The sequence below is a fragment of the Rhipicephalus microplus genome, chromosome 2, assembly GCF_043290135.1.
Source record: "Rhipicephalus microplus isolate Deutch F79 chromosome 2, USDA_Rmic, whole genome shotgun sequence".
Classification (NCBI taxonomy): Eukaryota; Metazoa; Arthropoda; class Arachnida; order Ixodida; family Ixodidae; genus Rhipicephalus; species Rhipicephalus microplus.
The window spans coordinates 251,355,081-251,426,240 of NC_134701.1; the positions used below are offsets into that span (position 1 = coordinate 251,355,081).

A 71,160-nucleotide genomic window follows, 5' to 3' on the forward strand; every position below is an offset into this window, starting at 1 on the left:
CTCCAGTATAGTTCCGCTACGCAATCTCTTTCTGGTGATACGCGCACGATACCTCCACGGCCGAACTGTCGCACATAGGTGATGTTGCGATAATGAGAAATTACGACTCGAGGCTTGTTTCTGAATCGCCTCAGGATTCTCGAACTGGAATGATTCATTACACAAGGGCACAAGTCGGACGGGAATGCTGCTAACGCTGCTGCCTAGAAGAACATCTAGAGACTCTCCATGCCGCGCCCTGCCTCAGGGAGTTTTCGGACATTACTAAGACCTTCGAAAGGTTCGTAAACAGAAAACTGAGCACACCTCGGGGCATCCTCGGAGTCTTCTTACTGTGAGCGTTCTTGATGATGATGATGATGATCCTTGACACTCTGGTTCTTGTTCTCGCTCTGGGTTCGTCTTCTTCTACATCTTTTGCCACTTCATTAGTCATAACCTATAATTGCACATCATATTTTTCTTTGGTACAATAAAGACTGTATCTACTGAATGTGCGATTAATTTGGTTAGTATTTAAGTGCTCTATATTTTTGTACGTTGTTGCTATTAAATCACGCTGCGTCGTACATCTTGCAGAGTAAGTATATGCCACTGGCACACGCGTTGGTATCCGCTTCAACTGCTTAATGCGCGGAAAAGGCTTCAAAAGGATCAACAATGATTCAACCGAAGCGTATAATTTAATTACAGAAATTGACAAAAACTATTTATTTCGCATTTCATGTCAAATGCCGACGCTGGTGCTTTATGTTACACAAAGAGGGTAGTTTATAAAGATGAGGGATGGGAGAAAATATCGTTATGAACTGGAAATCAAATGCAGGTAGACGTATTTTACGACGAAGGTATTCTAGCAACTTCCGCATAGATAAATGCAGGAAGTGCATAATTAAAATACCATAACTGAATACATTCTCATCATGTGATCAAGCACTACTTTGAGTAATATGGGTGTTCTAGTCTGCTGATATAACACGAAGAAAAAAAATAGTGATATAAGAAATCATTTTGCGGAAATAAAGTTGCGATATTTATGCTTTTATATGCAGAAAGATTGTAATCGTCGGTACTTCGCATTTTCAACATACATTTGTGTACTATTAGGGCCTGATATCTTTCAAGTCACAGATTAACTTGAAACTGTACGTACGCATGCACACATAAATGATTTTGTGAGCATCTGGTATAAAGCGTGGTAGCTCCTTATTTCGACTGCAGCTAACGAAGAGGTTGGTGTGGTTAAACCATCATTCCTTTATTTTATCACTAATCTTTTTTTTCTTTCTTGAATGTTCGCGCAAGTATCTTTAAGATGCTTTCATGGCCATAAAATTTTGATTGGAAGTTTGCGCTTGTCCTATGTGTTTTTTTTTACGTAGCCATGTTTAATTTCAGCGTTCTTTCTCCAAAGTTGAGGATGATGCGAGTGCCTGTCGGTTCATGATCCCCAGAGTGGGTGTGAGCCATTTGTTTAGATCATCATCATCATCATCATCATCATCATCATCATCATCATCATCGTCGTCGTCGTCGTCGTCGTCGTCGTCACCGCCGCCATCACCATCATCATCATCATCATCACCATCATCATCATCATCATCATCATCATCATCATCATCATCATCATCACCATCACCATCATCATCATCATCATCATCATCGTCACCACCACCACCATCATCATCGTCATCATCATCATCATTATTCCTGTTCGCACAACCTCTAAAAAATACTCCTCCTCTGTGATGGAAAGTATACATACTTCGCCGCCGCTTCCAAGAAGCGCCTTTTATTTCTCTTGATACGTACGTTGTACATATTGGGGCATTTTGTTAGACATTGAGCAGAGTCCACCGGACAGCGCAGTACCGTGTTTTGTCATCAGTTACTCGTATATTGCAGCTGTCGTGGATTTTACTGGAGGTCAACCTACGGCACGGCTCCGCTTCATGCTAATTTAGAACCGGTTGTACAGGTGGGGTTCAAAAGTCTGGTCACGTCGCAGACAGACATTATCTGCACATTGGCCTTATCTGATTGGCTTAGACTGCTTTAAGCTTAGCGGCATTGTACTGCAACAGAGCGTAGCTCTATGAAATAACTATATGACCCATAGCTTTACTCCAGTCGATCGCTGCGCTTCAGTGCTTGAACGCCTAGGGACGAAACGGCATGCTTTTCAACATTTCCATTGTCGTACGCGCAAAAAGGCCTATCACTGCAAATGCGTGCTGCTAAGATTATAGAAATTTCTGACCCCGCCGCGGTGGTCTGTGGGTATGGCGCTCTAATTGCTGGGATTTCCCGGCGTTGCTGACGCATATACCATGCGTCAGCAACGCCGGGAAATCCCAGCAATAAAGACAAGTTATGGCAAGCAACACATTCAGTATCAAATACCCACAATCGTTTACACGGTTTCATAGATTTCAATTCCGTACCTTCGAACACCATTATCAAGTCCATCCTAATGAACCATGATATTGAGTATGCTTATTAAAGTTTCTGTACTTGATTTGTTACACACTATCAATTTAAGTTGTGTGTTGTAGTTTATTTTCTTGTGCTTTATTTTACATTCTGTATTGATGAAGTTTCTTTACAGATGACGCTTTTGTGATGAAGTGATTTTCTAATGTTTTCCCTGAAATTGTGTAACAAGACCATGCTAAATTTTGTTGTGTTATGGTTTATTTGTTGTGTTATTTATTTCTGTGTGGTGTTTGTTGTGCTCTTCACATATATTTATTTCTGAAAACATATGCCACAGATTGAGCGGCCTGCGTGCCAAACTGTATTTAGGAGCAGAGACCCCATGTCAGGCTATATAGCCTTTAGCCTCTGCTTGCGATCCTGCAAGAATTTCAGGACAAATAAACTTCAATTCAATTCAATTCAAACTGTGACCCGGAAACAGCTGGGTCAAATCCCGCGGCCTCAGTGGCTGCATAGGATGAGATTAAATGCAAGAGATCCGTAAACTTTGATTTAGATGTGCGTTAAAGAATCCCAGGTTGTCGAAATTACCGGAGCCCTCCACTACGTCGTCTCATGATCATATCGGGGTTTAGGGACGTTAAACCAGAAAAACAAATGTTACAGAGTATAGTATTAGAAGGGTTGCTTGTTGGGCAAGTTGGTACATACTTAGTGAATTACAAAAGCCACAAAACGTTGAAATGTTTGCACGCCCCTCTGCGATAAGGTTACAATTTTCGGTACGGCTAAGACGCAGCGTGAACGGGAGATTATTGAGGCATTTCATATCTGGAAACTGGGTCCTAACAAATGTGTTAGCGCAGCCTCAGTTTATGTCACCAAGAAAGTATGTTTGTTTTTAGCACAAAGGTGATTTACCAAGATTAGATTGCCGGGCGTTTTTTTTTTTTTGGTTCGTTATCTGCGCATGCGTTGTATGGACTTGGAAGAAAGGTTGTTCCGAAATAAACGTCAGTTGTTAGTGCCATGTCTCAGCTGTGTCTGTCTCTGGTTCTACTGCTCTGCTTTTTTCAATTTCGACGTTTTGTGGCTTTTGTATAGTTCACTAAGAGTGCAGTATACCCGGCATTCCAGTCTAGTGGCCTTGCACCGTGGTAGTGGGCCTGGCTTGCATTCTAGATGCCTCCCATGCGGGACCCTCGCCCCGCCGCGGTGGTCTAATGGCTAAGGTACTCAGCTGCTAACCCGCAGGTCGCGGGCTCGAATCCCGGTTGCGGCGGCTGCATTTCCGATGGAGGCGGAAATGTTGTAGGCCCGTGTACTCAGATTTGGGTGCACGTTAAAAGACCCCAGATGGTCGATATTTCCGGAGCCCTCCACTTCGGCGTCTCTCATAATCATATGGTGGTTTTGGGACGTTAAACCCCACATATCAATCAATCAATCAATCAATCAATCAATCAATCAATCAATCAATCAATCAATCAATTCATGCGTGACACGTACTCAAGGACGCCAGTCACCCGTAACGTACAATAGACTCTAGAGCGGCTCAGCTACACATGCGTGTAATGCTGGTCGATGAAAACTATAATCGGGATGCAGGTGGTGTTCACTTCTTGTCCCTCTCGTGAGCACTGGGAGATCAAATGTAGCCGCCGGTGAATAAATAACAGTTCTCGATTTTAATTATTTCAGTAACCGTGATGTCCGAGGAAGCACAAAAAGTGGTGGAATTCACGTGCACGCTTTCTCCGAATATCGCTTTTGGATTACCGGGCACTGCGCAGCGCTGTATATGCCTCCCTATTTTAGATAATTCACGAGGCAGAGCGAATTATCGAACAGCTTCGAGCGAGCCCCTGTGACAAATTTACAATAATAGGAGTTTTAGAAAATAGGGGCCCCAATCGTTTTGGAGCCCCGAAAAAATAGCGTCGGGGCCACTGCGCATGGGCGACACCCGAGAAGAGCTTGGGTTTTGCGTTGGGGACACTATTTCTCGAATTTAGCGGGAGTCCCAAAATCGGCCCCAAAAGATCAGCGTCAAAAAAAGAAAAAAAAAAGAAATGTGATGGCACCCAGTGAAAATACTGCCCTCGGCCAAGACCCTCGACCTAGATAAGAGGGAGTGTTCAAAACGCCGCAGATTCTATTCGAGAACTCTTTAGCTCGCTTAACCCAAAGCGGGCACAAGCAAATGGCTTTGGGGCCCCGAACTTATGGCCCCGATCTAAAAACTTTCTAATATATAATATCCGAAGTTATATGAGCCACGACCATGGTACGATATGCGAGGCACGGTGGAGGGCTCCGGTAATTTCGACCGTGCTGTTCGTTAACATGCACAGATATCGTAAAGTACTCGGGCCTCTGGCGTTTCGATGGAGTCGAAATGCGACCGCCGTGACCGGGACCCTTGACCTTCAGGCCAGGAACTGAGTCCCGTAACCGCTGCACAGCACCTAGGTGGACTTGCAGCAGATCTAAAGTGCTTGTCAAAGGGCAGCGCCCAACGTCTGTGCACCACACGTTGTGTCCACCTCCTTTGTTCTTGTCGTTTAGCAGTGCTTCTCATTCGTTACTATGCTATTTCATCAAGGTCGAGCGCCTATCCTGATGAAGTTATAGTTAATTTCTGGGTATTTACTTTCCAAAACAAGAAAACGTTCATGAGGCCCGCAGAACGGCGTAGCGGGGGACTCAGATGATTATCGTTGTATATACTTGAAATAATGGGCACGAATGAGCACGCTGAATGCGGACCCACTGGGCGCAGGTAAATGTCGTTGCGTTGGTGGCGTAGACGACCTTCTGAGATATAGGCTTTCATTTCTTTTTATTTGGCAAGTATACGTACGAGGGCGCGGTTTCAGCACGATTGCGTGGGCGGCCGACTGTGTCCGAGTGTGAGGTACTCGTCGAAGGTTTCGCGAATGGCGTGCACGCGATCGAAGCTTCTTGGAGCGCCGTTGCACGTGCCGTCGTAGTCTTCGAGGTCCACGTCGAAGACGGCCCAGCCGTGGTCGAAGTAGGGGAACGCTTGTCGCAGCGTGCACATCTGTGGCGAAGAGACGAAGTTTGCATGAAAAGAAACACATTTATCCGATTTAAAGTAAGCAGCCGCACCTAAAGCGTCTTATTTAGGAGAAAGCTTTCAATGTCTCATCAGACGCGGAAAGAGACTATCAGCGCCAGCATGACTGATGCAATGAAATTGATGACGTCATCAGAATGTCACGAATGAAAAAAAACGTCACATGACGCCATCACATGACATCGTTCCTTGGCTCAAGGTGGACCGAACTTGGAGGTACTGCAAAAATGACTCGACTCGCAGAAGGTTTCCAGTGCCTTCGATCTCAGAGGCAGAGCTGAGTGTGGAGAACCTTCAGGGCTGGGGAGGGGGAATCAATACAATCGACTGAGAAGAAAAGTAACGTTGCGGTCACCTTCCAGTCGACACAGGCAAATGAAAATGGGACCGTAGGATTCAGGCGTGACCATCGTCATCAGCCTGTCTGCGCCCATTGCAGGGCAAATACGTTTTGCATGTTTTTCTAATTAATTCGTTCCCGGGCTTGCAGTGCCCACGTTATACCTGCGAAATTCTTAATCTCATGAGCTCACCTGACTTTGTCTCCACCTACCATGCTTGGCTACTCCTAGAATTCAGTCAGTCCCTGTCAATGCGCAGTGGTCATCTCGGTATCTCGCTACATGCCCTGAGCCCTATCTATTCTCGGTTTCGACTAAGATGTCGTTAACACCCGTTTATTTTATCTGGCCCTCTCGGCTGTTTTCTTGCACTCCAAGGTTACACCTGCAACTTTACTCTCCAGGACTCGCTGCGTCGATCTTCAATTAAAGTTGAACCCTTTTGGTAAACGTGAGTCCAAGACATGACAATGTAGTATCCCGAAACGTCGAAACGAAGACGGCTGTTGTACAACATAGCGCCCATGACGTGCTTTGTTGTAATTAAGAGAAGCACTACAAAATACTATATGCACCACAAAAATATGAACCACCTAAACAAAACGCACAGGTTTCTCCGTAAAGAGAACCGTGAGTAGGATGCGAATCAGCCATGGGTCGGCTTAAAGTTCCGTAAACAGGTGCTTTTTATTCATCTTCGTATTGACGTTCATGGTTGCGCACACCATCGTTTTGCGAGCCCTCGCCTCCGTCGCACTAATGCTCATGTCGTCATTCATGCTACTACGCTGTGTGTGTGTGTGTGTGTGAGAGAGAGAGGAGTAAAAGCTTTTATTATGCAGAGCAGCGCAGTGCCACTAGCGGTCTCCACTCGTACCATAGGACGCACCGGAGTGGAGCGAGTGACCACAGAACCATCTAGTGGGTGCTTCGGGTACTAGCGTGGCTACGACGACGGACAAGGGACAAGTCCCGACCATAAGCTGCTTCGCATCTAAATCTTTCAAAGGAACCTTCTGTTGGTTCATGTGCAAAAAGAGCGAATGGTGTGGATTGCTGCAAAACTTGAAAACCACTGAACAAGACACAGATCAACATATTAGAACTAATTAGACAAACATGATGTATGTATGCGTTTCACTAGGATGAGCAACATCAATTAAATTGTATATTAGATGCGTGGTACTAATAAATAACAGCAATTTAAATGGCCGTGCGTGTGCGAAAAATTAAAAAACACAAGAAAAATGATGTGGAGATCGTAGATTTGCGTCAAACTACATATAAAGCGTTTCATACCTTATATCGGAAGCTTTCCTTCGTGTCAAACAGGTAAAGACGGCTCTTCGGCGTAGAGTAAAACCGACTAATCACTGTGCCGTTTCCGTACTTGATATCTTGCGGGTAGTTCGAATACCTGCACATCTTTCAAGAGAGAGAGAGAAAAAAAAAACTTTGACTCGAAGTTCCTTGTGGCCTCGTGTGACAAACTAGCACATGATAATGTTTCCAGTTTTTTCAAAGTGTAATAGTAAAGTAATGGAACGAGATAACCTCAATGATTGATGCTTTGGACTTCATGGCTCTTTTATGGTGCTTAGCAACTACCACCTCTTACCCAATTTTCCACTTCGGTGGTTATAGTTGGCCGCATGGCCGTAGTAACCAATGGCATGTAAGTCTCGAAACGCGAACCACCGTTGAAAGCGAGTGCGTACACAAACCTCTTTTATGGGCAACCGCGCAGGTGGCTTGTCGTAGGCAGCTCCAACGCGGGTTTTCGCGGGTACATCGTAGGCCAACACTGCCATAGTGAGCGTGAAGCAGATGGCGGTGGGATGGCTCAGGTAGTCGGAATCCCACACGTAGTGTGCCACGTCCAGCTGTTCATAAAGAGAAATGGTTTACGACTGTGGGGAAACAGCTGGCTGGTATAAGTTTAAAATGAATGGAAAAGACGCATGGTACGACGTTGCTCCAGATGCGGCGTGTGTCGAGCCAGAACCACATTAATTGTACGTGAATGCGATGCTTATGTTCTGCACTTCCTTTCGCATCATCATATAATGAGCTGCACGAGTGTTTGCACGTAGTGCCACAAAAAAAAAAAAAATTGATGCGACGGCATCCGAAACCATCTCGAATGTAAACTAGCCATCGGAGTGGAGGAAACGACATGACGTCATTCTTTCAGTGTCTGCGTATTTTTGTGACATGTACGTTTACAGTTTATCACGTTAACGCTGTAGATGACTTCATCCACTAAGGGTGTCTTAAAAGGCGAATCAGGCATCTGTACGGGTACGCGACGCACTTTGGATGACACGATGTCGCTTCTTGTAAATACGATCATGCGGTTGGAAAGCTTACTGAATATTGCTGGTATAACTAAGTGGACCCGCACTCAAAAGGCACTTGCATCAAAGCCGTTCGACCTGTGCGATGAGTCGACTCGTGATGACGGAGCGTACGTTTCACGTAACGCGGCACGGCTTGGCGAATCCCATGATGCGCGTTGGAAGGGTCACCGCGTAGACTAGTTACGATATTGGTGAACGTACGTCGCATAACACACACACTGGCACCAGTCGTTTTCTGCTTGATAAAACACGTTCGTGGCACAGCATGTGGGGAACGTTCTGCTAGATGACTTAGACCCCCCCTCCCCCCCTCCCAATAAAGGAAATGCGTTCCACGTGGTCAGTTGGTTCGCATGTCCGAACTGAACACTTACGATGGCCGGCGGGAGGCCTCCATGCGAAGACGTCAGGGCAGTGGGGGGAACGACCGTCCTGTCCATCGCCTCGGACGTCATCAAGTGAGTGGTGATGATTAAGACGTCCACGTGGAGGACACTGCGCGACCGGGTTAACGAGTCTATCACGAACAACGAAAGTCTGCAAGTTTAGGTTCTAAGAATACGCACATCAACGGTGAATTTCGGTGCCATTCACAACCCACAACAGCACGTGGAAGTTGCAGGATTGTCGTATGGAGAATTGATAATCATCAGACAACTAATTTTTTAACAAGTTCCTACTTTAAACAGTACTGACACAAAAATTTCAAGGTGGTCGTGTGCACGCCTGTGGTTGTCCTTACTGCGGCAACAGAGAAATGACTCGTTATGTGATGTTTGAATGCGTGGTGGCTACAACGTTCGCATCGTAGTATTTACTGCTACGATATTGTGGCTTCGGCGCTGTTTGGGCGAAGAACGCCTACAACGAGCTGCATACACAGCGTTGGAGATCACATTAATCATGGTGCGATACTTGCAGGAATCAAAAGAAGGCTTTGCCTGAAGAGATCTTAAGAACAGCATAGTGAAAGGTTCTTCCACAGAAAGTGACAAACGTGACTTTTTTGTGGTACGGAAAAAAAAATATTGAATTTCATATGCCCCCATTAAAAAGTAAACGTCTGGCACGTGAAAAAAAAACATAATATGACAGCCTGAGGCAGAGGCACGTGTGATCACCGCATGTTCGAGTGTATACAGTGCAGCAATTTATTTAGCAATTGATGTGGGTACCTGTGCCAATATAGGTTGGTTTCTTTATCAATGATACGTCACCTGGAATAGGGCGCGAGAGTCATAAGTTTGGTAAAACTGCACCTTCCTGTTCGTACGCGTCGTTAAAGCGATTCCGTTTTGCCCGATGCCGTTGTGCTAATCTGCCAGTATTCGACAAACATATCTGTGTGAGAGCGATCTCTTTTTAAAGTTGAGGCACGGCCACCAAATCTTTTTTTATTTAGTGGCCACGGTTGAGTGTGACAAGGAAGCCCTTGTTTTCTCACCGTAATTCATCGATCAGGATATGATGCAGTGAACTGTCCTCATGCAGCATGATTGAGCATCCGAGAAGAAGTGTGGCTGTGTCAATAGCATCGTTTTTCTCTTGCGCGTGCTGTAGGTACTTGAAGGCCTGTGGAGATAACGAGAAAGATGTAAACGCTACACCTAAACAACCGGAGTTGATTATTAGACTAAGCGCTTACAGTGAGGTCATGAATAAAATGAACACACTGACAGCGAAACTTCCGAAATATGCTCTGGTTAGTGAGCGACACGAAGTGCCACGCCCGCTGCGGTGTTCTAGTTGCAATGGTACTTGACTGCTCACCCGAAGGTCGCCGGATCGAATTTTGGCTGTGGAGGCCGCACATATATGGAGGAAAAATGGTACAAGGTCGCGTGGTTTGGTTTAGGTGCATGTTAAATAATCCCAGATAGTTAAAACCTCCGCCGTTCTCCGTTACGACATTCCCCATAATCATATCGGGGCGACAGAAAATAGCGCAAAGAAACGGGGACACAAGACGAGGACACACGGCACAGGCGCTAACTTCCAACATAATGTTTATTGCCACCGCACACTCGCCTATATCACCAAGAAAAATAACATCACATGACATGAATGATGCGCACAAAAAAAAAATCGGGGGTTACGAACGGTAAGGCCCAACAATTATTATTGCGCGAAATGCCACCTAAGATTACATCCTGAAAGGCTACTTTCAAATCACACGCAAACATCAATTGTACGTGACAAATAAATCAAATGTTTAGTTCACACACACATAGGATACCTACTATTTTAAACAACAAAGACGCTTCCCATGGCATGCATGCATGCATGCATGCATGCATGCATACATACATGCATACCTACATACATACATACATACATACATACATACATACATACATACATACATACATACATACATACATACATACATACATACATACATACATACATACATACATACATACATACATACATACATACATACATACAAACATACATACATACATACATACATACATGCGTGACGCATTGTTGATGTATACGTTTTCTCTGTATGATAATAATGATCCCTTGTTCTCATGAATGTTGGAAATTTCTTATTTCATCTGGCATTCTTCAAGGCTCCAATCTTAATTTCCTCGTGCATATTAAACGTCGTTTGGGTGCCGGTTCCATGCAATATGTTTTTTGTATCTACACGCTAGGGCTCTTCATGCTTAAAGCAATGTATTCTTTCGCAGCTTCTTGAATCCTCTCCTCACCGCATTCTGCTGTAGGATGGGAGATTAATGACTGAAGATGCGGGCCGATATTGAAGGCAGTACTGTCCAGGTTAGGGTGAGGCTATGTCACATGACTTCAACTACACCCTATTTACTTGCACGCTGTCAAAACTTGCCAGCACCGGCTATCTTGGCTAGTGACGTGTGATTAGTAATTTTTTTTACTAACTAAACTTGGTTATCAGCTGTTATATATAATAACAAAACTTAACTGTCTTAATTAAATTTACGCCAAGTAGTAGAGTCGCTCACCATTTTTTTCCCAATTTAAGAGCGTATTAAATGGGACAATTGAAAAAAAATAATTGGAGGCGACCCGAACCCTTTATTCAGGTATAGCGGCGCTCACCCGTCGGCGTTCGTCTACCGTCGTGTAGCCTTCGGTTTCAGCAGGCCACTTAGGAAGGAGCGTGTGATGCCGCGATGATCGGGGCTACTCTTGGTCTCTCAAGTGACTCCATAAAATTTAATTAACAATTTAGAAAGTTAATTAGCCTTGAATGAAGTGAATTTACGCCCCGACATCGTATGCATCAATCTCAACCAGAACGATTCATTTATATTTTTGAGATGATTGTTTTCTGAATGTTTTTCGAAAATCTGGAAGTGCCAAGTCTAGTGCGTGGAAGACAAACAGGTGTTTCGCGTGGCGCTCGTGCCACTAGTAAAATAGTTATTAATGCGGAACCCCTAGGTGCCTCATGAAATGCATTAATTGACCGTCTGCTGCGTCGGCGTCGACACGAATAATGCGGAAACAATCATGACGCGATGACGTCATTATGATGTCTGCATGACGTCTCTTTGACGTCACATAATATGACATGATCACGTGGCATCGTTTCGTTATTGAAAGCAAATGGGGAAGGTGGGTGAGCACGGAGGCAAAGCGAAACCAGGTGAGGAGCAGAAGGCCTGGAACGCCTGCGATCCCGGAGGCAGAGCAAATCCACGTTTAGTGTAGAAAGCTTGCGGAGGGAGACTTAACGCCGTTTCACTTGACACAAAAAGTAGCAATTTTCAGTCCGCGAATTCGCTCGCAGCGAAAAAAAAAAGGCCAGTTCGCTCCCGCCGCAGCGGTCCGCGGCGAGCGTCAAACATGTTGGAAATTTTCGCTTTGATCGCAGCGGCGGGAGTGATTTCTGGTCGGGACCCGTCGAAATAGGATCGGGCCGGCCAAGCCATCGAAATAGCGTCGACGTGTTTGTTTTAATGATGGCCGATGCTGTGAATTTTAAGGTAACTTAGACTGGAAAGTGTTCTTAAATGACGAAACACAAGTGCTCTTCGTTACCGTTCATGGAACTTTAATATCACAACACACAGATCGTTACATAGTATTTGAAAAATTCTACAGTATCTGCCACAAAGAACGGTGGCAAGAAACGCTTCTCGCCGCTCCAGTCGCAGAGCGAAAATCGCGGACCGTTCGCGGTCCACGTGAAACGAAACCGCCATTAGCGGCGGTTGCGAACAGAGTGATTGGAGCGAACGCAACGATTTTTTTTTCACTGAAATCGTGGCATGTGAAACAGCCCTTAAGGAGGATCAGCGCGCCGACTGAGAAAGAGGCTTTCGCCTTCGATCTAGTCAGGCGAATTGGTGAGGGACCCCGTGAGCTTTTCTCAATTATCAACGCTGTTTCTTATCGCAGATGGGCGGAACTCACCTTGAGCAAGGCAAACGATGGACGCACGTTCCCGAGGCCGCTGGAACGATTCTCGTCCAGGTCCAGAATCCCGTGATGGTGGACGCCGTAGCTCCAGTAGGCGGCGAACTCTTGAACACCCGACTCGGTGCCCAGCTGCCGCAGCGCGTCACGCGATTTTCTGCGCAGGTAAGGGCGACTAAAAAATCTCGCAAAGAGGACACTCGACACGAATAAACCGAATGTAGCGCAAACGAGAGAGCTAACAAAGGGTGAAACCAGCATTCTATTGAATCGCTCGCTTTCAGATTTTGCACAGCGTATAATGTCGCGACACGTCCTTCGGCGGCCACGTTTGGACGCGCTTACTATACTGGCACCGAAGGAAAGTAAAAAAGTCGAGCACGCTGTACATTTCGAGTGAAACCGTTGTCTGTCCATGTCCTGTAGAAAACATGAATTTGCGCCTGGCGTCCTGAACATTGTGGAGTTCTACGCAGCGGTAGGAAGCACCCATGAAAAGGGCGTATTCCTACGCTGGAATATTAAACTTCCTTGCCATAAAGTACACACGTTGAATGTGATAGCTGGTGTGCAGTTACAATGTATTGCGTACGTGCAAAACAAAGATGTGTTTCTTAAAAACAACAAGATATAAGGTAATACGTAGTGCCATTTTTTCCGGAAAAGTATTACCGCCATATTCTAAGCGCCTTTACCATTTTTAGGTACTCTGATTTTTAGCCCCGCTTTCCGCCGGTGCACACTATGCATCATGCGTTGAGCAGCGTCCTGACCTGTGAGTGACAGCCACGCCGTAGGACGTCTTTCGGGCCACCTTGGCGAATGCCAAGAAGGTGCGGAAGGCGCGCGTGTAGTTGCGGCCGTTCCACAGGTCGACGTGGCCCTGTGCGTCGCGAACGAAGGTCGAGTGGAAGATGAAGTAGTCGCAGAGACCGTCTTCGCGCAACAGGCCCGCGTGGTTGAAGAAGTCCAGGGAGAGGCCGACGGTGCACACGAATGGCGTGTACAACACTTCCGAGCCGTCTGCGTGTAAATTAGTCCATATCATTTATGATTGAAATAGCTCACACGGTTGGCAACGCCTCTAGGTATGCAGCGGTGAAAGCAGTGTTGTTAGAGGGCGATATAATTTCCAATATGACGGACAGGTTAAATTACGTGGATCGGGCCGTGTACTTTCTAATTAAAAACAATTACAGTAAAAACAACGAAAGAAAAATCTCGTGTATATTTGTGACAACATTGTGTTACCGCTAAATATTGCGCACGTGCGCTACACATTCTTATATGGCTATTAAAGGGAAAAGAAGAGAAGAGTGAGCCCCGTAACTGTCAGCATCAGGTGCGACACCTCAACAGTAGCTTACAAGGGATGGGGGTAAGGAGGGATCAAAAGGATAGGATTAAAAATGTATATATAAAGCGAGGAAGGGGGTGGGAGTGATTTTAAATGAAAAGAGAAAAGTCAGGCCCGTAACTGTCACTCAGCGGGAGAACACCTCAACAGTAGCTCACGGGGGGGGGGGGTAAAGGAGAGATTAAAAGAATAAGAATAAAAAGTAAAAATATATAGAGAGAGGAAGGAGAGAGCGAGGCGCAGGGACAGCGAACGACGGAAGTAAGGAGAAGATAGGAAAGATGGAGACGGTCGCAGGAGTCTGAGGACGGGGCACCACTGGCGAGAGCTCTTGTCGGCGTCAGGAGATGGCGTAGGCTGAAGTCGGCTGAAGCTGCGCCGGTCGGCACGAAATCCAGCGAGCATACGTAGAAGCTCTACGTATAGGCGACCGTGTTCCAAGAGCTACGTGTAAGCAGTGCGCTTTGTGCTATAGCAGTGCGATCTGACAGTTTGGGGCTTTGGTGGTTACGACTACAATTTGCAAACGCCTAAATATCACGTGTTCTTCATCAATGCAGCTCCATATTTTCGTCAGTATTTATAAAGCTTGCATCATCGCCGAGTTCGAGTAATTGTAGCGAACGTAACTGTCGTACACTTTTTGCACATATCTCATCTTCGCACAAAGCGTGCAAGAGTTACTTTGGCTACAATTCTTCTAAATCGCAGAGGATGCAAGCTTTTAAAATACTGACACAATCAGTCAGCTGTTCTGCTGAAGTGCGAAACATTTAGGCGTTCGCAAATTGTAGTCATAACCACCAATATAAGCACCACAACCCTATAAATATATCTAGACTGTTACTTTTGCGTTTGTTGCACTGATGTCAGTGTCCGTATTTAGGAGGACTTTCGAAGCTGGCATCGAGAGATTCTCTTTATTAACACTGCATTTTGATGAAAGCTGAACATATCGACAACTTGTTACATCTTTTCCTTAAACTTTATCTTCAGTGCGTGCTCTCGACTTTCAAGAAAAATTGCCGTAGTAGAAGAGCTTGCAAGCAAAACAAAGACAATTTAATTGTTGGAAAGCTTCTATGTCGACTTCGCTAACACCACTGGTGCCACTCTTGCATCTTACCGAAAGTTTCGTTTGTGGGGGTGCTGTCGGAGTGCGACTCGAGATGCACGGCTGAAGCTGTGGGAAGCTCACCCTCACCCTCCGCATCCGTCTTCATGGCCGTATCTGCCAAAGAAATCGACTCAAGAGAATGGAGAATGTTTCAAGGATGCGTTATTGCACTGCGGTTGCTGCATCGCGGAAGCATTGTAATTGTCGACCGTGACGATGTAGCTGTTTTGTCATATACTTCTGAATTGATAAAATTATTTTGTTATAATCATGAGATGCGGACACAAACGCTGCAGTTTCTGGACACGACTTCTGCTATTCTAGTATACATGCGATAGCTTATTTGCAAGAATAACTGATTGTCTCGAATTATGCCACTTACATTCTGTCGAGGTGGCGTACTTTTCGAACAACAACTAGTGGGAAACGAAAGGGAAACGGGTGTGCGGATGTGTAGCAAAAATAAAACACAATGCTTTTAGTGCTCGCGCGAGCAGCATTGTACCTTTAAAATTGGGCCTCTGAAGGCCGCGTGGATTTCAGCGGAACGCCGGTAGAAAGGATGATCAATGTGCGGTACCGAACAAGAGAGTTGATTAAGCTGGACCTAAGTAATATCCTTTTTACTGTAAACATGTCATGTCATTCTTCTCTATAGACACGCAAGGGTTGTGTAATCGGCACTGGTTACCGTAACTTTGCCGCATGGTCGTCAATATGCCACCGATGATCAGGATGACGGCGAGGGCGAACGCAACCCCGCACACGATGAACCAACTCCAGACGAGTTTCACACTCGAAAGAAAACTGAAAAAGAGAGATATGAATGGCAAACTTAGAATAACCGAGAGCTGACCTAATTGGTATACGTATTTATGGCAAATACACAGGGATGCGAACACAGACTCAAGGGAGGTAAGTGAAAACACCCCGAACGCCAGCGTTTGCGGCGTCCTGACTTTTCTCTTCTGTCCCTGTTTCAGTGCAATATAGCACGCTGTTTAAAACGTGTCTCAACCAATTAACACTGCGGCTAATGCGGTATCTATAGCACTTCGTTGTGCGCTCACACACCCCTTCCTACTGTTCTATTTTTGTTGATCATGGTTTTCATTTTTGTGTTGTTGAATCTGTTGCTGTTCATGTTAGGCTCATTCACACCGAAGGCAGTGTGGCAAAGCTGGCTTTTAGAAGCGGCAAGGCGGCGAGTGCACGCGCCGGTTCAGACAGCACACCACCTTTGGCTCGCTGTGCGGCCCAGGCGGTGGGGCCACAGAGTTTCCTAAATTTAGCTAGAGGGGACTCTGGTGCTGCGATCGTTCAGCGACCATGGGGATGATGGGTAGTGAGCACATTTGCATAGTCTTCGTACTTGCGGGCGGCGAATCGTACTTGCGGCTTCGTTTAGTGTTGGTTACGGTTTCTTTTTAAAGAAAAGAACGAACCCTTTTGAACTTCGTGACCTGATTTGAAAAGTTATGCTTTAAAAAAAGTAAGGTGGTGAAGCACAACCGCTGAACATTACCTGATTTTTTGTTTCGTGAGAAAACAGCTCCAAGCCACACGAACACACACGAAGCCAAAAGCAGGCCATAAGTACGAAGACTAGACAAATCCGTGTACTACCCATCATTCCCATGCTCGCTGAAGCGCAGTGCGTTGCAGCTCCCGTAGACACTAGTGCCACAGTTCCCTCTAGTGTATATAAGGAAACTCTATGGGTAGGGCAACTCGTGTTTATTAGCCCAGAGAAGTTGTAGTGGCGCCGCCTGGTGGGAGGCTTGCATGACGTCACGGCCCGGACCCTTCAACTCTCGCTGTGACGCACGTACACCATTACACGCGCTCGGTTCGTACGCCGTTGCGCTGCCAGCGTTCACCTCTTTGTCTCACACTTGAAATGAATGATGAAAGCAGCATCGATAATGTTTCTGGTGAAACTACGAAAAACTAAACTGTATTGTTTTTCAGTAGAACCGCCAACAGTCTCTGCGCTGCTTACCTCGAAGATGGGTTAGATTGTCTGCCACGGCAGCCGCCGGCCTCCGACGGGGGTGAACAGCAAGACAATGCATGTGCAGCAGGTTAAAAAATGCAAGGTGGCCCCAATCACTCTGCAGCGTGCCTCGCAATAATACTGCCCTTTTTTATTTAAATAGAAAATAAACGAAGGAGTTTTTGTCGCCGTTACTAGGCGACGGCTACCCCATTACACTTGATTTTTTGCAAATAAAGAAAAAACAAAAACAAAATGGCATATGTACATTATACAGTCCTACATAGGTGAGAGCAAAAATTCTCCTATGGGCAAAACAAACATGTAGTCGCCACGCTCACTTTTTTTAAACTATAGTCCACTCAGTAGTGGTCACAAATCTTCGTTTCTTCGAAGAAGTGTTGCAGCACCTTCATTGCTTTGCCATTTGTTTTGAATGGCCATAGGCCTAGTATTTTATGCAACGCAAATGACCACTCGGGGTCTAACGTATGGAGTTCCTGTTCGAGTCGCCTTCGGTGTGTGTCGTGTGTCACAAAACGAGTGCTCAAAAAGGGCGCGCCGCCAAATTCTCGCGATAAAGCGCGGGAGAGACGCCGCGAGGTCAGCGATAAAAAAAGAAAAGAAGCATCCAAAGACTCCCCGGGCGCGCGCCCCTCTCCCCTCGGAAGCGTGGGTTCGCCGACGAAACCTCCTCGCACCGGCGGCCGAGCAAGCTCAGGAATTTTCTAGATGGAAAGGGGCGTGGGGTGCCGGGTTGCGTCATCCGTCGGGGACGGACTTTGAACCGTCTCGCCCTCTCCCCAGCCTTCGCACTGCATCACGCCGACGAAATGATGAGAACTTTCTGGAATATCACGCGGAAGGTATTTAATAGATCAGCCGAAATGAGAGAGGGGGAGAAGACGGAAGTTAGCGCCAGAGCGCGTAGGGTATCCCGCCGTGTAGTCGGCGAAGGTTTTGTCCGTATTGACAAAGCAGGAGAAGAAGAGGATTTTCACCTGAGGGGTGAAGGCTCGAGCTACAGACAAGAGCGTGTGTCTACCACTATCGAGCGAAGACGCGTGGCAACAGCTGCTTGTGTGAAGCTGACGTGTTTCCGGCGAAGTAGGTTGAAGCTTGGAGAGTAGCCAAGTGAAGACGCGAGGTTTTCTAAAGGAGAAACTTCGGGGGCAGTCGAGGTTTCCTGGAAGAGAAACTTCGGGGGCAGCGGAACGACAACAACGCTGGACTTTGAGTGAGTGATTCTCGGAAGAGTATCATCCAGACTTTTGTTCCAAGAACTTTGGACTGAATAGGTTTTCTATCTCTTTAGTCTTTAAGTATCTCGGTTGTTCAATGCATGCGACTGCATTGTAGCGCGTATTGTTGTCTGTGTCCATTGTTTCGAGTGTGGCTGATTGGACTGTGTAGTACGTTGTTTGATTGGTGACATATTGTTCTCAACTATTGTGGAGTGTGCATACTTGTGTATTGTTTTTGATCTGCCATTATTGAGAATATAATTTTGTTTTGGTTATCAAATCTCGGCTCTTACTTGTTATTTGGGCCACAGCCGGCGTCCGCTGGCGCGCCAAAAAGGACCACTTCTAAATTGTTCACGCTTTCGTGGTGCGGTTCGGGGGGCCGATACTTCGGCCCTTGGAATTAGCCCAGCGATCGCCTCCCGAATGTTAGGGACCTGTGACAATTATTCTGGCGTCCGCGACGAGGACCTTTTGGTGCACAGTGTGTCCAAAGTAGTGAGAAAGAGCCTCGAGTTGTTGATAAGGCTATCGGAACGATTTTGTGTGTTGTTCAGTGTTCTCGTTAACGAGTGCAGGGGAGTGTTCCAAGAGACTGATTTAGGCAGATACTTTTTGCACGCGGCAAGACTTTATTTGCGAGACACAATGGATCTCGAAAAGTTAGTCGCTCTTCGTGAAAAGATGGGTCTTTCTGGCGCCGAGCTACGAAAGTGGGTCACCTAGAAGGAAAAAGAAAAAAAAGAGAGAACCAAAGAAGAAAAGGCAGCTGAGCTGGAAAAAGAAAGGTTGGCGGTCGAAAGAGCCAAAGCGAAAAAAGAAGCTGAGTTGGAGAGAGAGAGGTTGGCAGCTGAGAGGGCCAAGAAAGTAAAAGCAGCTGAGTTGGAGAGAGAAGGGCTGGCCGCTGAAAGGGCGAAGGAAGAAAGAGAGCAGCAATTGAAGTTGGAGCTGGAGAGAGAAAAGTTGGCAGCTGAAAGGGCGAGAGAAGAAAGAAAAGCAAAGGAGCGACAGCTGAAAGAAGAAAGAGAAGCAAAGGAGCGACAGCTGAAAGAAGAAAGAGAAGCGGAGATGGCTGAAAGGGAACGGCAGCGGCAGCACGAGATGGAACTCGAGCGGCTCCGTTTGCAGCAGCGAAGTGAAACTCTGGTCCAAGCTAGAGTTGAAAGCAGCGAACGGGAAGATCATGGCTTCCGCTTGAACCCAAGCAAGCTGCTCGTAGCGTTTGATGAAAAGAAGGACGACCTTGACGCGTACCTTCACAGATTTGAGACGATTGCAAGGAGCCAGAATTGGCGGGAACATCAATGGGCAACTGCTTTGAGTACTTGCTTGAGTGGTGAAGCGCTCAGTGTGTACGGTAGGCTGACGCCGACCGATGCAGCCAACTATGCAAAGGTGAAAGCTGCTTTGCTGAAGCGATTTAGATTTTACTGTGGAAGGATTCCGGGACAGATTTCGGACAGGAAAGCCAGCTGATGGTGAGACGGCTACGCAGTATGCTGCCCGACTTTGCCATTATTTCGACAGATGGATTGAACTTTCAGGGACAGCGCAGGAGTACAATGAGCTTGGAGAGCTCCTAATTAAAGAACAATTTCTTACTAGCTGCCACCCAAGCCTGTCGCTGTACTTGAAAGAGAGAAGAGCTAAGTCACTTGAAGACATGCTTGAATTAGCGGATCAATTCTTGGAAGCGCAAGGTGGCACTAATTTGGCCAAGGTCAAGAAGGAGTGTTCTGAAGATTCGAAGAAATCGGTTCCCGAAGAAAAGAAGCGTGCACCGGAGAGCATTCCGCGATGTTTTCTGTGAAACCGAGTGGGCCACCGCGCTAACAACTGTCGAACTAACTTCACGAGCCCTACGGTTGTAAGATGTTTCAAATGTGGTCAGACTGGGCACAAGGCAGACGAATGTCGTAACGGAGCGAGTCGAACTCACCAGGTATCCTGTGCGCAAGTGGCACCAAAAACCGTTGATGACGTCACCGATGGATTCGTAGAGTTGAAAAATGGGGAGAAACTTCCTATTGTGGGTGCTGTAATGTCAAAACAGCCAACCGGTGTTACGAAGGGAATGCCAACGCTGCCTGGAAAAGTTGCGGGTAAAAAGGTTATGGTGTTAAGAGATACCGGTAGCTCCACTGTTATTGTGCGAAGAATTAGATACGGGAAAGTGAGTTAACAGGCAAAACGAAACCAGTTTGCCTAATTGACCGTACGGTTCGGATGCTTTCCGAAGCAGAGATTGAGGTTGAAAGCCCCTACTTCAGCGGGAAGGTTACCGCTCTATGTATGACGGCCCCCCTGTACGACCTTGTCATCGGAAACATTGACGGGGCGCGAGGACCGAATGATTTAGAATGTTTGGGGGAACACCCGAAGATGGAGCCCCCGCCGACACAGGGACCGCGAAATACAGCAGAGAACAATCGCGTGAAGGATTTCACTCGAGCCCAAAGTGAAGCATGGGCACAAGAGACAGCGAAAGAGAACATCATCGTATTGAATGAGTTTACGTGCTGGGCAGCTGGACTTACGTCGGCATGACCTCAACCGACTGACAATGTAAAGATGACGGAGTCGGCCAGCCAGGCCAAATGTCGTGACATGAACAAGCGGGTGAATAACCGGGCAGGAACGGTTGAGCGTCACGACCCGTTAACAATGTCGAAAGTGACAACGATGGCTGAGACGCGGCCTCAGATACCATCGTTGGAAAGGGCTCGCCGAAAAAGAACGAGGAAAAACAAGAAGAGATCGAGCGAGCACCGCAAGAAAGGGCGCAAGCGCCTTTCGAAATGCACAGGATAAGTGTTGAGGACGAATCGAAATGTGTTTGACAGTGCTATATGTTAAGCTAATGTGGATGTTGTCCTGTGTCACAACTGTATGTCGAGTGAATCAAAATTTCTGTTACGGTGATGTGATGTATAGTATGGTACAATTGTTGTAAAGACAGACCTTTGTACATTTGTATTGCTAGAAGTATGTGATGGAGTATTGTACTCAAGTACCTGTGGTTATATTTCATATGTTGTGAGATTGAATTACAATGTACAATTGTATTGAGTGACCTATTGTGAATGTGACGTGCCATGAGCAACGGACTATGTTATAGTCTTTAAGTGTGCGGGGACTGTTCGCGCTCGTTTGTGTGGTTTTGAATATTATGAGATAATATTCTTAAAGGGGGGGGGCAGTGTCACAAAACGAGCGCTCAAAAAGGGCGCGCCGCCGAATTCTCGCGATAAAGCGCGGGAGAGACGCCGCGAGGTCAGCGATAAAAAAAGAAAACAAGCATCCAAAGACTCCCCGGGCGCGCGCCCCTCTCCTCTCGGAAGCGTGGGTTCACCGACGAAACCTCCTCGCACCGGCGGCCGAGCAAGGTCAGGAATTTTCTAGATGGAAAGGGGCATGGGGTGCCAGGTTGCGTCATCCGTCGGGGACCGACTTTGAACCGTCTCGCCCTCTCCCCAGCCTTCGCCCTGCATCACGCCGACGAAATGATGAGAACTTTCTGGAATATCACGCGGAAGGTATTTAATAGATCAGCCGAAATGAGAGAGGGGGAGAAGACGGAAGTTAGCGCCAGAGCGCGTAGGGTATCCCGCCGTGTAGTCGGCGAAGGTTTTGTCCGTATTGACAAAGCAGGAGAAGAAGAGGATTTTCACCTGAGGGGTGAAGGCTCGAGCTACAGACAAGAGCGTGTGTCTACCACTATCGAGCGAAGACGCGTGGCAACAGCTGCTTGTGTGAAGCTGACGTGTTTCCGGCGAAGTAGGTTGAAGCTTGGAGAGTAGCCAAGTGAAGACGCGAGGTTTTCTAAAGGAGAAACTTCGGGGGCAGTCGAGGTTTCCTGGAAGAGAAACTTCGGGGGCAGCGGAACGACAACAACGCTGGACTTTGAGTGAGTGATTCTCGGAAGAGTATCATCCAGACTTTTGTTCCAAGAACTTTGGACTGAATAGGTTTTCTATCTCTTTAGTCTTTAAGTATCTCGGTTGTTCAATGCATGCGACTGCATTGTAGCGCGTATTGTTGTCTGTGTCCATTGTTTCGAGTGTGGCTGATTGGACTGTGTAGTACGTTGTTTGATTGGTGACATATTGTTCTCAACTATTGTGGAGTGTGCATACTTGTGTATTGTTTTTGATCTGCCATTATTGAGAATATAATTTTGTTTTGGTTATCAACTCTCGGCTCTTACTTGTTCTTTGGGCCACAGCCGGTGTCCGCTGGCGCGCCAAAAAGGACCACTTCTAAATTGTCCACGCTTTCGTGGTGCGGTTCGGGGGACCGATACTTCGGCCATTGGAATTAGCCCGGCGATCGCCTCCCGAATCAACGGGACCTGTGACATCGTGTCATGCCGCGCTTTTGATACGTATACGCCAGCGTACTTGCATTCAAGGATGCGTTGTTCATGGGTGATTCGTTCAAAAAGATGTGATTGCTCCGCTTCCACAATCGGTGTCTGTATGATATGCATCGGAGTAACTGCTGGTAGCGTTTTTTTACCCCTGTGGTCGTGTGCTTAGTTTAATATCGAGTGTCGCAAAACATCTTCAATGCGCTCACCCGAGAATACCGCCGAAACAGTTGCGTTAGATTTTATTGTGTGTATTTGCTCATATTTCGTCACGTTATTTAGCTTCATGTTTTTGGCAATAATTTCGGTGCTATGTTTTACTAGAAGCACAAGATGAGGTTGCAGAAACTACCACTGATTTCAGATAGTGTCTATACGTGCAACATCATAGCAACTGTGCTGTCACACTTGTAATATCATTAATATGTGGGGGTTAACGTCCCGAAAACCACCATATGATTGAGAGACGCTCACGCTTTCAAGTACCGGTTTAGAGCGTCACCTAATGAATACGTTTTCCTATGATTGATCACCACAGAATAACATCAATCTGTATATGAACACGACGTCCGAGATAAATCATTTCTCCATTGAGGCAAATGGCGTTTCATTATCACGTGTGATACGAAGTGGAGTGCGCCGTCGAAACAGTTCATTTCGACTTTCTGGAGTTTGTTTGGCTAACGATTGCTTTCAGCAGTGCTTTTACGTGAACATTATCGTTTATCAGCTGAACAGCTGAGTCGATCTACCGTGGCGGTCGATCGACTCAGCTGTTCACGTAAATCAGGGTATGCGACTATGTAATTCTTGATTGATTTGTGGGGTTTAGCGTCCCAAAACCACCATATGAATATGAGAGACGCCGTAGTGGAGGGCTCCGAAAATTTCGACCACTTGGGGTTGTTTAACGTGCACCCAAATCTGAGTACACGGGCCTACAACATTTCCGCCTCCATGCGACTATGTAATCCTGACGACTGTGTAGAAAAATCTGTGCATGAGATGTGATTATAGCGACGCCTCAGAATTCAGGAAACCATTTTGTGGTTTGCAGCGCTACTTTTCCCCCACAATTATAAGTGATTGTGTATGAAAGACAGATCCATCTAAAGTCTCCTGCATACCAAAGTGGAATTCTGTCTAATGAGCTACATTATTTGCAGAGGCAGACACAACTTGCACGGTATATCGCAATGCTGCGAGTAAACTGAAAACGTCATAATTCAATTTGTAATACTTCGACACAAATGTTTAATTGCGTAGTCTATGCCAAGTTGTAATGAAGTGAGACCCATTCAGCACGAATATTTTCTTAACATTGATTTCGTCGAGTATGTGCATGGTGAAAACAACTAATGTCCCGCTGTCCTCCACCTTCATTTTCAAAGTGGATCCATGCTTTCTGCAGCTTAGTTAACTTTTAACAGCAATAAATACTTTTACTTTGTGCCTTTAGTAATCTATTACTCGAATTAAAAGTTGTCATTACCATATCGCTGAAGAGCCGCTACGCGACGGGCTCGAAAGAAGCATAGTGTTTCTCAAAATTAACTAGAGGGCACTCTGGCACTGCGATCGTTCAGCGACCATGGGAATGATATAGTACACACATTTGCCTAGTCTTCGTACTTGCGGGTGGCGAATCGTACTTGCGGCTTCGTTTATTACTGTGTTTCGGTTTTGGTTTGAAAGAAAGATTCAACCCTTTTGAACTTCGTGACCCAATTTGGAAAGTAAGTCTAAAAAAATAAAATGGTGAAGTGCAACCGCTGAACATTTGCTAATACTTGTTTTGTAAGAAAACAGCTACAAGCCACACGAACACACAAGGTGCCAAAAGCAGGCCAGAAGTACTAATATTAGACAAATATGTGTACTACCCGTCATTCCCATGCTCGCTGAAATGCCGTGCGTTGTAGCTTCCATAGACACTAGCGCCAGAGTTCCCTCTAGTAAGTATTGTGGGAAACTCTATGAAAAGAAGAAAAAGAAGCGACCGTCGGCATGCGTCGGTGGTGGAGAAGGCGAGTCCTTGCCGTGACGTCACTTCGCCGCGACTGCAGCGGCGCCAGTGTTCATTCTCGGGGCTAATTGCGCACGTGTAGCCATCACGTGGCACTGATTTTCTGAAACACGGAGGAAGGAAAGGTTCCTCCGTGTTCTGAAAGATACACCAGCGCCACCACCGCGTGGCGTTCTCATTGGCTGCTGCAAAGCGGCGAGCTTGGGCGGGCGGCGAAAAATCTGTCCAGGAGCGATTGGACTTGCTGTCCCGTTTTCCGCCCGCTTTTTTCCGCCTGGAGAGGAGGTATTTTCCGCTTTCAGCTTTGCCGCTTTGCCACATTGACCACCCAGCTTTAGGTGGGAACGAGCCTTTACAGCCCGGGAAAATTTAGCGGCCAAGAAGTAATATTCTGACGTGTTTTACTTTTGAAACGTATTCATCGTTTAGAATCTTTGTAAATAGGTTTGCCTTATCCATGTGCAGACGCGCCGGCACACAAACCGATAACAAGGGAAGCAAAACGTGTTCTTTCTCAATGGAATAAGCGTTCACCTGATATTTACCTTCATTTTTCACATAAAAGTTCAACAGATTTCTTAAGGATACTTCACTAGAATAAGTGTATGTATTCAATCCACGCTATTCTTAATGCACTGTTGAGCCGTATAATCTCAACCATGTGCTGTAATCGCAGAATGAGTACTTACTGTCCTGGTGATGACAAGACGAAGTCAGATCACATGGTACAGGTAGCCAGCAAAACATGAAAAAAAAAGTGTCACAAAGCCTTAAAGAGGCGATCGTGAAATTTTTCAAATGTTTGCATCTATTCAACCCAATTTCTTCGTTCTACAGTTGATATTTTCTCCCGATGAGTCAGACAGAACATGCTAAATCTAATGCAGTTTGCATTGTAACAATCAGCCATCTTATAAGTCATTCGGAAGGATATTTTTCTATTCAACCCTGCAAGTAAACTACAATATAAATAAAAAGGGGCCATGCATGAGGACAGTAAGTACATATAGTAAATACAATATGACATGAAAAACCATTTGCCTAGGATCTATACTGACATCGTACTTCAAACAGAGAGCGCCTATATATTTAATTCTTTACACTAAAAATTTTGTTTTGTTTCATTATGCATTTGTAATTTGTCGCTAACGTCACATAATGTCGTCGCATAACGTCGCATAATGCATATCACTTTGTTAATTTTTGTACATATTATCGTCCCCTCCCCTCTGTAAGTCGTCGGTAATTTATGGTATGTAGATTGAGTAAACCAATTTCATTTGGTGATAGTTGCCTAGTTATGAAGCGATACACGTATAGGCGCTCACCTTTTCGAAAGAACTTGGAATCTTCGACTGAAGAGGCAGAGCCTGTAAAGGCGGAAAAAAAGTAGAGATGTGCGCAGAAGAGGAAACGTTAACGAGCGTAACTCTGGGCAGAAGCGCTGCGGAAAATAAGTGCTACTATTACAAGCAGGCTCCGTTACATGCGTATATGGCCTAAAGTAGCCCTGAAACACTTTTTAGTGTAGCTGGAAAACGCTGCCTAACGGTAGACTATTCCTCGGGAAACACAAAAGTCGCGCATCATGGCGCAGCGCGCGGCCTGGAAATTAAAAAGAATTTTAAAGTCTGTTAAAAACGACTCCCTATTTTCTACACAAGTGATGCCATCATCATCATCATGACCATCATGATCATCATGATCATCATCATCATCATCATTCTTACAGCACCCACTGCAGGGCAAAGGCTTCTCCCACGTTCCGCCAATCAGCCCGGTCCAGTGCTTCGCGCTGCACGTTACACCTGGAAGCGTCTTAATCTCATCTCCCTACCTAATGCCATAAACCCAACGTCAATAGCCATTGGCTGATTAGAGCATCGTGGGTTGCATAGTTACCACGACCGCCTCAGGACGTCGCCACGTGCCCACGCACTCGCGATCACAGTGAAAGTAAGCTACACGTTTGGAATTGCAAAAAAAAGGGGGGGGGGCAGAAGATGCCCAAGACCATGACGCATGCTGATCAACGCATCTTCTTGCCCAATTATGATCCCACTTCCTTCGTAGCTGCCTGAGCGCTCGCTGGTAGGAAAGGAGAGGTCGAACAGTTGAAGCGTACGACAAATTGCTGTAACTTCACCCTTACTCAGCGGATTCTAAACAAAAAAAATTGTGGCTGTCGATTCGCAAGGCAATAAGCACTTTTAATGAAGAAATTAAATGATTATATGAAAAAATGATGCAGGGCTCTTGAAAGCCCATGGTAGCGCAACGAGATGTACCGAAGTGCGATGAGGTGACGAGGTGAAATACAAATCAAGGCTGCTTTCGCTGTCATGCGTTAATATTTATTTCTGTAGTGTTGAGTCTGCTATCTTTTGCATGCGATATGAAGTATGTAGGGAAGAGTTTTTGCAAAATTTAGCGTGCCTACAATTTCTTCGTCTTAAGCAGATGAAATAAAAAAAAAAACATTGCTGAGAGGTAGAGCACTAAAATGATAGTACCAGACTCATACGTACGCGTACGCACGTGTGTGTACGCACACTGCAATTCACTATTACCTTACGTTCCCATGAACTATACTTTGTGTGCGTTCAAAGACTAGTTCACTCAAGGCACTTGCCCACTAGTATATACTTACCACTAATGATGGCAATTTCTGAGCGATCCGCTGAAACATTTTGGAAAGAATGTGAAGTTTAAAGCCATCATTCCAGCGAGAAAAAAAAGCAGAAAAAGCTTTTATCATCTGCCATTCACTTCGTTATGTCGCCGTGCAATACAACACTGTGTAGAGACAAATGTAAGCCCAGCATTAAAACCTATGCTCAATTCACAAAGGATGGGGCGGGCACGATCCTAACTCATCAAGTCAAATACCCAGCTTTAAAGCCGTAAAGCAAATCAGTGGCACAGTATAATCAAGGTACTGTAATTGCAGCCTTTCTTACCGTTGAAGACTGACCGACAATTCTCAGGAAGAGACGAGCAACATGATTCCCGTCGAAAACAGTACGTGATAGACGAGTTCACCAGAAAAATAAACCTGGCTACCCATAGGAAGATTGGACAACAGTTTTTTCGAAAATAAGCTATTTCTCTTGCATATATCAGTACACAAGCGTCATCGTACAGCAAATAATCACTAATGATTCCGTGGATTCAAGAAGTTTATGTCGTTAGCAAAAGCACATTTTGATGAAACACACTTCGCCCCTGTGTAGGTTGACTGAAATCGGATGGCCCTGAAAATACAATGCCTGAAGCAATTACACGTTGTAGAACTGCGCTAGAAGAAATTTGATTTTATTGCTGGTACCACTCTCCCAAAACGCTTTTGTCACGACGATACTTGACTGTCCACGTCACTAGTCTAATTTTATCAAAACACACATTTTTCACGACAGATTTCGAGACAATGTTCACGAAGCTTCTGATAATAAAACTGTGGCCCCGCGGTCATCAAGAAAAGCAAGCAAGCAACGCGGGGCAATGTTTAAATCTACAGTTGTGTTGGTCAGAAGGGCACAGTTCTACGCAGAAGCATAACAACAAGGACAAAGGAGCGAGAGTCACACCGATGCAGTGCTAGTTTCCAACGTTGGGTTTATTTACTGAAACGACATTAAAGCATAGAAGACAATAACTACCAGTGTATACACGGACACGCATTTTCTCCCTGCCCTTCAGTGTGCTAAGAACTTATTTCCATTTTCAACATGCTCAAACGTGTGCCTATGCAAGCAACGATACAGTATTTAGTCTAACGTTTTTAAACCACCAATGCTATTTCTTTCGCAGCGCTTAGATCAGTGCTACAGAAATATCAGTGTGCACGCTAGAGTTAACCACAATTTTGCATCGATTATACGAACACCGTTGTGTTGGTCCTGCTGCGTTTCTGTTGGTTTTTTGTTGCACCTACGTATTTGGTTGAATAGTTATTGGGTAAAAAGTGCAGTATTCGCAATGGAGACGGTGGGCAGATTATCATAATGATTCTGCTATTTAAAAGCGTATTTACGAAAACAGCCAAGCAAGTTCGTTATACTTGATAACACCTTCACTATAGGGCAAACACAACAAACTCAAAGCCGCATTTTACAAGCGCTGCAACAATGCTACGAATTTTTTCCCGTGTTTGTCTCATTAGTGCCTGGCTTTTAGACATGTACAGTTACGTCGTAATTACGGCTTTAATTGTAAACTTACTCATTTTCAAATGGCTTTTTCTTCTAGCGTTGGGCTGCGTCCGAGTACAGTTTGCAGACTCCTCGTTTTCATCATCATCAGTTCGAATTCGTTGGCTTGTTTCCTCGACACTATGACTGATATCCACCACAGGGGATTGGGCAATAGCTCCTATCTTAATATTTCGATGATAAATTGAAAAATGATTACTGAAAGCTTTATTAAAGAACTTTAGCGCTCAGCTATGAAAACAAACGTCTTAAACATTGTTGAATTGTGATTTTAAAGTTTTTTGTCATAAACACTAACAAATCCCTTCGGTTTGCTTGTCATTCTTTCAACCACCGATTCTGGATCAATTTTTGTAGGAACCTTTACGAGTACTTTTCTGACATTATATCTCTCAATAGTTTCTATTACAAAAAGCTACATTCCTCGTCTTCCTCATTTGTGATCGTATTCTAAACATCTATGTCAATAGGTATGTTTATGAGCTGCACACATATGACTGTATGGCCTCAAACATTTCCCAAGAAATATAACCGTGGTACGAAATCTCTATTTTAGGGTAAGCGTCTAGCTTTCAGCCATTCTGTAGATCATTATGAATATGTTTGTCAAAACCCGATGTCAGATTTCCGGCAGATGTGTCTGATATGAGAGCAAGAGATATAGCAGAGGCCGTCATCGAAAAGAAAACGTTAGTTGACATTTTGTTCCCAACTTTCAAACTCTTCTCTCTCCCCGTTTCTACCTACTTCAAATGTCCCAGTCCTTGAAGAAGCCTTAATTTCGTGACTGCGGCCCACTAGCTGAGAAGGGTTTGATGCCCCTCATGTAAAATAATTTCTAGCACAATCTTTATTATAGTGACCTTGGTGCTTTCGTGTAAGCTTGATGCGTGTACGAACACCGTCAGATATATATATATATTTTTGCGATAGTTTCAATCCGGGCGCAAGCATCCGATGCTTGTCCCTATATATGTGCCGTCATGGGGGCATGGCTTGGAACAATTAGCGATAGAGAAGGGGAATTAAAGTTGATAGAATGAGGTAATGTAAAGAAAGAGGGTGAGTAGATGACGAGAGTATCTTGTCAGTCCAAGCGGCAGAATAAAGGCAAGGTGTTCGTCTATAAGGCGTCGAGAAGGTATTGGAGGTAAACTTCTAGGATTTCCACTTCTCCATCCTCTATCCCACTGCCCCCTTCTTTAAACAGATAAAGATATTATCAACAATTCATTCACTCATTGATTCATTCATTGCGCTGCAAGGCTAGATATCTGCTATGCGACTGCTTGCCCGACGTTAAACAATATGAGATTGACACGCACTGCGTGTGATCCACACCAAAAATGACGATCTGAAATAATAAAAAAAGCATACTGTTGTTGTGTATTATGCAATTTGCTGGACTACTTGGTGTCTGTAACTGGTAAATAATGAAGCATGTGAAGAGTTTTCAATTTTTTTTATTCCAGAAAAAAATGTATTACAATAGAATGCTAGATAAAGTTCAAGAAGCTGATTTCTTGTGAAGGGGAATATACGCTAATTGAGCCAGAAAAATTATGGACACCTTGACGTGCTGCACACAAATGGCACGGGTGCGTTAATGATGTTATCGATATTCGAAATGTATGAAGAAGCACGCATCAACACTATCAAATGTACTTACATATATCAGATATTACATGACATGGATTGGGGTACGTGTAAACTACAATCGCAATTTATTCAACAATACAACACACACGTGCACTCTCTTGCAATATCACGGTGCCTGGAAACCGCTAAACTCTGGTTTGTCCGGTAATTAAGGTGTGTAGCTTGGTACGCTTAGGAACAGCGATTCTAAGCTGCGTACTAACATCTACGATATTATCAGTGCGGCGCGTTGGTCTTTGTGCCTATGTCCGCACTTCTAACAATTTGATGCTTGGCAGATATATACGCCTGAACTCTACTTGAAACCCTTTCTTCTCTATAATCGCCACATGTGCTTCTTTTTTTGTCTATAGCCTCGCATAGTGTATTTCTGACGTCATTATTAGAACAGTGGTTCGTTGATATTTTCGCTTCTTGCGATTACAATTGCTCTAGCAATGTCATTTGACCCATAACGAGAGCGATTCTCTGCGTTTAAATATTAATTTTTTTTTGACTGCGAAGAGACAAAACATGAAACAAAGACACGTGCAATGTAGTAGGCGACACCAGTAGACTTGCAGGCTTCATTCGCTGGTGGACGCCGATTCACGCTGGCAACTTAGCGCATACCAACGTGCGCGTGGTATTGCGCACGACGGCAGCGTTTACTGCTTTGCGTGCAGCGCGCATGAGTGTGTAGCTGCCAAACTTGTTCCAGCTCGTGCACGTGTTGGACCAGTCGTCGAACTCGGCGTCGAAGACAGCTACTCCTAAAGGCCGAAGGTTCTTTAGGACGTTCCGCGCCTTGCACACCTGCACGAGATGATTGATTGATTGATTGATTGATTGATTGATTGTTTAAGTGAGTGAATCAGTGACGACCTAACGCGCGACTTTGTGTGAATTAGCATAACACAAATTGATTGATTGATATGTGAAGTTTAACGTCCTAAAGCCACCATATGATTATGAGAGACACCTCAGTGGAGGCCTCCGGAAATTCCGACCACCTGGGGTTCTTTCGACCACCCAAATCTGAGCACATGGGCCTACAACATTTCCGCCTCCATCGGAAATGCAGCCACCGCAGCCGGCATTCGATCCCGTGGCCTGTGGGTCAGCAGCCGAGTACTTTAGCCACTATAGACCACCGCGGTGGAGCAACATAACACAAAATTTGTCACCATGACGAGCATGAACAGTGACTGTGACCAGGCAGTAATCATTAGGGTAGCGAGCAGTGATGTGCATGGCTTCATTCGCACTTGAGATCCACCGCTGGTTGCGCGACCATTTGTGAGTCCATGGCGACCAAAAAGTGACTCAAGGCACCCGGTGTTCACACATGTGTGCGGCTTATACCCACCAATACACAAATCTAAGTCAGCCTGCATCGTATTGTTCCGTAAAATGAAGTACTACACTGTCTCTGCGTACCTATTTGGTTCAGACGTCTGAGACTACAGTCGTGCGACTGAACGCTCTGGCAGTGAGAGATTGAATCAAACGTGTCACCTTTTGACCGAGGCGGCCATTTGAGACCATTTGCAACTGGTTGGTAGTCGCAGGTGGGAACGAGCCGTGCAAAATGAGCACTAACTTTATTGAACTACAGTTGTGCGGTGTCGAGGCACTGTGTTGTAAAACATTGCAGTAGAGAAGTGGTGTGTAACAGCGCCGTAAACCACTGCTATGGAGCAGGGCTGTAAGCAAGGCAGTGAAACTAAGCAGTAAAGCAATTAAGCGGCTTGTAGTTGAGCAGTGAAGCAGATGTGAAATTATGCAGTGAAGTAACTTAGTAGTCAAGTAGCGAAAGATGCAAATAAAAACATAGCTTGTGGAGAACGTATTATCGTGATCATTAAGACCACTTTTCTAAACAAGAGCGGAGCAGCGACCCGGAAATATTACGAAAGTGCAAAGAATCACATGGTAGCAGGTGTACGTGGACGCGCACCTCATGAATGTACCAGCAAAACCTCGACGTCAGCGCGAGAAACGCGAACAATGTGACGACCACTCGCCTTGGCATACAGCGTCTGCTCGCTGTCGAACACAAACGCCAGTCCGGTGTTCTCATCATACGTGCTCATCACCTCGCGCTGCTCGTCTCTTGTCACGTGGCCCACATAGTGCTGCTCAGTGCACGCCTGAAAAAGGAAACAAACAGCCTAAACATTCCTCACTGTATATTCATAAGGCTGCCGGGACAGCGTATAGTCTCCCATAATCAGCTGGTGCGCACATCTGTTTAAACTAATGAAGGTTTTCTTTGTGACGTATTCAAAGGCAAACGAAACCTTGATGACGTGCTGTAACACTCGTTAGCAGCGTGAAGCGGACATCATAACGGAAACGCTACTAGCTTCTCCGCAGTCGTAACCATACTATAAACAGAGTACAGTTACGCTATCTTATACTTGGGAACGTAGTTGCACTAGTCGCACGCCAGCATTTACGGTTGGATAATCGTATTCGTCTTGGCCTTACGGTTACGCGTGAGTCGAGTTCGTTTACGCCGCTGGCGAACTCGAAGGGCTTGCACTTGGCACCGACCGCGTAGGCACTCTTGTTCTTGCCTCCCGCGAGAGAAGCGTACCACCGACCGGCCAGCGACATCGACAGCAAAACTCGCGTGGATTCTCTGAGGGAAGACCCTCGTTGAAGCACGTAGCCGAGCGCAATCTCCTGCAAGAGCAAAGAGTGCAAGTCGTGAGTACCCGATCGCGGTAACGAGTGGGCAACAGGCATGGCCGCAGGAATAAGCGAAACAGTCGCACGCCCTTTACAACTTTTCTTTCTTTCTTTCTTTCTTTCTTTCTTTCTTTCTTTCTTTCTTTCTTTCTTTCTTTCTTTCTTTCTTTCTTTCTTTCTTTCTTTCTTTCTTTCTTTCTTTCTTTCTTTCTTTCTTTCTTTCTTTCTTTCTTTCTTTCTTTCTTTCGTTCTTTCTTTCTTTCTTGACCGAGAGCTTTTTTGTGAGCTGATCGTTTTTATTGCGCCCCCCCCCCCCCCCCCACACACACTGCTAGACTCACCATGCTAGGCTGCTGTTCGGCGTCAGGTTTGCCCCATACCGTCGATCCCGTAATGCGGCAGTGTTTGCTGCCCACGTCGTCTCTGCTGCCGAGATGCGTACGCAGGATGAGCAGCGGGATCGCCTCCTCACTGCGAGTGCCATGACGACGTGAAAAGTGTGCTTGCTCTCAGCAGCGAGGGAACGCACGCAACACGCGATAATTGCCACAGTTCCAATTCGGAACGATGCACTGATGATAGAGCAAACTTCTCGCGTGTTTGTGAGCACCATTTGTGATTGGCCACCGTTCGTCCCTCACTACATTTTGATTGATATCGCAAGTAGAAGGGGGCCCGATCGTTTCCGTTTAGAAAACATTGCGAACATAAAAATACGCTTGCTAGAAATCAATGAGGTACAGGGAAGGCAAGATAAACGGGCCCACTGAACGTAGACCATGCCTTTGTATTAGGGTTCCCCTGTTCGAACAATAACATTTCCGAGTAAGTTCTCAAGTATGTTGTCAATACACTGAAGTGTGAGCACAGAAGAATAAAGTGCATTAAAAAATTCAATAAAACATGAACGATGTGCCTAAAATGACAGTATTCGTAAAATCTGATGTTCAAAGATGTATCACCTTATCGCCTTTTCAATGCTTCTGTAGATCTCTTGGTTGACATCCTTGAAGTATGTTATCCCCACTGCTAGATGATGGTCGAAGCTTTCGTTTTTAGAGAGGTAGCCGATCAGCAATTTCTTCAACTCCTGCGTATAAATGTAAACACATTCTATACTTTTTATTGTTCTAAGTTTGAACCGGAAGTAGAAAAGGGAAGGTGAATCTGCATGCGCACTTTTAAAAGGTCGAACGTTGCTTTGACGTCTCGGTCCTTTGTTTTGTTCGTAGCGACGAAGTCGAGAACGCCGTAGTGCTGGACGCCAGAAGCACGCAGTTTCTTCACTGTAGCCTTCCCTTTCGCTGACGACACATCTCTGCGCGCTTGATCCACGCTCCTGAATAACCGTGCACAACGAAGAACGAGAAAAACAAAGATGATTTCTGCACACGATTATTTGATGCTCGAAAAATTATTTGCAGAAAGTAGTATCCACACAACGATTATTTCACTGTTCGTCTCTCACACACACAAAATACATATTTATCCTATATATATATGTATATTGTTTAGTTTTGTACGTTTTTTTTCTTGTGCGCAACGCAAGATATATTTTTGTATCTGCTGCTCTCGAAACATTAGCCCAAGGGAGACTGTACTGCAGGTTTACGCGCACATATTTCGTTCTACATACATTGATTCATTGATTTGTGGGGTTTAACTTCCCAAAACCACCATATGATTATGAGAGACGCTGGCTACGGAAATTTCGACCACCTGGGGCTCTTTAACGTGCACCCAAATCTAAGTACACGGGGTTTTACATTCCCGGGCATGCGTTTGCTAGAAAAGGTTTTAGGCGAGAATTGTTCTCAAAAACAGATCCCATGAAATTGTGATACGAGACCTGCTATTACAGAGCATGGTCCGTCAACGACAAAGGGAACTTACGAATAAAAACAACTTCGTGAATTTGCCGTTTGCAGAACAGTGTCGCTAGTTCTATAGCTCCGCAATAACCCACGGGTGACTGGGACCAAACCTGAAACCTTGGTATAACGCGTTCACAATCGTCGTCATGAATACGAGCGGCGTTAACTAACACTCTCCGGTTTAAATGGAGAGATACACCCGAGAAAAAGTTTACGGGGTGACGAACTCCGCCGTAGCTCAATTGGTGGAGTGCCGGAAATGTTATTCGAAGGTTGCAGGTTCGATACCTGCCGGCGACAAGCTGTCTTTTCGTTTGTTATACTTCTGTCACATTTGTACCACAATTAGCAGAATGTAGTTAAAAGACTACAAACAACATTCCCTATACCTTCTTTGACTTCCTTGTCTGATCGTTTGCATTAAAGCTGCGTCCAACAAAGTCAAACAAGCCCATAAATTTATCCCTGCTTTCTGACATTAAGTTACGTGGCGGACAAGTCGTTCTTCTCACGTGGACGCCACGGCGAGGCCGCCCTCGCTGACGTCGTACGTCGCTGCGGCGGCCAGCCATCTTCGCAGGTCGGCCGTGAAGTTGTAGACGTCGGCCTGGAACCTGTTGTCCGGGTGCCCGTAAAGCGAGTCGTAGAACACGAAGTCGCAAAGACCGTCATCGGGAAAGTGCATCTTCCAGTCGATGCGGTTGCCGAACACGCACACAAGAGGAGTCTTGGTTATCGGCTTTCCTGTAGAGTGAGTGAGAATCGGAAGGAAAACTGCAACTCAGTTTTTCAGGAATCGTCGAGTTTGTCCTCATTGGTGCATCTGACACAAAACGACGAATCCGGCGTAAATAGCTTAGGCATCACCGTTCCTGTAAGCAATGTTCTGTATTGCACAACTTGACTAGCAGCGGGTACCGAAACGTATTGATAAAGTGCGTGACATTCTTTTCCCACACAAGAAAAAGAAAGCAAGAAAAAAAAAGTGGCCCCGTATCTGCATGTTAATCTGCAAATGTCATCGAAAGACTATAGTCTTGCGTGTGGAGGGAGTGAACAAAACATTTGGTGTTCTGCGCAAGAAATCCGTAAATGGTATCCTGGAGGCGCTGCATTAGAGTGCCTCGAGCGTGCAGCGGAGGTGAACGAGCGCATCAAGTCACGTCACACGTGAGACATGAGCGCTACCTGGCAGTTATCTTGGAAAACGAAGCGAGCGGCTTGAACGCAAGGCGACGGGTAGGTGCCACCACCGTGTCGTCTTAGCAAATCATTGGAAACACTTGTCTTTTCGTGCGAGCGTTGCATGGTCAGCGCAGCGTGATAAACGCTACGTTCCTTAGAATTACTTATGTATGCCTTCTCTAGTAAGAGACGCACATACAGAATATTTACGTGTTGTTATGGTGCCTCAGATGTGCGCAATAATCGCTTTTTAATTGACAATCGCACAAGTAGGAACGCTGAACCTTCAGCAACATTGGTGGGCGGTGCGGATGGGGTCGGCCATTTGGGGAACCGGCCGGTGCCGTTTAGAGTACCCGGTATCGCAAAGGTCGGACAAACACACAAATGGACAGACAGGCAAGAAGTCTTGCGCTTGAATGTTTTCAAGAAAAAAAAAAGCATCACGAGCATAGTAGTGACGGTAGCACGCAGAAGCAACGCGCATGCGCAGAGGGTCGATACACATCTCGCGTTTCAATGACGTATACCAGTATGCGTCGAGCTCGTACAGCCAGCATGGTTTACTGCGATATTTACCAGAGAAAATCGTGGTGCTGCGATTGTTTAGTCAGCGCCGGAGTAATGGGCAGTACAGCGATTGCGCTGCCGTCTTCGTGCGTGAAGTTTCGAACGCACTTGGAGCTTTGTTTATTGTCTTTTGATGTTTGTTTCGTATAAAAAATGGCTGGCTGTGAAACTCGTCAGCTGATTTCAATCGGTCAGCCAAAAAAGATTGAGGTAGAGAAGTTTGATTGCTTAGCTTTCGACAACCTTCATCTTCCGGCAAAGTGGCTGCCTGCTGCACGGAGCCGACAGAACGAAGCGTGGGCGAATCCATGTACTACGTATCATTCCGATATTGACTGAAGCGACATATATTGCAGCTTGCATAAACCCTTGTGGCAGAGTGTTCAATGTAATGATTGATATGTGAGGTTTAACGTCCCAAAACCACCACATGATTACGAGAGACGTCGTATAGTGAAGGGCCCCGGAAATTTCGACGGTCGGGGGTTCTTTATCTCCAGTGTACTATTACGAAACTGTGCACACGAGAACGAAGGAAAGGGAATTTTAGAGGCTAGTTTTTTTACTAGGCAAAACACTAACTAGAACTAACAAACAAAAAAGCCAAGGGAAGTGTAAAAGTTCTTCGTAGTCAAGATATAGATATGAAGAAAGCAAAGCGGACGAAAAGTTGACTTTCCTCTGGGAGAAACCGAACCTGGGACCTTCGAACAGCGCGTCCGACGCTCTCACAACTGAGCTTGGGCAGAGCATTGGATACGTTATTCGACACGTATCGATATGACAATAAAAGCCTGTCAAACTTCACTAGACGCCGACACTTATCGCCGCGCACACTGTGTACTCTCTCCAACACCACTCTTTCCCTTATCACGTTTAAAGACAAGCGCCGAATAAACCAAAGCTTCTTTTACTGCTCGAAACTGGCCCGTGCATATCTTTCATAGATGCCGAAAGGAACAAGTGGCAAGTTATCGTCCCGACCATTTCACTGTCTTCACATTTATGCTCTAATTACTGCAAATAGCATGCCCTGCACTTTCCTTGGCTTTTATTGTCGGTTCTTGTTTATGTGTACGAGAAGTCTTCACTCGAAGAACTCTAATGTTTACTACACTTCACGCTAATCTATAGCTTTTACAGGCAAAATCTGCTTACGCGTACTCGCTGTTGGCACCGAGGATGGCCTCTTGGAGGTGGTCACATTAGCGTGCGTTCGGACACCACCTGTGCTCGAAGTGGTAATCCTGCCACTTCTTGAACTACTGGCACTTGACGTTGCTTTGCTCCATGCTTTCGTTTTATCCGTCGAGTCCGTGCTGCTGTCGCTGGCGTTGCCCGCGATGTCGCTGCTGTCGTTTCCCAGCTGGCCAGCACCCGTGTGGCGGGTGACGTGCACCACGCTGACGTGCCTGACCTACGTGCAACCAATTTAAATGTCATCGCTGTTTGCACGTGTACCGTACGAACGTTGTGTGTTTTTTTTTTCATATCGTTTGTTTTAACGTCAGTGTCTTTCACCACTGCACAACGGGGTGCGCACTTTAGGTAGAAGTGGGCAGCAGAAGTGGGCATAAATATGATCCGACAGGTTTTCGGTCAGAGTGGAAAGTGAGATTAATACGCAACGACGAAAATGTAAGGTGGCGAGAAGTTCATTGTACTGTTTGGTGAAGGAAACGATCAGCAATAATTGACTCGCAAATAATTCAAATTAACACGTTTAAAGTGACAGTGAATTGGAATAATCATGATAGTAAGGGTCCACTTGATCATTTCATTTGGAATTTTCAAACGGCGCAAAAAAAAACCGTATGATTAAAAAAAGTGAACGAGAAGAAAATTGACTAGAGAGCTGTTTATTATAGCAGAAACACGGAAATCTCAAATGTTCCCTTATGCGTTTGCCTAAGGCGACTAGAAGGCGAAGACTGCCATAAGTTTCTTCACAGTTTATTGCATTGTTGATCCTTCCCTCCCCTATCCCTCCTTTCACTAAAGCTTTCTGCATTCAGTGTGGTTTCGCGGTTTTGCACTGTCTCCAGGATATCACGCGTAGATGTCACGTGATGGCGTTATGTGACATCACAAAGCTGTCGATATTTGGCATAACGAGGACGTCACAGGATGGCGTCATCACGTGATTACATTTTTTTTTCGCACCACTCGTCTTGACGCCGATGGTCACTTTTCGTGCGTGATGAGGTGTCTAAGGATTTCGCGTTAATAAACACACATGTAGGTCGTCTAAACGTTTACCGGTGTTTAGGAGCGCGAAAGCAACGGAGGCCCTACACAGATTACGTATTTCTATCCTCACTTGTAATGCGGCCACGTTAGAATAAAATTATAAACTGGGTTTGCGTATAACGATAACGCGGCATAGAGTGCTCGTTAAGCCGAGCCTTACCCTCGTCGTACTCTGCGTCGCACTGACACTGTGCTCACTGGTGCCGGCACCGTGGCGAGCTCCGTTACCACCGCCACCGCCGCTCCTAAGAACACCGGTTTTTACGCCGTGAGAGTTCGAGGTTTTAAAACCTGCGAAACAAGAAAACAATGGGAGACGAACCTTTAGTCTTCTGTCTGCTTGGAAAAAAACAACAACGGTGAAATCTTCTCTTGGTGAACGGACGGTTACGAGTACCTAAGTCAAAAGCCCCGCGTCAAAAGCCCACGGATGCAACACTACGTTAACTATTTCGCTTGCTACCTCGCCACTAGAGGGTGGATTTTTTTGGGGGGGGATGGGGGTGGGGGCAGTGAACTAAGGCAAGTTCTTTTCCTTTTCTGTCTTGTATTTTGAGTCTCCCGGAATTTTTTCAATAATATCTGGGGTTTGACGTCATAAAATGAAGATATGATTATGAGAGACGCCTTATAGAGGAAGGATCCGGAAATTTAGACCACCTGAGGTTCTCTTACGAGCACCTAAATTGAGTAGGCGGTCTTGTAGCATTTCGCCTCAACCGAGATGGGGCCCTCGCGGCCAGGATTCGATCCCGCCACCTTCGGGTTAGCATTCGGGCACTATAAGCACAAGACCACCGTGGCGGTTCCTCCCGAAATATCGTTCTATAGCCAAGCGCTAGAAGGGCATCACGTGTTTCCAGTCATGCTCTATGTCGGCTATGTGAATGGAAATATGACTACGAGCGAGTTATAAAACGATCACCTGAGTGTACGTTACACACAAATAATAAACATGTAAATATAAAAGTGAGTTAGCAGGGTCTATTTTTTGTCCTACAACAGTAATCGCGTGTCTCGACGAAATAGACCTCGCGCGCCCGGCGCCTCCAGGTCACGAGTGGCATGCGCTTTATCAGTGACCCATCACTCTTGAAAGGAACGTGAAAACGTTTCGTAAAAAGAAACGCAAGGTGAGCCAGATGCTGGTCCTACTGTTTGGGGCAAAAGGGTGCCCTTTTCATGTACACTCTTCATATTTAATTGCGAACATCCTCACTGGAATGATATCACACGTCTGTATTGCCATCGGCGCAAAGAACCTCTATGGTGGCAAGAGTGCGCTCACCCATAGCGGTGAGGAAGAACAGGGTCCCGACTGCGACCACGGCCAGCAGCACTCCGGATCCCACCAGCAGAGCGCTCCACGTCTTGTCGACTGGCTGCGGTTGCTCGGGCGTCTTTCTGCGAGAAGACGGGAAGGTATAGAGGAGGAGGTGAAGGAGTTCTTCCAACAGGATTAAAAGGCGACTTGACACAATCTTTTGGAGGTCAGCTTACTCTGCCATACAGATATCCTGTTTATAGAAATGGCTCTGGGAAACGACGAAGCTCAGTAAGCGTTGCGATAAGATATTTCGTTTTGATATTAAAGTAGATCTTCCGCGTGAAGCACCGACTGGCGTCAACGCTATTGTGACGCCAGGCTACAGGGTCAGTTCTGCGGACTTCACGTTACAGTGTGGCTAGTCGTGATGACGTCGGGTGCCACAACATTTCATTTGACTACTAACAGAGCCACGGAGTGGAGCGGCCGTGTAAACGTCACGGCATCTTGCGCGGGCGCGTGCCAGGAAGTCCCTACCGCGCTGTATGGTCAGGTTACAACAGAAAACCGAAACTAGCTTTTTGAAACTTACTGTGATTGATTTTTTTTTCAGAGTGCACTCACGCTTTCACGTACATTTTATGGGCTTTGGAGGCTTCACATCTCATTCCACATTTAAATCAACAGAAAATGTTCGCTAAGTTTAAGACTAGGGCGAGTTGGTAAATGGTGTAAAGGAAAAAAAAAAGAGCGCCGAAATTTTTGACAGATGCACAGAAAGACAGATGACGACAAGCGCTGACACACAACTGATCTTTATTTTGTAATGGGTACACATCTATACGATGACACGCAAAACACACGTGACTACGTGTTATCCTCTGACGTCATCAACACCGCATCACCACTCTGTGTCACAGCGTGCGCGGTTCATATCAAAGATAAAAAAAGTCAATTTCTTTTTGAGAGAGTGTGATAGACACCATACTAGCCCATTTATATTTAAGGCTTACTGTTCGCGTATGGAAAGTTCGTGTCAGTATACCCCTGACTCACGCCAAGCCAACGCCTCCTTGAAAAACTATGCCTGGAACGTGGCTCTCTCTTCAATTGAGAGCTTGCTGCCAGCTAAATATCTTAGAGGCCATGCCTCCTACCACGTGTTGCGCCCGTCCGCCGTGTGGGACCGCTTGCCTCCATACCGCTCTTCTAACTTTATAATAAAGGGGACGCTCATAGCATCCATCCATCCTCTGTCACGTGACATTGCTCTGTCACGTGACATCACAGGTGCTCGGAGGCAACTGTGAGAGCATTGCTGCGTTCGCAGTGGGCTACCGCCCCAGGCGTTCACCTCCGTACCGGAGGGGAAGGGTAAAATCCGAGGATAGGGCGGCACATTCGCGGCTCACGTTCTAGGCATAATTGTTCTAGGAGGTGTTGGCCAAGCTCATGCAAAGCTTATGGCAAACAATTTCGTTATGTGAAATTATCAAGCATGGGGCATATATTATTGTGTTCTGTCATGCCTTTGCCGCTAAACCTTCATTTTTTGCCATCACATTCCATGCCGCGCAACCACAGCGGACTCTAGCTCTTTGCGTGGCAGTCAAGATATGCTCATTTACATATTGAAACCCCAGACTAGTTCGTTCCATCAAAACTGCGGTGATTGCGCCACCGTATACATCGCGACGTGTCATCCGCAGCTGGTCATTGCAGATGCGCTATCATGTGTCGCATCTGTTCTTTATGTTGCACGTGTAGAACTACGCGCTTATTGTGTTTAAGGATGATGCTATACTTTCTTTTGCTGTATCACTTCACGTGCGACGTACCGATGAGAAACGACGCTCGTGTTCGTGCCTTGTTTAAGAGCGCGCAGCACCAAGTAGCAGTATTCTTTACTGTCACCATACAGCTCCGACTGTCAACGTTACCCGCGACGAATTTCGGGACACCTGTACGGTTCTCTCCAAGCACGCCTTCGTGTTTCGGGTGCTCTAGTCGCAAGAGTACGTGGCAACGTAATAAAAACACCTGTTTTTTTTATCTTGGGGGGGGGGGGGGAAGTCTGGCATGTTATGGAAGTAAGTGGAATGTGGTGTGGGGGCTCGGGGTTACCCGTTACGATGAATGGCAATTTTGAAATGTCTGTTGTCCAGTACTTACACTTTGAGTATCGAAACCAAATCTGAAAAAAAAAACAAAGAAAAACATAAAGATTTAATTGCCCAAAAGTAGTGAAACAAACGAACAAACAAACAATCAAAAAGGAAACACAGATAAACAAATAAATAATTGCAGAGTAGAAGGGAAGCAAGCAAATGAAGCTGCAGGTTTTTTTTTCTTTTCAGAGTGATTGGATTGTAATAATCATACACGATGTAGCTATGACTGTACGTTCGCGGTAGTTTTAATGCGTGCGGTAACGGTAATAATAGGACAATAAAGAGAGCGTTTACCTACGGAGCTGTCGGAATCGTCGTCTTCTTCTGTAAAGGTTAAAAGAAAATATTTGTAATTGGTAACACACCGAAAGATTTTCTTGAGTGACATTCCAAAGTGTAGTATGCCATTATCCTATTTAATTTGCTCACAGTAGCATATAGGCCGCATTTTAAGCTGTTTTCCTGTGATGAGTAAAAGTTGTTTATTTTTACTTACCGATCGAGTCGTACGAATCGTCGTCTTCCTCTGCGAAAAAAAAAAAGAAAGTGTGCAGTCGTACACATGAACATAAACAAGAATTGCATTCCTAAAACTAAATTTTTAAAGATAAACAGGAATTGCATTTCTAAACTTTATAATACGCGATAGCGTTAGCATACCAAGTTTTATATACAGGGTAATGCACAATTAAGCCTTATGGTTTTATTGAAAATCCGCGCTGGGAGGTTACGAGAAAATTAACTTCGCCGATAAGTTATGTATCCACCAGGGGAACACGAAAACGAGGCAATACTTATACGCTGTCGGCCTCCCAATACAGTTATATTAAATAATAAACTTTTTAATCACAACAGCAGGCAATCATATTTGTATTGAAAAGTTCGACGTGATCGTGTATCTACGCAGTTACACTTGGAAGTATCCTTTCAGCAGGTCTGTGGTCCGAAATACCCCACTGCAAAGTTTAATTGCGGTTTGTATCATTACGCCTGCAAGACTGCCAGTACTGGAGCGAAGCTCTTCCTCGATGTGCAGCAGCAGTATCTCGTGTTGTTTGATTTGACAAAGAATGGAAGCCACAGACAAAGATGGTAATGGTTACTTTTTTACTACCAGCTGGCGATAGCAAGCAATGACTGCTCGTCAAATAGAGAACGAACATTGCGCCGACCATCACCGCCTTGCACGCGTAATCATAAAAACTGCAATTAAACTTTGCAGCCGGATATCTCGGAGCACAGACGTGCCAGATGAATACTTCCAAGTGGAAATGAGTAAAAACACCACTGCTTTCAACTTTTTAGTTCAAAAATGCCCGCTTGCGGCAGTCAATGAAGATTTCATAATTAAATATTAGTTAATGGGGCAGCTGACAGCGGTAATTATTGTCTAGCTTAGATTGGTTACATAAATTAGCTGCGAAGGCGATTTTTACGTTCTTCGCAGTGTTCATCTTTACAAAAACGATTGAGCTTGACTTTGTACACTCGGTATACGAACACAGTAATCGAAATAACTCGAGAGAGATGAGCTTTCATATAGGATCAAGTATGACTAACACGATGCTTTGCCGAGTATTGTATTGTGTGCTAAAAAAAGAAGGGGTGAGTTGATGATGCTACAAGCAGCTTACGATGTGTTAGCCTTTACACCCAAAACCTTGAAGCTGCGAGAGAGGATAAACTATTTATATCTATTGCATTTATAGTGCCTTCGAGGTAACCTAGTTTGTGCTTGTTACAATTTTTCGTCGTCATTTGCTACTGCGCTGTAACATTCTGGTAATTGCTATTACCGCCAATATTATATTGAAACGCTGCTGCCTAATATATTTATGTAGCCGGTCCGTTACACGTATGGCCTCTTGATTTTGCAAACCACGCCCAAGTGCCTGGGACCCTTTCGGGTTATTTAGAATCAGACAAGCTTGAGCACTCATAGTCGAGGTTTATGTGAGAAAGAAAAAAAAACGCAGTGACCAGCAGTACTGCAGTGAACAGAGTGAAAATGGGACTGGAACGGAGAAAAAGACGACACAAGTGCCAATTCCAACGCTAACACCCACAACTGCGAAGTCTTCGATGCAGCTTGCCACTGCCAGTGCCCACCGTGTGTTGCTCGTACTTTAACTTTTTCATTTTCTGTCAATAAGTTCGGCGGAATGAAAAGTTTTGTCTCGAACACGATCACTGCTGCCTTTTCCAACGTCACAACTACATGACAATATTCTTCGGGAGTGCATCTAAATGGGAAGTGGTGAAATGTATAGATGGTGGGCTGCTGGGTTATTCAAATCAAGCGAGGTATTGTCTTCCCGGCCTCATCTTACGACGAGTTTACGACGTTGCGTCAAGCCATGCGAGAAAAAAAAAACATTCATATGCGCTAATATTAAGCGGTATAACTTACCCATTTTGTGTGCAATTATGGCGGGCGTGCCTTCGGTGACGCAGGGATCTTCTTCTTCATTATTTCACTTTATTGACAAAGTTGTACGTATATTTTTTGCTGGAATTTCGTTCGCTTAGAAAATAAATGAATTACGCTTTAAACTATTTATTTGTACACTTGTTCTTTCATTGAGGTAATTAATTTCTAATTAAAAGTGTCATTCTATTCGCGGCCGATTCTCAATAATGGATTGCTCTAAGTGTCTGAGAAACATCTAACCATCCAACGAGCTTGTTGCTGAGTGACTGCTGGTGGTTTGAGGTGTTCAAAGAGGTCATATGTTCAAAGCTAAATATAATGCCTAGCTTTATTTTAATCGCCCCGCCTCGGTGGTCTAGTGGCTAAGGTACTCGGCTGCTGACCCACAGGTCGCGGGATCAAATCCCGGCTGCGGTGGCTGCATTTCCGATGGAGGCGGAAATGTTGTAGGCCCGTGTACTCAGATTTGGGTGCACGTTAAAGAACCCCAGGTGGTCGAAATTTCCGGAGCGCTCCACTACGGCGTCTCTCATAATCATATGGTGGTTTTGGGGCGTTAAACCCCACGAATCAATCAATCAGCTTTAATTTATTCTTAGTAGAGCTTGAGACACAGTTCTAGTAACTATTCTGCTTTCCTTTTTTGGGATAATGATGATGACCTCATATGAATGGCGTGACCCACTAACGGGGATGGGCCAGAAACCAGTCGTTTTGTGGTAACAACCTGATTCAATGCAACTTCCTTGTCGTTGATCCACACGTGAACTTTTTCGGCTCGATTAAGGAAGTACAAATACTCTTATGTACTAATATTTGCCCCCCCCCCCCCAAGCCTGGTATATCTCTGCAGAACGAAAATACGTCGTTAATATATATATATATATATATATATATATATATATATATATATATATATATATATATATATATATATATATATATATATATATATATATAAAGACGCCCAATTAGTAGCCTTTTATTCTATGGTATTCGAGTATGCAGACTGACAGTATGAGAGAGAAAAAATAAACGGTTTAATGGCCTGCCAAAAATGTCTTGATGGCTTTTCGCCTGACATGGTCTGATATTCTAATACATTTTATTGCGAAGGAAGCTGAACTAACCCCCGGTTTCTCAAGCCCGCCGCACTATATATTTTAACACGAAAGTGTTTTATGCCACGGTCCACCAAAACTTTAGTGACGTAGTTCCGTCCCGGAAATGACTTCGAAATTGCGCGCATTAAGAAGACAAAGAAAGAAATGTCTTTCAATTCAAATCGAACCCATCATATCTGGGTCCACGACCAGATAAGCTGGCCGCACTATTCCTTGGGCAGTGATAACATACTGTGTAGGCTTCATTTATTTTTCTTTGGTCTGTTGTTGATTGATATGTAGGTTTTAACGTCCGAAAACCATCACATGATTATGAGACGCCGTAGTGCCGGAAATATCGACCACCTGGGCCTACAGCATTTTCGCCTCTACTGAAATTGCAGCCGTCGCAGCCGGGATTTGAACCCGCGACCTGTGGGTCAGCAGCCGAGTACCTTCACCACTAGACCACCGCGATCGGGTGAGATTTATTAGTGCCTATAGTGACAAGAAAATACTTTCTCGCTTTCATTCGTTACTGGTGGCCATCAGCAGCATAATGATGACATTTCTGATGAGGATGAGAATTGTTGACGTGCTCTTCCGTATAATGTGTTGTTGTAATGTTCAGACAAGCTAAGAAAAAAAAAGAATGTCATTGAAGTGAAACTGTGTCTTCATGAACCGTCGCTTATCACCTGTTAAAATGAGAAAAGTGAGCGTAACGCTTCCTCGTTAAGCCCTCTGAGAGAGCGTAGTGCATTATGCGGAAGGACGGCACCACAAAGCGTGCCGGTTACCACAAACATCCGTTCAAAAAATGAGTACTGGTATCAGTATCAACACTGCCTTGTAATAAAAAAAGGAAGAATTTTTTGCAAGTGCCACCGATATCTCAATGCAGGTTGATTGTATACTTTAGCGGCGAACAAAATAAAAAAAAAAGAAATGGCCAGGGATGAAGCGTGTGGGGAAGGGTGTTCCAGCTCCACCAACGGTGCTGGCTATTTGTTGCGCTGACTGTCGCCTTCTTCATTTTTGTTGGACCAGTGGCGATTAAAGCACCATCGGTTTGCAGATGCCTTTCAAGAAGTGGATTTTCAAATAGATGATTTCACCGTAGATGTCGGCGTTTGTGTCTCTGGTTATGGATAAAGAAAAGAGTAAATTTAAGCCCTCGTTTTCAGTTTTAGACACCATAAATGAAAACTAACCGACAACAATGCCAGGAAAGGTATAGGTGACATTATTAGAAGTAATTGTAATGTAAATGGGAACAAAGAAAAGTTGAAGAAAAGATTGCTCGTCACTGGCAGGATCGTGCCAGTGGCAAGTTGTATTTTCATCCACTTTTCTTGCTTCGCGCTTACAGTACAATCGCTTCTAATAACATGCCATATACTTTACCGGGCATTGTTGTCTGTTAGCTCTCATTAATATGGCTTTAGATAAGGTAGCGGCTTGGTAAATTTCGTCGGGGATCCTGACTCCGGTCCAAAGCCAAACAATATTTGCGGTAGGAACGACGGAGCCCTCTCTTATGTTATTTATGTATGAACCATGGGACTTTTCTTCTCTTTTATAATTTGTGATTTGAACACCGTGTTAGTTAACTATGTGGGTTTTCGGGAGCGTGTACATGCACAAGTGACGCATTACCACCATGCATTTCGAACTTTTGTTCTTTACTGTAAAAGCTCATTGATGTTCTTACATATTTTGAACGCCTAATAATTTCATATTTTTTAGTTCTTTAGTAAAGGTTCCGCGCTCAACTTGTACGTCTTCAGCGGCGTGCTAATGCTGGTTTAGTTATCATAGCGTATGAACTTCCTGCCAGATTTGAAACAATATTTATATATTGAGTCCAAGAACTGCAGAGTTTCACCGCAATGTCGCAGGCAGTGCTCAGCAGAGTCATGAACTGAAGATTTCATGTAGCGTGGTTTTCGTCCCTCAGAGTTTGCTATAGTCGAAAGCATTGTACCACAGTGGCTATATGTTGGCCACTTAACTAACATCCGCCAGCGTCATAGTAAACTCTCTCCATATGACTTCGTTCATGAGTCGGATGTCACCCACAGTAAATCCGAATAAAGTCAACAGCCGAAACGATACTTTCGCCAAACTTTACCGACCGTCCCCTGGACAGTCTGACATGAGCGTTCCTTGAAGACGATAAATTATCGTAGAGCTTCCAACGTTCTTTTTCGAAAAGCGACATCTACCGGGCAACGAAGTTCACTACCCCAACAGTCATCCACAAGTTTGCCCATAGAGCCATGCTCGCTAAGCGAACTATAAGAAGAGTATGAAAACAAGAAGGAATGCCATCACGAGGGGTTGTGTCGACTGTCATTCAAGAGCTGAGCGAGCGCGATCCCACAGGAGTGATCTCGCGGTCACGTAGCGGTCAGCATCTTCATCTATGCCGCTGGTCCCACTGAGACACGCATTTGCAAAGCAGCGCGGGCTGCCGGGGACATGACGGGGACAAGACAACAAGCCGCGGTGTAGTGAGAACGGCGAGGCATCGCCTCAAGGGGGTATAAAAATGCCGTCCAGCTAAGCAAGACAGAACGGGAAAGGCAAGCAAAAAGGGGACGCTGCAGTCGGGAGTCTGTCGCTGACATCGGCTGCAATCTCCCTGATCGTATAGGAACTGGACGGACTTGCACTGGTCCTTCGTAGACAGCCAGCATATGGAGCTCCCAATCTTTACTTTTCCAGTTTCATGTCTCCCTCTCTCTCTCTCTTTCTCTCTCTCTCTCTGTCTCTCTGTCCTTCTGCTTGAGATTGGGTCCACGGAATGTTTGGCGGGAAACAAACAGCTGTATCTTGCCGGTACTTAGCTACGGAGCAGAAACCTGGAGACTTACAAAGAGGGTTCAGCTTAAATTGAGGACGACGCAACGAGCAATGGAAAGAAAAATGGTCGGTGTAACCTTAAGAGACAAGAAGAGAGCAGAGTGGATTAGGGAACAAACGGGGGTTAAGGATATCATAGCTGAAATCAAGAAGAAGAAATGGACATGGGCAGGGCATGTAGCGCGTAGACAGGATAACCGCTGGTCATTAAGGGTAACTGACTGGATTCCCAGAGAAGGGAAGCGGGTTAGGGGGAGACAGAAGGTTAGGTGGGCAGATGAGATTAAGAAGTTTGCGGGTATAAATTGGCAGCAGCAAGCACAGGACCGGGTTAACTGGCGGAACATGGGAGAGGCCTTTGTCCTGCAGTGGACGTAGTCAGGCTGATGATGAAATATGCGTCTGGATGTTGTGCAAGACCACCATATCGTGCCAGAGAAGCTGGTGTTCCCGCCGATCGAACAAAGCCCGTCGATATGGATTGTTATAACGACCCAGTGCGTTCGTGTTGGTCCAGACGTCAATGCACCACTCCTTTTCGAAGGGAGGAGATAAAGCACGGACGAAGACGTTGTAGGGTCATGCCTAATTTGAGCCTCTTCACTTTTACATTGCATGAACTGCGTACTTCTATTGTTTGATCACCAAGTCCACCTGTGTTTTAACGTTCAAGACACACACGAGGTCTTTGTGTTCCCTTTTAGTAAAGTTTTAGTTTTAGAATGCAGTACCAAGGGGCCTAAGCAGCCACCCTGCTTGACTTAATGACCAAACAATCGAAGTACGATAGCCATGTGAGATAGAAGTCTAGCTGAGAGGTGCACACAAGTGGTTCGAAGTGTACGCAACGCGAGCTTTGTTTTGTTTACTACTGGAGACGACCTGCAAATATTGGCATGTGTTATCGTAAGTTTGAATTGTGCATTTTATCGTGTAGTGCCCTTCGCGGCGTACAAGCTTTTATTATCTCTTTCCTTCTCAGCGATGCTGTGCAGTTGTGATCAGTGCAATGCAAGCACACGGCTACAGTTTGGTGCATTGTCTATTGCATACATACAGTCTTGTTACAAACTCATCATTCTCTGAAGAAGACTGCGAAATAAAAAACGCCTCCCGTAAACGTTTTGTTCAATGTCCCAGTTGAGTACACTGTTTCATCAATACAATTCCCATAAAGTATCGTTTTCTCACAGTTTTATTTTTCGCAGCATGGTTCATTTTTCAGACTAACCTGCGCCAGTTCCAAAACACTCTCCTAAAAGTCATGCATGCTGTGCATTCTGGAATAGCGCATTTTACATAACGAGAACTATAGCTCCCACACTAAGCAGGTTTAAAAACTGGCGTCTCTATAAGACTTCGTTGAACAACAGGCTACAAGATAAAGAGGCTCATATTACGCCTGTCGACTCACGTGCCTCGCTTGTAGGTGCTCTGCAATACCAACATAACCTTGGCAAGGTACACACAAAACGCCACTCTCCCTCTGTTTCCTTACACTTTCGAGCTTTCGTTCCCTCCACACCTCCCCTACTAGGCGTCTATCTTCCTACACCGCGGTATAACCCTGGCATTGCCAGAAAGGCTGTCCTGCAGCGGAGGAGAATCATGATTGATGTCGGGCAGACATCCAACGCTGACACCGCGATTCGCGGCAGTCATTTGTCTGCGCGACGTTTATGGGCGCCTTCCTTCCGCACCCATTGTTGTCTTCATGCATCCCGTGGCAATAAGCGATTTATACCTGCATGCGTGCGTGGCGTGTGTTTATCCACCGAACACGTGCCGATTGGCGACAAGCAGAGGCTGCCTCTTGTTTTGTCGTTCGCAGTGGATTTTCTTACCGGTCGTCAAACTTTGTTTCGATCTCATCGACGTACGTCTCGGAAAAGAGACGTACGTCCATGAGATCCCTTTCTTCCCTTTCTTCTGCTCTTTCTTCTAGTCCGGGCTATTTTCAATGGTGTAGCAGGCAGCATTCGGGTCACCTTTGTATTTGCGGGAAAAAGAAATCAACACCCGCATCGAATCCCGGCCGCGGAGGCCCCATACTGCTGGAAGCGGATTAATAAAGAAGCCCATATGCCTAGATTCACGTGCATGTTGAAGAACCCCGGATCATAGAAATTTGCATAGTGCTTAACTGCGGCATCTCACATGATCATAAAGAGGTTGCAAGACGGGAGACCCTACTAAGTAGGCTGGTTGGTTTTTTCACACATACGACTCAGTAGGGCAGCAAGTATTCGTAACATAAGCTTTTGAAGTTCACTGTCGGGCATCCGGCGCAGAAGTAGTTCTGAAATTTAAACATGAAATTGAGTGAGTAGCGCGGGAACTTTGCACCCCGTCGTGCAATGCTTGGCACAGGCACGGGCCCATCGTCGCTCGACCGGACTCCCATATTCCTCTATATGTCACTGTATATGGCTCCATTATTTGTTTCTCATTAGCTGCCTCTATCTTCCTCTCTTTCGTTCTTTCTTCTCTTTATTTATAGGTCTTCTCTGTCCTTATTTATTTCCACATATTTCTTTATGTTGCTTTTTTCTATTTTTTTCTCTTATTATCTTTGTTAGATCTATCTGCGTCCCATTCTTTAATTCTTGTTTGCTTCCTATTTCTTTCTATCATTCTCTCTATCTTTCTGTTTCTGCATCTTTTCTCTCCACTTGTATTTCTGATTCTGCATATTCTATGCTTTACTCTCTCCTCCTCACGCACACATTCCTTTTCAGCCCACTTGCTATATACAATACTGTGATTTTCTCTCACTGTTATTTTTTCTCACCGTTCGTGGATAGCCGGGCGTTTAAGACAGCCGCCTTCGGATCGTGAGTACGCGGATTCGAATCGAGCTGCCTCGCAAGACTTACTCGCTTTCTCTGTGTTTAGCTGAAGAAAAAAAAAAGAGCCCGTGCTTGATTGCAATGATAATTCCAGGTAGCGACGTTTTGCGAGCTAGAAAAGCTTACCTGTTAGAAAGAAAACTTATGCAAGGCATTTGTTTCCCCCATGATACATTCGTTAGCGCGCTTAGTTCCAACACAAGAGCGCGTGCCACATGAACTGCAGAGGGAATGGATAAAACATTCATTGCGGGAACTGTATAGTCTGCTGCACTTATTGCTGGAAAGGATCGTGTGGTCCCTATTCAAGAACTGCGTTGGACTGAGCTACCACCGGCGTTCGCGCCACGAGGCTCCGCTTATCCTCGAGAGGTGTGCCGTGAAATACTTCTCCCCATACCTCCCATGCCTGCCACGTAATTCGTGCGATGCTTCTATTAGAATGGCAGGACCGAACCATACCACACAGGTGAGCGTGGCTGCTACAAAATTTGGACAAAGCGCCGAAATTTTATAGGTCTATTTTGACGAGCATGCACGGGCTATACCATGTGATATGGTTCCGAGCCTGCGCAGACGGATCTCCTCTTCTTTAGTAAGGCCCTTAGTGGGATGAGGCACAGTTTGTATTTGCAGACGACATAGCGGGCGGTATATGTGCGTTTGCAATAGTCGGGGTCGGTTGTTGAACGCCGTGCTCTGAGGGGCCGGTAGAGAGAGCCCGAGGAAAGAATGGTGGGGCCGGATCGAGTGCTAACTTGTTTGCGGCTGCTCCCTGATGACCCCCACGTAAATCGGAGTGGTCTTCTCGTGGCTCAGGTAGCGTTACTGTATTTGCTATACCTACCTTTAGGTAGCACATACAACAACTATACGTTCGGCACACCGTACCATGATCGCGCGAAGTGCGCTTACGATTGACTGAACGCTCGAAATAAGCATCGGGCTTTCGTCATACCAGACTATATTAATGTGTCCTACAAAAACTTTTTTTCGGTACGAATGTAGTGGTAAAACAGGGCAATGTCGCACCGAAATTTTAAGCAAGTACTGGCGGTATACGCAGGAATTTACTGTAGCAATCCTGCAGTACTGACACTCACGTCGTGGTGATTGCTGAATGCTTGATAAAAGCCTGTGAATAGAACAACAACAACAAAAAAGAAATAAAGGTGGGTAAAGTGCGCGAAACGTGAGCTCGGAAGCCGCTCATTCGTTCATCAGTGTGTTACAATTTCCAAACGTGGCTTGGGCCTTTTTGTCGCCTACACTGCGTTTCCGTTCGCGTCGCAGCCAACCTCGACAAAGCAACACTTTACACAACGTTTGAGAGAGAATCTTCAAAAGCCTTTTCCGAATTCGGTTTCACATTGGGAAGAATACGCCGTGAATATCCAGCAACCCATGCACAGTGGGCTTCCTTTTGAAACACCGATGCCGTCGATAAAGCAACGTGGTGTGGTGGGAATTGTTTAGGTTTACGCACGCGAATGCAATAGGGATTCGTTTCCTATGAGTAAGTGTCGTGGGACGCAAATCAGTTCCCCAGTTTCTCGCTTGTTCTATTCAGCGCATGCTTTCAGGGAGCAAGTAGGGCTGGTTGGCGGAGCTTTCTGTTTACGAACAACTGAGCACTAAGAAAACAGACCTATAGAAGTCATGTTGTGCAGTTCATGCGCCCTCTCTTGGGCTCCTCCACAAGTTCTTGTTTTAACCACGAATGAATTTTGGATTCATCTTGCTTGCATTTCAACGAGGTTGTTAACCAATGCTTTTTTTTGTGGGAAATCGGCTCGTAATAGGATACGCGCGCTTAGAACTTAACTGCGGCAAATCACGATCGCGCGAGTATTCGCGAGGTGAGAAAAGATTCACGAAACGAAATGTTTGTTATCGGCTGTGTGGCAGCGTCAAGATTCAGAATTTAAACACTAAAAGTTCCGAGGAAGACGCACTTTGAAGTTCGAAGCAAAATCTTTTCGGGGCTAAGACAACGAGCCCGCAAACAACGCCCCTTTCAGAAGTGCATGGTTTCTTTACCGTGGCGAACTCACTAACGCGCTAGCACACAATAAAGTGTGGTCGAGTACACTGAGAACCACGCGGACACTAATTATGGCAAATAAGTGCTGTAGAAACAAGCAAAATGAAGTAGTCGTGAAAAATACCAACTAACTGCCACGACAAAATTAGAGTAGTGGAGCCGGCGCTTGAACTGTGTAGTTGGGTGAACCGGACTGGGCTTTTCTCACAAGTACGCTGCTTATTTCCCACGCCATTTCTTCTTATCAGTAAATAAATTGCTTCACCCGTAAAAATATTTCCTTTCGCATAACGATAAGCCGATCTCAATGGCCCTTATACCTTTTAAACCCTTTCGTGCTCCGAAGACTCACTGTATTGTAAGAAGCATTCACATATTTGCATAATGATTTGCTCACTCTATTCTTTTTCGTTCGCACTTTCCTCTTATCTTCTCTTTTTTCATTCCGCCGATTTAAACTGCATATCTGTAGGCAGAGCAGCACGTACTCGAGAAGGAGACAGTGTGCATCTTATACACTTGCGGATAGGTATATAGCATCGTTTCGCAATTTTGTTGTTGACGATGATGATGATGATCCTTGTTACTCTGGCGCACACCTACAAAGGAGGATCGGCCAAGAACCGGGTGGCAGGATCTTAAGTAGAAGGCTTATGGTTTTTAAAACACAAAGTAAATTTGGACTGAAAAAAAATTATATAGAAGGAAAAGCGGAAAATTAAAAAAAGGAGTATATCTCAGCAGGGATCGATGCAGGCTATCAGATGCGATTTGAAACAGAGGTAATGATGAGTCTAAAACGAATGACACACACACACACACACACACACACACACACACACACACACACACACACACACACACACACACACACACACACACACACACACACACACACAAACATATATATATATACATATATATATATATATATATATATATATATATATATATATATATATATATATATATATAGTGGGAGTAATAATTCAATGGGCCAGTTAGTCTTCGTGAAGGTATGGGATATGGCACAACGGGAGCGTTGTCAACAAGGATAAATATATTTATTTCCCAACAGTTTCGGGAGGGGACCTCCCTTCATCATATATATATATATATATATATATATATATATATATATATATATATATATATATATATACTAAGGAAAAGAAGTATATACCTAAGGGCTCGTTTTTCGGTGTTTTAACACAATTTTAATGAGATCAAACAGACAGTAATGCCAAGGAATGTACAGGGGAAGTTATTAGAACCAATTGAATGTAAATAAGAAGAAAGAAAAGTGGATGAAAAAATAACCAGCCGTGAGCAGGAATTTACATTCCATTGGTTCTAATAACTTCCCCTGTACATTCCTTGGCATTACTCTCTCTCTCTCTCTCTCTCTCTCTCTCTCTCTCTCTCTATATATATATATATATATATATATATATATATATATATATATATATATATATATATATATATATATATATATATATATATATATATATATATATATATATATATATATAAGGGAAACAAGTGTATACTTAAGGGCTCGTTTTTCGTCTTTTTACACAATATTAATGAGATCTAACAGACAATAAGGCCAAGGAAGGTATAGTGGAAGTTATTAGGCCAATTGTAATGTAAATGAGAAGAAAGAAAAGTGGGTGAAAAGATAACTTGCCGTGGGCAGGATCCGAACCAGTGACCTTCGAATAACGTGTTCGAGGCTCTACCACTGAGCCGCCACGGCAGCTATCCCCCCCCCCCCCCCCCAGCCACTTTATTGGGTATATATGTCAATTTAAACGTGGGAGTGTCAGTCAGCGCCACTAGTAGCCATGGCGGCGAGTGTAGCACACTCTTTATGAGCCTGTTTGGCGTCACGTAGCACGTGAACTTATTACTAACTGGCAGCTGACCAATAGTCCCCCCCACTTTTCTTTCTTCTCATTTACATTACAATTGGTCTAATAACTTCCCCTATACTTTCCCTGGCATTACTGTCTGTTAGATCTCATTAATATTGTGTAAAAACACGAAAAACGAGCCCTTAGGTATACACTTGTTTCCCTTATTCATTAACGAGGGTCTCGTACTGGCAGACTTGGTGCCTTTAGGTTGTATACGGGGGACTATCGGTCAGCTGCCAGTTAGTAATCAGTTCACGTGCTACGTGACGCCAAACAGGCTCATAAAGAGTGTGCTACACTCGCCGCCATGGCTACTAGTGGCGCTGACTGACACTCCCACGTTTAAATTGACATAGATACCTAATAAAGTGGCTGGGGGGATAGCTGTCGTGGTAGCTCAGTGGTAGAGCCTCGAACGCGTTATTCGAAGGTCGCAGGTTCGGATCCTGCCCACGGCAAGTTATCTTTTCACCCGCTTTTCTTTCTTCTCATTTACATTACAATTGGCCTAATAACTTCTCCTATACCTTCTTTGGCATTATTGTCTGTTAGATCTCATTAATATATATATATAGGCAGTTCAGCTTGGCAATCGCTTTGTTTCAATTATCTAGTCAAATACCGCAGAGTAGACGTCCATGTGGCTATAACCAAATTTAATGCTGCCAAACGATAAAATTACTGCCACATTTAATTCTAATCCTAATTTTTTAAGCGGAGCTACCAGGTATCTTTTCCGCTGATAACAATATCGGCGACAGAATATATATATATATATATATATATATATATATATATATATATATATATATATTGATAGTACACCTTTAGTGGTGAGCAGAAGAGACGTTTACTTTGTGGAAAACGTAGCGGTAGAACCGACCAGCTGTCAAGCGGAGCGAGCGCGAGCAGCAACAACACTCTTCCTTCTCTTCTTCAGCTGGCGTTCCGGCCTGTGCCAAATATCAATGCTACAAATCACTCCCCCCTCAGAAAAGGAGCCATCCTGGCGACCTATGGAACGGGTACGACGGGTGGGTCGTAGTGCGGCTTCAATCGATCTACGTGAACAGTCTCGCGGCCTCGATGCCGTCGGTCTGTTGATGGTTGAACCGGCTCAACAATATAGTTAACCGGTGAGGCCTGACGTAGGACTCGGTAGGGGCCTTCGTACTTCGGCAGTAGCTTGGTGGAAAGACCAGGAACAGATGAGGGAACCCGAAGCCATACCAAGGCGCCAGGCGAGTATGACTGCGAAGACAGGTTTTCGTCGTGACGGTTCTTCTGGTACGCTTGATCTTGGGCGGTTAAGGAACGCGCGAGTTGCCTGCATTCTTCTGCATAGGTGGCGACTTCAGATAGAGTTGTGGATTCCGAAGCGTCTGGATGATACAAGAGAATGGTGTCCATGAATGAGGAAGGTTCGCGCCCGTAAAGGAGGAAGAACGGAGAGAATCCTGTCGTAGACTGAGTGGCGCTGTTGTAAGCGTAAGTTACAAAGGGCAGTATGCGGTCCCAGTTGGTGTGATCAGCGGACACGTACATGGATAGCATGTCGCCCAGTGAGCGGTTAAACCGTTCGGTCATTCCATTCGTTTGCGGATGGTATGCGCTGGTTGTCCGATGCACAACGTTGCATTCGCGAAGAAGGGCTTGTACCGCTTCGGAGAGGAACGTACGGCCGCGGTCACTGAGTAGCTCACGAGGCGCGCCATGGCGTAGAATGAGATTGTGAAGGATAAATAAGCCAACTTCACGTGATGTGGCCTCTGGCAGCGCAGCAGTTTCAGCATAGCGTGTCAAGTGATCAATGGCGACAATCACCCAGCGGTTCCCGTTAGGCGTATAGGGAAGGGGACCGTACAAGTCAATTCCGATGCGGTCGAAAGGGCGGGAGGGGCAAGGCAACGGCTGCAGTTGTCCATTGGCTATGTGTGGTGGGCTTTTTCGGCGTTGACATTTGGAGCACGAACGCACGTACTGTCGGACAAAGCGGTACATTCCGCGCCAATAGTACCGCAGCCGGAGACGTGCATACGTTTTTATCACACCGGCGTGGCCGCATTGAGGATCCGCGTGAAAAGAGTCGCAAATGTCGGCACGTAGGTGGCGAGGAATCACAAGCAACCACTTGCGGCCGTCAGAAAGGTAGTTGCGACGGTACAGGAGTCCATCGCGGATGGTAAAGTGTCGAGCTGTGCGCTGTAGTGAACGATTGGGCGTAACTTGGGACGGCTGAGACAGTAACTGTATCATAGAGGCTATCCAAGCGTCTTGGCGCTGTTCATAGGGCATGTCCGCGTACGAAAGTGCCACAGCATCGAGGCTGGATACAGAAGTACTTCCGTGTTCATGGGGAAGTGGAGAGCGGGAGAGAGCGTCGGCATCTGAATGTTTGCGGCCTGACCTGTAGACGACACGGATATCATAGTCTTGGAGGCGTAACGCCCAACGAGCGAGACGGCCAGATGGGTCTTTTAGTGACGATAACCAGCAGAGGGCGTGGTGATCAGTCACGACGTCAAATGGACGGCCATAGACGTAGGGTCGAAATTTTGTGATTGCCCAGACGATGGCTAGACATTCTTTTTCTGTGACTGAATAATTCTGTTCAGCCCTAGTAAGAGTGCGACTGGCATAAGAAACGACGTACTCGTCGTATCCAGACTTGCGTTGAGCAAGAATAGCGCCAAGTCCGACTCCACTTGCGTCGGTGTGTATTTCTGTAGGGGCATCAGGATCAAAGTGACGGAGAATCGGTGGAGATGTCAGCAATTGACGTAGTTTCGCGAATGCCTTATCGCAATTGGAAGACCACGCCGAAATGCCCTCGGTGTCAGAAAGTAGCCGTGTTAAAGGGGCCATGACAGATGCAAAATTACGGACAAATCGGCGAAAGTATGAACATAAGCCGATAAAGCTCCGGAGTTCCTTAAGTGTCGATGGCTTCGGAAACTGGGCGACAGCACGGAGTTTTCCAGGATCAGGTAGAACGCCGTCCTTGCTGACAACATGCCCTAAGATGGTGAGCTTCCGGGCGGCAAAATGGCACTTTTTCAAATTTAGTTGGAGCCCAGCATGTGTAAGGCAATGCAGGACACTTGCGAGGCGCAGAAGATGGGTATCGAAGTCTTTTGAAAAAACGACGACGTCGTCCAAATAGCAAAGACACGTCTGCCATTTAAGGCCTCGAAGTATGTTGTCCATCAGACGCTCGAAGGTGGCTGGGGCGTTACAAAGGCCGAACGGCATCACGTTAAACTCGTACAAGCCGTCCGGAGTTACAAACGCAGTCTTGGCGCGGTCAGCTTCATCCATGGGTACCTGCCAGTATCCCGATCGAAGATCCAGCGAAGAAAAGAATTCTGCACCTTGCAAACAGTCGAGAGCGTCGTCAATTCTGGGGAGCGGATAAACATCTTTGCGCGTGATCCACACAGAATCGGATGCCCCCGTCCTTCTTTTTGACCAGTACCACCGGGGAGGCCCACGGACTGTTAGACGGCTGTATAACGCCACGATTGAGCATATCAGACACTTGATCGTCTATAACTTGGCGTTCGGCGTGGGAGACCCGGTATGGACGCTGACGCAATGGTGCGTGGGTGCCAGTGTCAATACGATGGACAATTGCAGATGTTCGGCCCAGACTGGTTTGTTTGAAGTCGAACGATGAGCGGAAGTGGTCGAGAAGTGTCAAGAGTTGAGTTCGTTGGTCAACAGGAAGGTCAGGGTCAATCGATGGAAGGAAGACGTCGAGGGAAGAGGTGGCGGATGTGAGAGCGGAAGTAACACTGGCGATCTCAAGGCTTTTTGCTTGATAGGGCAGTTGACTGGTGCAAACACAATCGATGTCCTCAAGGCGGCCGATGCATTCGCCACGGAATAGGGTGACTGGTACAGAAAGGAGATTCGTGGCATAAATGTTTGCGCAAGTGGCTTCGACCGTCAGAAGAGCAAAAGGCAGAAGAACGTTTTTTCGAGAAGTGAAGTCTTCTGACGGCGTGAACATGACGTCCGAAAAAGCGGCATGGTCGCACGAGATCGGCACAATAACAGAAGACATAGGTGGAATATCAGTCTCCGCGGCGACGACAACACGAGAAATAGAAGGCTTATTATAATCGTCGTCGGAGAGCGATGACAATTCTAGTTCGGCCCGGGCACAATCAACAACGGCATGATGTGTGGAAAGGAAGTCCCAGCCTAATATGACGTCGTGTGAGCAGTGCGGAAACACGATAAATTCAACCACGTACAGAACGCCCTGGATGATTAACCGAGCCGTGCACGTCATAGAAGGGTTCACGTGATGCGCTGTTGCCGTACGAAGGGAGAGACCAGAAAGCGGAATCGTAACTTTTCTTAACTTGCGACACAATGCTTCACTCAATACAGACACGGCAGCTCCGGTATCTATTAATGCTTGAACGGGGATACCTTCAATCAAGACAGTTATTTCATTATTCGGTAGAGAACGAGGCCTTGTGGAGTTCGACGGTGGCGCAGTTCTTGCCTCCGGAACTGCGATGGTCAGTTTTCCGTTTGGGCAGGTGGTGCACGCCGAAGCATTGGTGAAGGCGAACGTCGGCGCGGGGAAGGTGATCGGCGTGGGTTGAAGGCGCGGCGGCTCGGCGGAGAAGTGTCCGAAGCTGCATGGAACGGCAGCGTCTGTGGTGGTTCTGTGGGGGCGTAGCCGTAGGTGCCATCAATAATGCCTGAGTGAGGGACGCGCCGGCGACAGAACCGCTCAACATGGCCAGGCTGACGACAGTAATAACAGATAGGTCTGTTATCCGATGTACGCCAAGGGTTGTTGGGAAGCGTTGAAGGACGGCGGTAAATGGGAACATGCGAGCCTGCCGGTACGTGTGTTGCGTAGAAGGCGTTCGCTTGGTGGGCAGGGTCGACGACGTTTGACGGCGCATGTACCTGCCTTCGCGCGACGTCAGCGTAAGTCAGGGGAGCGGACACAGGTGGTGGCTGGTACGTGGGGGGAAGTGCCTCGCAGACTTGCTCTTCGATGGTTTGGCGCAGTGACGAGGTCAGCCCATGCGTATTGCTGGGAAGCAAGGGGGCAAGGGACAACTGGCGTGCCACTTCCTCTCGGATAAATTGCTGGATTTGCGGGGTCAATACAGTCTGTTCTGGAGATATTGCACCAACGGTCAATGCTGGCGTGCTGGTCATGTCGAAAGTAGGCCGTCGCGTTGAAATGCGCTGTTTTCGCAACTCATCGAAACTTTGGCAGTGTTGGATGACTTCCGAAACTGTTTGCGGGTCTTTAGCCACCAGCATGTGGAAGGCATCGTCCTCGATGCCCTTCATAATGTGTTTTACCTTGGCGGTTTCCGACATGTCAGGATCAAAGCGACGGCAGAGGCCTACGACGTCCTCAATGTAGGACGTGAAACCCTCTCCCGACAGTTGGGCGCGATCCCGCAAGCGCTGTTCTGCACGGAGCTTGCGCACTGTCGGTCGGCCAAACACGTCCGCGAAGGTGGTCTTGAAAGTGGCCCAGTCGGTAAGCTCGGCTTCGTGGTTGTTGAGCCAGAGCTCTGCTACTCCTCTGAGGTAAAAGTGGACGCGGCCCAGTTTGTCGTTTTCGTCCCACCTGTTGTTGACGCTTACTCGTTCGAACGAAGAGAGCCAGTCCTCGACGTCCTGCTCATCGGTGCCGTTGAAGATGTCTGGATCTCGCTCTCTCGGGACGCCGGGACAGTGGACAGGTGGAGATGTAGGAGCCGTCTGCTGTGCAGCGTCGATGGACATTGTTGATGGCGAAGGTAGAGTTCGGTTGCGGAGTTCCAGGATGGAAAAAGGTACCCAGCACCACCACCACTTGATAGTACACCTTTAGTGGTGAGCAGAAGAGACGTTTACTTTGTGGAAAACGTAGCGGTAGAACCGACCAGCTGTCAAGCGGAGCGAGCGCGAGCAGCAACAACACTCTTCCTTCTCTTCTTCAGCTGGCGTTCCGGCCTGTGCCAAATATCAATGCTACAATATATATATATATATATATAGTGTTTTCACACTCGTTGTTTGGCTTATAGATGGCGCTGACTGTCGCTCCTACTTCTAAATTCACAGATAAACCCAAAAAAGTGGATGGAGGGAGGGCCGCTGTGATAGCTCAGTGGTTAGAGCATCGAACGCGTAATTCGAAGGTCGTAGGTTCGATTCCTGCTCACAGTTGGTAATTTTTTCATCCACTTTTCTTTCTTCTTTCTTCTTATTTACATTCCATTGGTTCTAATAACTTCCCCTGTACATTCCTTGGCATTACTGTCTGTTATATCTCATTAATATTGTGTTAAAACACGGAAAAACGAGCCCTTAGGTATACACTTCTTTCCCTTATTTCATTGAACGAGGGTCTCGTACTGGCAGACTTGGTGTTTTAGGTTGTATAAGAGGGACAATTAATCAGCTGCCCGCTCATAATAAGTTCACGTGCTACGTGACGCCAAACATGCGCATAAGAGTGTTTTCACACTCGTTGTTTGGCTTATAGATGGCGCTGACTGTCGCTCCTACTTCTAAATTCACAGATAAACCCAAAAAAGTGGATGGAGGGAGGGCCGCTGTGATAGCTCAGTGGTTAGAGCATCGAACGCGTAATTCGAAGGTCGTAGGTTCGATTCCTGCTCACAGTTGGTAATTTTTTCATCCACTTTTCTTTCTTCTTTCTTCTTATTTACATTCCATTGGTTCTAATAACTTCCCCTGTACATTCCTTGGCATTACTGTCTGTTATATCTCATTAATATTGTGTTAAAACACGGAAAAACGAGCCCTTAGGTATACACTTCTTTCCCTTATTTCATTGAACGAGGGTCTCGTACTGGCAGACTTGGTGTTTTAGGTTGTATAAGAGGGACAATTAATCAGCTGCCCGCTCATAATAAGTTCACGTGCTACGTGACGCCAAACATGCGCATAAGAGTGTTTTCACACTCGTTGTTTGGCTTATAGATGGCGCTGACTGTTGCTCCTACTTCTAAATTCACAGATAAACCCAAAAAAGTGGATGGAGGGAGGGCCGCTGTGATAGCTCAGTGGTTAGAGCATCGAACGCGTAATTCGAAGGTCGTAGGTTCGATTCCTGCTCACAGTTGGTAATTTTTTCATCCACTTTTCTTTCTTCTTTCTTCTTATTTACATTCCATTGGTTCTAATAACTTCCCCTGTACATTCCTTGGCATTACTGTCTGTTATATCTCATTAATATTGTGTTAAAACACGGAAAAACGAGCCCTTAGGTATACACTTCTTTCCCTTATTTTATATATATATATATATATATATATATATATATATATATATATATATATATAATGTTCTTTCGGTGTTTCCTTCCACTCACGAGGCTACACACTTCGTCGTGGCGGATATGGTCGCAAAGGGACACGCACAGCCTCATCGTCATTGTCCTCATAATCATCGCCACGGTGGAGTTGGTCGTCTCGAGCGAGGCAACTTCGCCCCCCACGAGGATCGGTGGCCATATGCAGTGGGGTTGCGGCATTAACATTCGCCCGATGTCTCTTCCTGGGGTCCGAGCGGCCGTAAGTAATCACGCTGTCCTCCTCCGCGGGCTTCCCTCATTAACCCCTTGTCGACCATAGCGACGCACTACATCACCCCGAGCTCCACCATTTTCTCGCCGACGTATATGGTGTTCCCACCACTTATATTCCGTCGCCGTCCGCTGTTCTGTTATAACTAGCATCGTAGAGCTGTGCTGCAGAATAACCGAGACAGCCTAAAAAACGTGTTGGAATCATTTTACACGGGCGGGTTGGGGATCGATTTGGGGGACACTGCAAGTTCAGGAACCTTTTGTATTTTTGTTTTGATGTCGTTTTTGTTAATGAGTTGCACTTGTGGTTTTCTGCTTCAATGACCTGATCCTGTCTTTCAGTAATGAAGCGAGGCGTTTAAGCGCACTGCATTACTTTGCCTTAATTATGAAGCAGTAAGCGCGGGTGTCGAATACCACATCGAAAGCTTTTTGTGTGATTTTATCTTAGCCTTCGGAACTTGTGTTAAGCGAGTTGCTAATGACTGACAGAGCCGCATGCGCTATATAGAATTGTACGACCGATGGAGTGAGTGGTTTCTGCGCGTTTCAGGTCGACAAACTGTGCAGCCGCTGCGCAAGAGTTGGTACTATTCGATCAACACCAAGAAGTTTCGCAAGACAATTATACCTCCTGCTGCCCCTGATCGAGTCAGAAAACGATGCACACTGCATTGACTGCATTTCGCTTTTGACGGACTTTTAAAGTTCGGACACAATCTAAAAGCCTTAAGATCAATTTCACTTGTACGCTTGGGTAAGTTTGCCGAGTTAAACTTCACTATAACATCTGTCAAGGGTGCTTGATTGAACGAATTGCTGTTTTTGCGTGTTCTAACAACGTTCTTGTCGACGCATGGTGTAAGCCCGTCCTGTGCGCGGATTATATGGAAATGCTAATGTTTATTTCCAGCCGCACCAATCACTCTCCCAAGATAATCTTGCCGAGTAAGTTAAGCGAGTTTAGCACAACGACATGTTTACGTTTTTATTGTGATTAATTCTCTTAGCCCTCTAATTGAATTCGGACTTCCAGACGTGTTGTGGCGCATTGTCTGTAATTTCCCGAAAGCCCAAGACAAAAATTAGAATAAAGAACATAAAATAGGAAGTGCTAAGATTTGTATACAATCTATTTGACATGAAATCAGAAGTTTAGTACAAAAAAGGGGTAACCAATTGTTTTCATTGTTAGTTAGCTAATTGTTAATGAATATAGATAATTACACGTCGCGCACTCTCGATCCTCCCTCAGGATAGATCGATGGAACCATGGATGGATGTATAGATGAATGTTATGAGCGTACTCTTTATAAAAGAACGGTGACAATTGTGTCACCATGCTTTAGAAATAACTAAGAACTTTTTTAAGTAGGCCTAATGCCTTAGTCGACTCTATCGATCGAATATAGCTTACTAAAATTTATTATTCGCCACGCATTTCTGTGCCCTTTATGGCAGAATGTTGTTATTTTCCCCACTATTTATTTTCGTCTTCTATCTTTAGTTTTCTGCCACTAATGCTTTAATCGTCTTTTACTTATTTCTATCGCGAGCGTGTTCAGTTTTCCATTGTCCCTAAAACCGAAGGCTTTACGTAGGCTCCTGCCCAAGTGTACACTTGGGTACACTTGGGCAGGGTACACTTGGGCAGGGTACACTTGGGCAGGGTACACTTGGGCAGGAGCTTGCATGAAGCCTTGGGTTTTAGGGACAACAGAAAACTGAACACGTGCCGTCGTTTTCTAATCTTCTCCAAAACATATGCATTGTTCGTTGCTTTAACTAAATCTCGCTTTGTATCTACGCGTTCAAAGCAACCCGACCTCGCTTCAAACAGTAGAGCACTTCCCTTTCAATCATCATAAAAAGCCTTCCTCCTGATTTAGCTTTTTTTGCCCTCTTTTTTGGTAGTTACTCAGAGCTGGTTGTTCGGTAGTTAATCCTGAGAGCTACCTAGTGACGTCAGCGCCGCCTTGCCTGTAACGTGCTCTTCGCGTGGAGCTCCCGTCGCGACGCGCCGGTCTCATCCGCGGGGCGGCGCTCGCTCGGCCACATCTCTCGGTTTGTCTGCGTGAGGACATGTCGCCAGTTTATACTCTGGCTGCGCCGCTAGAAGGGCGTGCACATGCTTGCTCCGTGAAAAATGGAAGCGGATGACGGTGAACAAGCCATTCCCAGTGGATCGTGTCTGTACACTGAAGCTACGGAAGTCAGCGCCCAAGAGCTAACCTAGGGTCTACCCGAGACAACCAATAGTTCACGAAATGTTGTTGGTGCCTTTACATAGACTTCAGTAGAACACTATGGTCATCTAAGCTATATCACAGACATATGCTAAACAGTCACATGTTTACTTTTACGTATACCGATGCCAACAACAACATGGGTATTAGCAACACCAGAAGCAGTAAGCTGATACGTAGCGCTTGTGCCACCGAGGATGGCGGCCCTGGACACTGCTAGATAAGTGAGCTTCAGTGGATGGCGCTTCACTACAATTGTCGTTAACCCGACGTGACGGCTGTATGAGAGGAGTACGTATGTACTGTTTGTAATATTGGATTGTCAGTACTCCAAACACAATTGACGTTTGACCAGCATTACGGTCTACTATAAAAGCAGTTCCGAGATCTTACGTGGCTTTGCGGTAGAATACTTGCTTGCCACGCAGAATGGTGGGGCTCGATTGCTGCTGGGATCATAATATTTATCATACGCGTTCGTTGGGTCAACGCTGCCGATACGAGATTTTAGGGGCGAAGCTTCTTAGGACTGACCTAGTTGGCACCCATCACGCCCCCCACGAAACCCGCACTGGAACCAAACCGAAACTGACCACCTGCACAACAGAAACAAAACTGCATGTGTAAACAACCGACTTTATGTGTAATCAACTATACTGCAGGAACATAGATGATCACACGTACCTGCTGGCATCAGTTCGTGCGTCCGTCCGTCCGTGCATTCGTCCACCTGCACGTTCTTTACACTAGTCAGCGACCTAAACATAGACATTATTTACCTTAGGACTTATAGCTTCGCCCACTCGTCATCATTCAGTTCGTGGACATGCACTGATTTTTGAAATCTCGAATTAAAAGCACTAATGTCTGTTCGCGCCGTTAATTGATTGACATAAACAATTAATAATCTTCAGTGCATTGAGCTTAACTACAGTTCAGCTTAACCCGACGTAGCTGCCGTATCGTAGGAGTACATATATAATGTTCATAAAATTGGATAGACATCACTGCATCCTCAATTGACGCTTCACAAACATTACGGTCTTTTTAAGCATTTGCGAGACCTGGCACGACTCTGTAGTAAAATACTGGGTTGCCACGCAGGATTCTGGGGTTCGGATCTTGCTGAGACCATGTCATTTTATTCTTTACAATCGACGAGAAAACGCAGCCAATGCCAGCTTTTTCTTACCGCTTACGCGTTAAAGTTACCCATGTGTGTTCTCGCCATTTTTGGGTAGACATGAAGTGTCAATCACCTGTGGCACATACCCGCGTGCCAGTGGCACATATCCGGCCACTGGCACGCGTATGTGCCACGGAGTATGTGCCACTGTTTGACGGGAAGTGTTCGACGACGTATGTGACGGGACTGTGGCATTATTCATGTTATGACCGTAGAGTGGTATTCGTCAATCCATCTTACCCTCCCATACTAATTTTGGTCTACCCCAAGGAGGTGATCACGAGAGCACCCAGACCTAGGTGCAGATAGATAGACAGATAGATAGAAAGAAAGAAAGAAAGAAAGATAGAAAGATAGATAGATAGATAATAGATAGATAGATAGATAGATATATAGATAGATAGATAGATGTCAGAAGTGTTTGCAGTACCCAAAGAAATGCTTCGCATTAACAGTTTTCTCACTGTGGACATGATTGTTTGGTGTCGCTATTAGCATTCGTTTAAACCATCAGCTACACAGGCGATCCTGCAACGTGTTTCCTCGTTTTTTATATGTTAACATAGCAGCCGCTTAACGCTGATTGCAGCTGTGGCTGCGCACATTGACCGGGAGTCGGTGCTGTCTCACTGCCCTTCTGGACAAAGTGAATTGCAGTAGGGCGGCAGTAAACGTTGGGTGCAGCGGTGCCCACTCACAAAATTAAAGGAATGTCCCAAACCGAACCTGAACATTCCGAGTTTGCCGATAAGGTGTCCAGCAACAGCGGAGGGTGGCCTGCCAAAGAGCGCCACCGCAGTCTCAAGCGCAGTGATAGTGCCAAAGGTCGCAGATCTCAGGGCGGGGCTGTTGATGACGCGTCGTCCCAGCAGATTCTCTCAGCTCGTGAGAAAATAGAAGCGGTGGCCCTTGGGAAGAACGAGGTGAGCCATTTATATAAACAATGCACTTTCACCAGCAGTGCGAAATGTGGAAAGGACGACAGTGACAGATTGCAAAGAGCGCTTTTGCACTCTCTCTGGGTATACGACCTTTCAAAATTTTATCGCTGTTACATGTGTTTCAATGCGTTAGCAAGTAACCATTGTAAACCAAGAGCATCGATGTGAGTAGGCACGTAGGAATTAAAAGGGTCGCAATAACAGATCGTCTATCATAACCCAAGCTATGTTGGTTAATTCTCGTGCTTTCACGAAAATTCGACGGAATTTTAGCGAATGTGGTCGAGCTTTTATTTTAATACGAGCCTCGTTAACAATGCCAAAGCGCATGTGTCCTCCCCCTAGCGGTAAATTCGCGAAACTCCCCTTGACCTACGAGGCTTTTATTGTTGTGAGAGAGTCGGGTAACACAGGCGCAGAGCCGAGCCATTGACGTAGCATATATTCGACCAAGGTCACTATTCGCTTTGTATTCGCTTAGATCCTAGAATTCACTATTCGCACAAGCCTAGACATTCATGATCAGATGCTTAAAGATGCTTCAGCTCTAGGGCGCCACATTGAACCGAATTGTTGTCACTATAGCATGCGCGTTCTGACGAACAATTCCGTTCCGCGTTCACCTGCGCGTTCAGCCGAGCTATTTTACGTTAGTTCAGCTCGGCGTTAAAATTAACCGATTTGCAATGACGGTAACGATGGCTCCACTTCATGCAGTACGTGACGCAACACACGCCCAGTAATATGGCAGTCACGTTGAGAGCCGGCGAATTCTAAGGCTTATCTCGTACTGGAACGTCATTTTACAGTGTTTGATATGTAAATATATGGGCACATTAGAATCTTTGCTTCTGTTTCCTGTCGAAAATTTTAAGCTCTTTGGTGACCATGCCATGACCTTTATAACGAATTGAATGAATGAAGCAGACCTACTCTCGGTTAAAATTATTGCCGTTTACAAAATGCGGCGCGAATTGCTAAGTTTCAATATGTCATCAGCATGGTGTCCGGAAGAATATCAAACGCATACTACCCTACCTCCGCACACTCTTCTTTCACTTCTTCTTTCGCAGCGTATGATAGCACACTGAGCTCGGTTCCGGATAGCTAATCTCCCCGACTGTTCGCTAATTCGGTTCGCCAAATGGTCGCTATTCAGAAATTAGTTTAACTGAATGATTATTGCATGGAATGCATGTGAGAACCACCGGCAGTTTTCTAGAAGTTAGATATTTTGAAATATTTGTTAAACAGCCTATCCGACAAAACAGATTTTGCAGTAGTACGTTCGCAATCAAGCTGAGCTCTTTGATGGCGTAATGGTCACTTGCTCTTTGTATTCCTTCTATGTCCAACCGGCAAGACCTGAAGAATAGGGCTCCGGGCGCAGGCCCACGGGACGGCTTTGTGCTCTCTTATAGTAGAGTAACAAGTCGTCTAAATCGTTAAACCTTTTTTCTGAACATGTCCAACCGACAAGACAGACATCCGTACTCTCAGTAAGTTTTTTTAACCCTCGTCTCCTTCAGGGAGAGAACGCGTCGCTCATCTCCCGAGTTACGATTGGTGCCGAGCCAGACGTGGCCTTCTCCAGCACTGGGGTCGACACCCGGTGCGGAATACTGTGGATCCGGCCAGCGGCCCTGCAGAGGTTCTGCAAGCCACGTTTCATGCTGGCCAACATGTGCGCCATCTCGTTCATGCACAGCTTTCTCACCAGCGGCTCCATTAACGCGGTGCTGCCCTCGCTCGAACGCCGCTTCCAGCTACGCAGCTTCGAGAGCGCCATGATCATCAGCGCGTACAACGTGGCCAACTGCATCGCCATCGCGCCCGTCGCCTTCATGGGCACCAGCCGCAACAAGCCGGTGTTCATCGGCGTCGGCGTCCTGACTGTGGGCGTGGGCGCCCTCCTCTTCAGCTCGGTCCACTTCATCGCGCCCGCGTACCAGTGGGGTTCCGAGCATCAGGATCTCTGTCCGGCGGGTCAACTTCCGGATGAGTTCTGCCTCAGGGGTGACGTGCGCAACTACCGGTTTCTGCTCATGCTGGCGAACGCTATGCATGGCATCGGCTCGACCCCCTTTTACACGCTGGGCGTCTCATACATGGACGAGAGTGTGCCCACCCGCACGGTTTCCACGTACCTCGGTAAAAGCTTAGTACTTTTAAGCGCTACGCTACAGTTTATGAAGGAAAGAGTACAGGTGCGAAGCTCCGAGTTTGTGGTTTATGAATAAGCTATGACACCCAGCCTAAACCACGACTTAACTAAATGTATCATTGTAAAAGAACAGCTGGGTGTACGAGAGAAAAAAAGTCAACAGAATGGAGTGCTAGTAGAAGAAATGTACTTTAGCAGGTTGAAAGGTTAAGCTCGTTTCCGCAGATTTATCATAAAAAAAAACAGCAGAACTCACTCAAGAAGTGTAACTTGCACTTCGATCCAAGTCTGAGTGAGTCCGAGTGAGTCGAGTCATGAGTGAGTTTGCCGACCTACGATTGGTATAACTGTCAGTTCAAGCGCACGAATAAACGGAAAGGAAGAAAGGAACGATTGTTAAGTGATGGGCTTTAAACTTTCATTTTGTCCCAGTAGTCCAGCACACACAGGTGGGAGAAAGAAAATGTCGAGTTTTCTACGCAGAGTTGAGCGACACTGCAACGAGGGCAACTTGTTTTTTTCAGGTGTGTTTTCGTGTATGGGTGTCATGGGTCTCGGCTTCGGCTTCATGGCGTCCGGCTTCTTCTTGAGATTCTACGTGGACGTCACGAGAGACGTCAAACAGTGAGCGTGCGCTCCTACATCGCTCGCTCATTTGAGAGCCGGGACACGCAAGTGCAAGTGATGCCGAATTGCGCATAGCCACGTGGCTACGAAAATCTCTGAAGGAATTGGTATAGGAAACGCAGTCGCTGAGGCATTTTATAGAGCAGCCAAAGGGGTGTCAAATGCACGAGTGTCGCCGACACATTATGGTTTCATTTGGTTTACATTCAACTAAACAGCCACCCCCCCCGGCTCGCCGCGAATGGTGACAAGGTTACTAAGATTCCGTTTTAGAGACGTCGTGGTTCAGAACATAAATCTTTCGAGAAAGTGAGATGCCCCTTCCCCAGTCTTTCTTTTGAACACACCAAGACTCACTCTTCATATAATACCCTTGCAAAATAAACTATGCCGAATATCGTGTCGCATCTAGGTATTTCGGAAAAGCGACTCAATTTCGTGGTTTTGATGTCGTAATAGCAGGCTTATTGCGAAGTAGCTTCAAATTAGCTTCGATTACCTGCTAATTGTTTAACTTGAGCTCATATTTATGTATACGGGCGTTTCTTACATTTTTCCTCCATTCCAGA

The 71,160-nt window shown here is 45.8% G+C and overlaps 4 protein-coding genes and 3 non-coding genes across 7 annotated transcripts in view; 4 read left to right on the forward strand and 3 right to left on the reverse strand.

The window, feature by feature from the left end:
• Positions 1-5,264: 5,264 nt before the first annotated feature.
• LOC142776243 (uncharacterized) lies at positions 5,265-12,807 on the reverse strand. The gene is made up of 6 exons (XM_075879570.1): positions 12,651-12,807; positions 9,685-9,812; positions 8,615-8,735; positions 7,605-7,763; positions 7,180-7,305; positions 5,265-5,503 (listed from the first exon to the last, which is right to left on the reverse strand). The coding sequence occupies exons 2-6, from the start codon at positions 9,732-9,734 to the stop codon at positions 5,315-5,317; spliced, it is 645 nt and encodes a 214-aa protein (XP_075735685.1). The 5' UTR covers positions 9,735-9,812; positions 12,651-12,807; the 3' UTR covers positions 5,265-5,314.
• Positions 12,808-32,544: 19,737 nt separating this feature from the next.
• LOC142776249 (uncharacterized) lies at positions 32,545-33,565 on the reverse strand. The gene is made up of 2 exons (XM_075879580.1): positions 33,105-33,565; positions 32,545-32,764 (listed from the first exon to the last, which is right to left on the reverse strand). Exons 1-2 carry the CDS (start codon positions 33,363-33,365, stop codon positions 32,573-32,575), a joined length of 453 nt encoding a protein of 150 aa, XP_075735695.1. The 5' UTR covers positions 33,366-33,565; the 3' UTR covers positions 32,545-32,572.
• A 39-nt stretch (positions 33,566-33,604) lies between these two features.
• LOC142794513 (uncharacterized) lies at positions 33,605-45,075 on the reverse strand. Its single transcript, XM_075885905.1, has 11 exons — positions 45,036-45,075; positions 43,122-43,151; positions 42,920-42,949; positions 42,627-42,648; positions 40,476-40,591; positions 39,348-39,478; positions 38,096-38,354; positions 35,695-35,926; positions 34,488-34,647; positions 34,271-34,398; positions 33,605-33,779 (listed from the first exon to the last, which is right to left on the reverse strand). Exons 1-11 carry the CDS (start codon positions 45,037-45,039, stop codon positions 33,605-33,607), a joined length of 1,287 nt encoding a protein of 428 aa, XP_075742020.1. The 5' UTR covers positions 45,040-45,075.
• Positions 45,076-61,967: 16,892 nt separating this feature from the next.
• TRNAT-CGU (transfer RNA threonine (anticodon CGU)) lies at positions 61,968-62,040 on the forward strand. Its single transcript has one exon. It is a non-coding gene; the product is annotated as a tRNA-Thr (tRNA).
• A 388-nt stretch (positions 62,041-62,428) lies between these two features.
• Positions 62,429-62,501, forward strand: TRNAT-CGU (transfer RNA threonine (anticodon CGU)). The gene has a single exon. It is a non-coding gene; the product is annotated as a tRNA-Thr (tRNA).
• A 388-nt stretch (positions 62,502-62,889) lies between these two features.
• Positions 62,890-62,962, forward strand: TRNAT-CGU (transfer RNA threonine (anticodon CGU)). Its single transcript has one exon. It is a non-coding gene; the product is annotated as a tRNA-Thr (tRNA).
• Positions 62,963-67,569: 4,607 nt separating this feature from the next.
• The window catches only part of LOC142794529 (solute carrier organic anion transporter family member 4A1-like), a 13,974-nt gene continuing 10,383 nt past the window's right edge, over positions 67,570-71,160 (forward strand). The window contains exons 1-3 of the mRNA XM_075885908.1: positions 67,570-67,782; positions 69,330-69,951; positions 70,489-70,588. Of these exons, the coding sequence (XP_075742023.1) occupies positions 67,570-67,782; positions 69,330-69,951; positions 70,489-70,588 (935 nt within the window). The remainder of the gene's footprint in view (positions 67,783-69,329; positions 69,952-70,488; positions 70,589-71,160) is intronic.

Coding starts and splice junctions, on each gene's coding strand:
- LOC142776243 (XM_075879570.1), bottom strand. CDS start 9,734: ATGCTGCATGAGGACAGTTCACTGCATCATATCCTGATCGATGAATTA. Junction 8,736..9,684: donor ATCCTGATCGATGAATTACG/GTGAGAAAACAA, acceptor CCGGTCGCGCAG/TGTCCTCCACGTGGACGTCT. Junction 7,306..7,604: donor CGCGGTTGCCCATAAAAGAG/GTTTGTGTACGC, acceptor CTCTCTTGAAAG/ATGTGCAGGTATTCGAACTA.
- LOC142776249 (XM_075879580.1), bottom strand. CDS start 33,365: ATGCCTGTTGCCCACTCGTTACCGCGATCGGGTACTCACGACTTGCAC. Junction 32,765..33,104: donor AACTCGACTCACGCGTAACC/GTAAGGCCAAGA, acceptor TTCCTTTTTCAG/GCGTGCACTGAGCAGCACTA.
- LOC142794513 (XM_075885905.1), bottom strand. Junction 42,950..43,121: donor CGATTCGTACGACTCGATCG/GTAAGTAAAAAT, acceptor TAACCTTTACAG/AAGAAGACGACGATTCCGAC. Junction 34,399..34,487: donor CAACGTTCGACCTTTTAAAA/GTGCGCATGCAG, acceptor ATTTATACGCAG/GAGTTGAAGAAATTGCTGAT.